At 31.2% G+C, this 72089-nt stretch overlaps 1 long non-coding RNA gene and 3 pseudogenes across 1 annotated transcript; 3 read left to right on the top strand and 1 right to left on the bottom strand.

The window, feature by feature from the left end:
* Positions 1 to 6156: 6156 nt before the first annotated feature.
* LOC150035259 (uncharacterized) lies at positions 6157 to 7133 on the top strand (annotated as a pseudogene).
* A 9411-nt stretch (positions 7134 to 16544) lies between these two features.
* On the top strand, positions 16545 to 19277 carry LOC150035258 (uncharacterized; annotated as a pseudogene).
* Positions 19278 to 19544: 267 nt separating this feature from the next.
* On the top strand, positions 19545 to 22500 carry LOC150035257 (uncharacterized; annotated as a pseudogene).
* A 13287-nt stretch (positions 22501 to 35787) lies between these two features.
* On the bottom strand, positions 35788 to 38564 carry LOC120081862 (uncharacterized). Its single transcript, XR_005482968.2, has 3 exons — positions 36431 to 38564; positions 36232 to 36290; positions 35788 to 36010 (listed from the first exon to the last, which is right to left on the bottom strand). It is a non-coding gene; the product is annotated as an uncharacterized LOC120081862 (long non-coding RNA).
* Between the last annotated feature and the right edge of the window lie 33525 nt (positions 38565 to 72089).

The following is a 72089-nucleotide window of genomic DNA, read 5'->3' as shown; positions in this document are numbered from 1 at the left end:
TCCATACTCGACGAAAACTGCCCCATTCGGTTGCTCATACCTGGCTCGAAAATACCCATACCTCTTTCATCTGTCCTTTGGTGTGGCAAAGACTAGGATGAGGCTCCGATCTGAGAGGAGAAGGCCGGCGGTACTCCCGAAGGACGGAAACTTTACTGATTTGCACTAGGCATCACAAATCTGGATCAATCGATGCCGGAAATAGCAGATCGGAGCTCGGAGCTCGAGCATTATAGATCTGGTCCAGTCGGTGCCGAAAATAGCAGATTGGTGCTCCACAGATTCGATCGGCATCGTCTGGGACCGGTCGGACCAGTTTCGCATGGCTGGTCCCTGGTCGACCTCCTCTGCGCGCGTCTGAGTCGGAAAAATCCCATCGTTCGCGTGCGGCTAATTTAAACAGGTAACGCATGGCTGGGTGTTGCGGCTGGTGGTTGGGTCTTCAAGGGAGCCAGTAGTTGGGACGGCGGTGGCGGCTGGCTCAACGGAAACGACTGTTAGTGGATAGGGCGACGGCAGCTGGTCTTCACGAAAGTGAGGAAGAAGAGTTTGGAAGTATCTATTAATGGCTTTTTGGATAACAGTGGTTATATCTGGGTTATTGGTTTGGGATTCTCTTATTGGATTTTCCTCAAAGGTGGCCAGGGTTTCATCTCCACGCTCTGATACCATGATGAAAAAATAGTAGGGAAAAGAAAATAGCACATCAAGAATTTACGTGGAAAATCCTAATTAGGGAGAAAACCACAGGATAAGGGAATTATTATTAGAAATTGATATAATGGAATACAGTAGACCAACAGCTTAAATAGATAACAGGGAAACCCTAGGGTACAATGAAAAAGACAAAATTGTCCCTAGGGTGTAAAACCCTAATTTCAACAGATATATTTCTGTGTCCATTAGATATAACCAATCAATAGTATGATGACCCTTCACAAATCGCTCGTAAGTACAGTTGGACCAAATTACCATTTTACCCTTGTTGTTACATCTAACTCCTTAAGTACCATTGATCCCTCTAATGAAAAATAGATCATAATCCCACTATGACTAAACTCCTCTCGGGCTAAGAGAGAGCGTGGCACCACATTGTTGAAGACCTAGAATTAGCCCTTAAGGAAGCAATTAATCTACTTACCCCTGTGTCGGGGAAGGAGTGAATTTCATCTTATGTAGTTGAGTTCTCAGCTCCCCAATCAAACAAATCCCCAAAAAGGTAGGCTTGTTGAGTCGATGATATGGCCACTCTCACCCATGCAAATCAAGTCGTCCTAGTAAATTGAAAATCTCTATTATGAACGGCGTTATATAATAAAACTAAACATGTCGTGGTCTGATCTTATACAAACTCCTTTGTATAGAATATCCCCACTTACATGTCGAATACATGAATGATCAGGATCAGATCATTTGTAGCACTTTACTATTGAGAATGTCCTAGAACTCGCAGTTCGTAAATTTTGTTAAACATTTTACTTATCAATAAAATATTATTATTGAGTATCTTATTCAATAAAGTTCTTGATTTTGCAATCTATATGAAAATCTGGCTATAGTATGAATACTTTAACTTTATCTGGTCACATAAATAGGATCAAGTTAATAGTATATAGCCTAAATGATCTATAAGTATATGGATGAAAATGGGTATCTCATCCTAGTAACACTATTGGATGCAGCCCATTTCGTATATTAATACAAATAATGTGATCCATAAATCATTTATGTAGAAACATGTGAGTGGGGGCATCCTATGCAATGAGTTTGCATAAAACTAGATCTCGAAGTAGTCACTTTTCTTTATAAACGACCGTTTACTTTTAAAACTAACTATTTCAAACTAAAATGATCTAAGATAAACCAATCTTAATCCTGAGCTAACTATGAACTCTTGTTTATTTCAAGATTATCCTTTGATCTGCCTAGATGAGAGTAGTCCAATAGCACTGCTCAAAGTTAGCTATGATCTAAGATAAGCCTTCCATTTGGGGGATAAAACTGGGTAAATAGCTGGAGACATAGTTATACAAGATGGAATTCACTCCTACCTAACTTAAAGTTAACATATAGGTTGTTCTCTTAAGCGTTGATGCCTAGTCTTGAACAACGAGGCCCCACCCTCTCTAAGGGATATGATTTATAAATGATATTACAAACGACCTATGAAGGATGGAGCTTAAGGTGCAAGATGTATTTACAAGGGTAAATGGTAATTTTGACCCAACTGTAAATACGAACGACCTATGAAGGATCAGCTTACTGATTATGGTCGAAATGGACATAAATATATCTACAGTGAGAAGAGTGCAACTATCGAGCTATAGTGGTGTGTCTTGATAGTTAACGAATAGTAATTAATTCGATTAAAGAGTTTAACGAATTAATAATATATTGTTGGAACTCATGATCTGTAGGTCCATTAAGTCCCCCTACTGGCTCATAAATTGAAATAGCAAATTGAATATTGGATAGGATGAATTTTGGAATTACGGTTATGAATTTGAAATGTTCAAATTCAAAACCCTAATTCCAAAATTCATCCTATCCAATACTCAGGGTTTTCAATTGGTTGTATTTGATACAATTAAAACCGTTTAATTTAGTTGAAATTAAACGAATTTGGAGAATCAATTAATATTTAAATTATGATTTAAATATGAAATTGAATCATATTGGTGGAATTGGTGTTTTATTAATTTAATATTAAGATATTAAATTAATTTTTCTTTTAAATAAAAAGTTTAATTAAAAATAAAATTAGTTTTAATTAAATTAATTATTTTGAATTAATTTTATAAAAACTAATTTTAAATAAAATGGTTTTATTTAAAAATAATTTTATTTTAATTTTTTTTTCTTAGGTTAGTGGATTTTTTCAATTTTAGGAAAAATCCACTAACCAAACCTATGGTGGTTTATCACCTAATTCCACCATCTTCTTCATCAATTCTCCAAGTAGGAGCTACCCTCCATGCAACCTGGCTTTGATGCATGATTTCAGAGTATAAATTGGACCTCCATATAGAAAGTTTATAAGGAATTTTGAGATTTTGAGATTTTGAGGTTGAATTGCTGCAAGGTTGAAAACCCTCTCAAACCATCAAAAACTATCCAAAATTCAGTTTGGTTTGAGTGTTTCCACCACACATTCTTTCTTGAGCTTTATAGAGAAGATCTTGGTGGTGTTCTTTTTGAAGTTTCAAGCTCAATCTTGAAGTGATTCTGCTGAATTCATGGATTAAGACTCAAAGGTAAGTTTTGCTTCAAACCCTATTTGAACTTCTTTTGAATAGCATGTTTGAAACTCAAATTAAGAGTAGTTAGAGCACTTATTGATTCAGATTTATTCCGTTACATGTTAAATTACTCCTTCATTTACAACATTTGTAACACCTACAAAGCGGGCCATACTCGTAGTGTCACCAAGATAAGGTATTCAGCCTTATCCATATACTACAGATCATTTAGGTTATCACTTAAACATGATCCACTTGTATGTCTCCACAGACATGTTTAAGTTACAATGTTAACCATGGATCTTAGTTTATTTGTTTGCGGTTAATGCAACTAAAATATCATATATTTCATAGACAGAAGTGAATAAAATATCATATATTATGAATCACATAAATGTTTGTTCATATAAGTGTTTACAAACTACAGGACCCTACAAGATTTAAGACATCAATCCCAACAATCACACTATTGATCAGTTATCAGTGAAGGATATTGGGTAATTTAATTAAAGAGTTTAATTAATTATCCAAGTACCAATTGAGTTTCAATCTACAGGTCCATAAGGTCTCCTCTGTAGCTCAACAGGGTTTATTGAGAATTAATTTTTGATTAATTTGAATTGTTCAAATTAATTGAGGGAATTAATTATATGTGATATAATTAATATAATGTATTCGATACATTATAATATAAAGTTTATTTTGAGAGGAATTAAATATTTTAATGTGATTCAAATATTCATTATATGGATGAGATTCATATAATTTAGTATAAATGTGATTTATATTAAACGTCATGTATTATTGAGAGAAATAAAACTATAGGTTATATGGTATTTGATACAATATGAAAACTATGGATTATGTGTTATATTTTATATAACATATAGTTATATATACATATAATAAGTGAGTTATTATATATATATATATATATATATATATATTAAACTAATTTTAATTTTAAAATTAAAGGGAGGGAGTTACTACTCTCTCTCCTTAATTCTCTCTCTATTAAACGTGTGAAGTGGTGGTTCAGTTTCCTACGATTCATCATCTTCTTCACAGAAGCTTGATAGTGAACTCTCTTTGGCTTTTCTCCCTAGGAACACACAGAGAAGAGAAAAAATGTTTTCTTCTTCCTCTAAAAAAATCCTTCATTTCCCAAAATTCAGAGCCTACAACTCTGAATACTCACCCCTAAGGAGAATACAAAGAGTTCTCAAGTGGTGGTAGTCATTTTATATTGTTGGTTCTTGATACGAAGTGTTCGTGACCAATTTGAGGGAATTTGTGAAGAATTTATGGCTTCAAGGGTTAAGTGTTTGCTTCTTCCCTTATTATTCTCCTTAGCATGTTGTAATTCTTATTATAATGCATAAATTTTTTTGTTATATAAATTTGGGATTCTGAAAAAAAATGAAAATTAGGAACGATCTTGCTTCTACTGCGGAACTTCACTATTCCTTCAAATATTAAAAATCTCATATTATAAAGTTTAAATTTGAATTTAATTCCAAATTAACTTTATATTATAATGTATCTATATACATTATATTAATTATATCATACACAATTAACATAAATTTCCTTAAAATAATTTGAATACTTCAAATTCTTTCAACATTAAATATCCTTGTTTAATTCATTGTGAGCTAGCAGAGGACATAGTGGACCTGTAGTTATAGGCTCCAATGACTCGAGATTAATTAATTAAATTTTTTAATTAAAATAATCAATACTCATTAACTATATGGCACTTTACTAGAGACTCATAGTTGCACCCCTATGAACTATGGAATATTTATGTATTCATTGATTTTACCATTTTATGTAAGTCAATCCTTCACAAGTAGTTTGTAATTACAGTTGGATCAAACCATCGTTTTCTCCTATAATTACCTCTTGCACCTTAAGTACCACTAATCCTCTAATAAACAATTATGTTTGTGGGTAATTTATTCGGTCCAATGAGAGGGTGAGGCCTCGTTGTTCAAATTCTGGAGTTAGCACTTAAGGGAACAACCTATCTACTTAAACTAAAGTTGGGAGGGAGTAAATTCTATCTTGTGAAGCTTTGTTCCCAGCTCCTCACTCGGTATCATCCTCAAAATGGTAGGCATATTGAGTCGACAACTAAGATAACTCTCACCCATTCTTGATTTTCTTGGTTTAATTAGGTTTAATTTTGATTGTCTTATTTAGATTAGGCTTAATCTTGTTTAGATTAGGTTTAATTCTTGATTTTCTTGGTTTGAGGCATGAAATTTCAAAGTTAGGGCTTGATTTTCTTGGTTTGAGGCATGAACTTTCAAAGTTAGGACTTGATTTTTTTTAGTTTGAGGCTTGAACTTTCAAAGTTAGGGTTTAATCTCTCATGTATATTCTTGAATCTCATAATAAACTCTTTTTTCATATTGTTCTTGAATGAGATTGAATTTTAGAGAACTTGCCAAATTTGGGATTGCCACTTTATTTCAATGCTTTGCCAAGTTAGGGCTATAATTTTAGAGAACTTGCAAAAACTTGCCACTTTTCTTTAATTAAATGCTTGCCAAAGTTAGATATGTCAATGTGTCTAATTTGTTAGGGCTTTATGAACTAAGTAATACTTTGCAAAACTTAGGTTCAATTTTTAGTTATTGGAATTAATATATGTTTAGCACATTAGAGCACGTGCACACCTTGGGTTCAATTTTTTGAGGTTCGATTATACCTTGGGTTCAATTTTTTTAGATGTGTTTGTCTTTGTTCTCTAATTGCCTTGAGGTTCTCTGATTTGTCTTACTTTCTTGAGGTTGGAATATCGTAGGGCTAGAAATGACAAGTTGTATGTATTGGGAACTTATTTGTTTTTCACAACTTGTTTTTTTAAGTTGATCATTGTTTATCATCTTTTCTTACTAGATTTACAATCATGGATAAATCATGGATGCACAAGAGTAGATTATCCATAGAATATGAATTGGGTGTGAAAAACTTCATAAAATTTGGATTTTCTAATACAAATAGCTCCTATATTCGTTGTCATTGTTTGAAATGTGGGAATTGTGAAAAGCATAGTAGCAAGGATATTAGAGATCATTTATATATCAATGGGATTGATGAAAGTTATAAATTTTGGTTTTGGCATGGGGAAAAATTTCCTAACTCATCATTTGTAGAGAATCTTCTAAGTTTGACACCCATATCTATGAAGAAACTAATGTTGGAAGTTTAAAAGAAATGGTTGAAGTTGCTCACGAGGAATATTCAAGAGATCCAAATGGATTTGAGAAGTTGCTTAATGATGCTGAAAAACCATTATACGAAGGGTGCAAAAAATACACTAAGTTGTTTATATTAGTCAAATTGTATAATTTAAAAGTTAGATATGGATGTAGTGATACCAGTTTTTCAGAACTACTCAAAACCTTAAAGAAAATTTTGCCCACTAGCAATGCGCTCCCAAATTCAATGTATGAAACAAAGAAAACTTTAGGTGTACTAGGAATGGAATATGAGAAGATTCATGCATGCCCTAATGATTGTTGTTTGTATAGAACAAAATATGTAGATGCAATTGAATATCCTGAATGTGGTGAATCAAGGTGGAAAAACGGGAATGACACAAATGAAGGGAAAAAAAATACCTTCAAAAGTGATATGGTACTTTCCACCAATTCCACAATTCAAACGGCTTTTAAAAGTATTGATTGTGCTAAAAACTTGACTTGGCACGTTGATGAAAGAATTGTAGATGGTAAGTTACAACATCCAGTAAACTTTCCGGCTTGGAAGTTAGTAGACTCTAAATGGCCAGACTTCGGTTCTGAACCTAGGAATCTTCGTTCAGCATTGTCAGCAGATGGAGTAAATCCACATGGTGAAATGAGTTTTAAATATAGTTGTTGACCTGTAATGATGGTTATTTATAATCTTCCACCATGATTTGTATGAAAAGAAAGTACGTGATGCTATCAATGTTGATTTTGGGTCTAAAACAATCAGGGGACGACATTGGCACATACTTAGCACAGCTAATTGAAGATTTAAAACTTTTATAAGAAAGTGGTGTTGAATGTTATGATGCTTATCAAGAAGAACTATTCATCTTATGGTAAGTTTTGTTGTGGACAATCAACGATTTTCCTGCATATGGTAACCTAAGTAGATGTTAAGTGAAAAGGTATAAGGTATGTCCAACTGATGGAATAAACACATGTGCAGTGGAAGAAAAATGGATCTAAAGTATTCTAATTAGATTAATTATAAAGATAAGCATGCATGCAATTAAACAAGTAAAAAGGGAAAAGAATACAACATTTGTAGTCTTTCAATCTTCTCCAAATCAATTTCAATCTCCTCACGAATGGTTCATAGACCACCACGAGAGTCTTCCTGACTATTCTCCGGCCTTAGAACGGGATGGTGGAATCTAGTGAGTGACTAATTTGGATAGGAAAAAGCTAAAGCTTTGAGAGAAAAATGGATGAGATTATCATATAATCTCATCTAAACCCACTATGGCCAAAAGATCTTCAAAAGCAATAAACACTCCCTTTTAAAGACCAATACACGGAAATATGCAACTTTTAGTTTGATGAGAATTTGATTCTAAAGAATCCACTAACTCGAAAAGTGGGATTTAGTGGGACAAATGTCTTCAAATGAAGACAACACTTAGCTATGCAAAAGTTGGAATTTCTCACTCAATCTTTCCACTAACTTGGTCAAAGTTTGACTCTTAAAATCCAAGTCAACAAATTTGACTTTTTGACTTTAAAAAATCTGAAGTTAACAATTTGACTTCTATTGCATTTTTTACCTAGTCAACAATTTGACTTTTAATGCAATTTTTACCAAATCTATTTAATTTCAAAATTAATTCTAATAATCAATTTTAAAATTATATTAATATTAAACAATTTAATTAATTTAAATTAATATTAAATCCAACACTTATCTCAATTTATATGAATCACTATTCATAATCTTGATATTTAAATCACTATTCACAATTAAACATTAGGTTAAATATATCGTATATATTTAATGCTTTGCTCCAAAAAATCAAATTTAAACACTTCAAATTCGTTTGTCACACCGTTCTAAGGTTTAGTCTGAGCTAGTAGGGGGATCTCATGAACCTACAGATCATGGGCTCCAACGATTCGCGATTAACTGGCTAAACTCTTTAACCTAATTAACCATCATTCGTTAACTAACGGGTCATTCTACTAAAGCCGAGTAGTTGCATTCCTCTCACTGTAGATATATTATGTCCACTCAATATAACCATGATTAGTAAGTTAACCCTTCATAGGTTGTTCATAATAACGGTTGGGTCAAATTTTGTTTTACCCCCGAGATTACATCTTGCTCCTTAAGACCCACTGATCCTCTAATGAAAAATTGGTTTGTGATCCAAACACTCAACCGAGTTCCTCTCGGGTCAATGAGAGGGTGAGGCACCTAAGAGTCGGAGTCAGTACTTAAGGGAACAACCTCTCTACTATCCCTAAAAGCGGATAGGAGTGGATTCCATTTTGCACCCTATGTCCCCAGCTATCTACCCAATCTTACCCCTAAAATGGGAGGCTTATTGAGTCGGCGCTGTTAAGTCAACTCTCACCCATGCAAATCTAAGGATAATCCCGAATAAACAGGAGTTCATAGTTAGCTCAGGATTAAGGACAAGTTACCACGGTTATCACTTTGAAATAGTCTGCCTTATACAGTAAACAACATTATAAAGCAAGAGTGACTTAATTCTTGGTCCGATCTTATGCAAACTCATTGCATAGGACGCCCCCACTCCTCATGTCAATACATGAATGAATCATGATCACTTTGTTTGTAGCACTTTACAACAAATTGTAGTAACTACAGAGTGAGCTACATCCGATAGTGTTACCAAAATAAGGTACCCAACCTTATTCATATACTATAGACCGTTTTGGCTATTTATTGAACTTAATCCACTCTTATTCTTCATATAAAGTTCATGTATTCATATAATAGCCATAGATTTTTAGTTTATTAGATTTAGACTTTACAAGTGCAATTCACATATTCAATAACATTTTTATTGAATAAACGTCAATAACATCTTTATTGATAATAGATACCCAGTACTTCTCCCACTTGCCCTAGTTCTAACTATTTTGCAGTCCTAGTTCCACTAAGTGACCTTCGAACACTTTAACCAAGAGGGCCTTTGTAAATGGATCGGCCAAGTTGTCTTTAGAGGCCATCTGTATGACAATTACGTCTCCTTAGTGTAGATACTCAACTTCTATGGTGGAGTCAGCAATACAACTTTGCTTGATACTCCTCCATACTATAGCTCTTTCGTTTAAAGTGAATACTAACCCCGAAGTAGATTTCTCAGAATATATATCAGTCTGAAAGTCAGAATTAGTGTATCCAGTAAGGATCATATCCTTAGTCCCTCGTTCTTCAAAGATACTTGAAGATGTTTATAACAACAATCTAATGATCATATCAGGATTGGACTGATATCTGCTAACAATTCCAACTGCATAGCATATGTCGGGATGAGTACACAACATGGCATATATTAAACTCCCTACTACTGATGCATATGGAATTCGTTTCATGACCTCAACCTGTTGAGGTGTCTTAGGACACTGTTCCTTAGATAGATGAATTCTATGTTTGAAAGGCAACATACCTTTCTTGGAATCTTGTATTTTATATCGAAACAACATCTTGTCTATATAAGATTCCTGAGACAAGGCTATTGTTCTGTTCTTGCGGTTCCAAATGATTCAGATCCCAATAACATAATGTGCTTCTCCCAAATCCTACATTTGGAATTGCATGGCTAGCCATGTTTTAATGTCAGCAAGAAATTCTACTCCATTTCCAATGAGTAGAATATCATCAACATATATAACCACTAAGCTATCATCAGGTATGACGACGTGAGTTTCAGTTAAACCCATGTACCAGTCAAGCTGTTGCACAATCCTCCTACTACGTCGAGGCATTCTCAACTCTTGAGAAAGATGTGAAGTACCAGTTCCATCAACAACTCTTGTTGAAGAACTTGCTTGATCAACAACTTTTGTTGATCTATGTGTAGTTTCTCTGGTTATCTCACTTAATACTAGCTTACTGCGAGGTTGATGATTTTTATTATGGTCTTCCTCCAGGAATGTTGCATTTGTCGACACAAATACTTTATCTTCCTAAGGATCATAAAAGAAACCACCTTTTGTCTCTTTAGGATAGCCTACAAATAGGCATACCTTTGAATGACGTTCTTACTTCTTTGGATTTTTCACCAACACATGTGTTGGGCATCCCTAAATCCTGAAGTGACGTAAACTATCTTTATGTCCTCTCCATAACTAGCAAGATGTTTCTGAAACACTTTTTGAGGGATCCATGTTCAATATATACACCGCAGTCTCTACTACGTAACCCCAAAAGGAACTTGGCAATTGAGCATAATTCATCATAGAACGAACCATGTCCAACAAGGTTCTATTTCTCCTTTTTGCAACACCATTTTGTTGAGGTGTGCCAGGTGTTATGAGTTGTGACTAAATTCCGTGTTCTATCAAATAGTCCTGGAATTTTAAGTTCATGTACTCACCACCTCGATCTGATCGAAGCATTTTAATCTTTTCAAGTGTATCAGACTTATAATGTATTTGATAAATGTAGTCATACCTTGAATAATCATCGACGAAGCTGATGAAATATTCATATCCTCTCTTCGTTTTAACATTCATCAGACCACAAAGGTCTAAATGTACCAGCTCTAAGGGTTCTTTGGCCCTAAGACCTTTTCCAGTAAAAGATCTTTTGGTCAGCTTACCCTCAAGACAAGATTCACATGGTGGTAAAGAGCTATCTTCTAACTGGTTTAGAAGTCCACTCTTCACCAATCTCCCAATCCTATTGAGATTAGTGTGACCTAGTCTTAGGTGCCAAAGATAGGCATTTTGGAGAAATTTTCCTTTCCTTATGATGAGTTTCAGCTGTTTTAAACCTCTCTATATTCAAAAAGACTTTTAACTCAGTCTGTTTTAATACGTATAAGTTATTCTCTAGATTTGCGGAACATACTATATTACCTTTCAAGATAATGAACACTTCGTTATATTCAAAAGAAGCTTTATAATTTTGTTGTAGTAAACTTGAGATAGAAATTAAATTCCTTTTCATAAAAGGAATGTAATAAACATTTTCAAGTAAAATGTGTCTAACTCCAATAAATAACTTTATATCTCCCACTGATTTAGCTTAAACAACCTTCCTAGTTCCTACCTTAAAGGTTGCTTCGTCTTCTGTAAGTTGTCTCTAGGAATAGTTTCCTGAGCAAAATTACAGATATGATTAGCGGCTCCTGAATCCATTATCCAGGTTAAATCCATTATCCAAGTTAATTTATCATTTTCCACCAAGTGCGTCTTAATGACAAGTAAATCATATTTACTTTGTTGTACTTTCTGGTAAACAGCAGAACTGGGAGATAGAGGACATTACTCCATTAAAGCATAGTCTAAATCACCAACTTCTAGTATATTCATTTTCATGTTGATCCATTAAAAGTGTCCGAAGCAAGTAAATTTGAAGAATTCAACATGCTGAAATTATAAACAAATTCTAATTTGTGAATTGCTTCTAAACCCAATCAAATTTTAGCAAAGTAATAATGTGCCCAAATTTCATTATTTTATTTGCAACGATACTATAGTGAGTCAGAATAAGTGTTACCAAGGGGCAGTCAAATACTCTTTCACTAAAGCAAGACATTCTTGACTAAATATTATCTCCAGGATAACTCATATTTCGATAGTCATTTAGCGACCGTTTTCGGTTAAGAACTTACTAACACTTAGCAATTCTGTAAGTGTAAGCCTCCATTTTTAGATCTCAAAGATTAACGGCCCCAACGATACTACCGAATTGGAGAGTCGAAGTTGGGAAATGACCTAAGAAATCATATCCATTTCTGGAGTTTAAGTTGTTCTGAATCCCATGTTACAACCCTCGAGGGGATAGCCATCGTTAAATGACTAGCAAAGGCGCGTAAAGCTAATCAGCAGACGCAACATAGGAATCTCACGGTCTAGACCAACGGAAGAGCCGTAGGACATGTTAACACATATCCTTCACCCACTTACAATGAACTACTTCCCCCATTCACCTTGATCTTGACTCATACGAATACTTTCCGAATGGAAGTCACTCCCAGGATGACACGAAGCGTCGTATGAATCACACGATGTGAACTTCCTAGGGACGTGAGAGTTGAAATCAATATATCACATATTTTATTTTACAATGAACAACTTCCCCTTATTCACCTTGATATTGACTCATGTAAACACTTTCCGAATGGAGGTCACTACCAGAGTAATACAAAGTGTCGCATGAACCTCACGGTGTGAACTATTTTAGGGATGTGAGAATTAAAATCAAAACATTGTGTATTTGATTTTTATTGTGAATAAATTCCTCTATTCACCTTAATCTCGATTCATGAAAATACTTTCTAAATGGAGGTCACTTCCAGGGTGACACGAAGTGTCGCATGAATCTCGATGTGAACTCTTAGGGACGCGAGAGGTAAAAACAACATATCACATATGTTATTAATCTCCCACTGAAGTGTTCTAATAACATATCATATATGTTATTGAATTCCCACAGAAGTGTTTTAACAACATATCATATATGTTATTAAACTCCCACTAAAGTCTTCTACTGTTTTTTGTGTAAATCATTACTTAGGAATGTTTCAGCTAATTAAACAACCTAAGTCTATGTGGTTTATCCAAGGATAATGCTTATGATTGGATTTAACCTACGATGTCTAGGTGAAAAACTAATTTTAACATCTCACACCGCTCACGTGTGCTCATAAAACCCATTAACAACGCTCAATTTTTCAGCTATAATCCTCAGGTAGGAGGTGTTCCGTAGACCCTCAACTTAAGTACCCCCAGTCTTAAACAGGATTATATACCGGTTGAGTTTGTAACCATATTTTACAAGATGTCAACCTATTTTAACTATTAAAACAAGTGGTTTAACCTACGTGAGCATGCAACTTATCTTTGTTATGGATTTTAATGTCTAATTCAATTTTATAACAACTTATAAATAATAGACATACATTGCATCCATAACATGCTTTTATATAACAATTATATAAACATTCATTTCATGCATCAATATAATAACTTATATCAAAAGTCCTGGAATCCTACACATGCATACTATATATTATAACACTTATAATATACTTGCAATGCATGCTACATACTTATCCTAAGGTGGGATTTTAAATCTACATGGCATACAATATGCACACAATAGATAAATTATTTAATTCATACATTCACAATGCATAATTAAATAAACACACTAAAATGGACCAGTTTCGGCATCCTAAGCTAGCTAAAAGCTACACTTATTACAATAATAAGAAGAAAACAGCCTCGAACCGCCTCTAAACACTTCAAACCAGCTCGAATCACTTGAAAAGGACTTGAACCGGCTTCAAAAACCCAAAAAAGCTAAAAAAAAAACCGCCCAAAACCGGTCAACCAGCTTGAACCGGACCGGTCCAGACCATCTGGACCGGCTGAGCTACCACCAGGCGCGCGGGTCAACGGCTGGAGCGGAAACAGGGCGCGGGTCGGTTGAGCGGGCGCGGATCGGCATGGGCTGGCGAGGCGAACTGGGTTGAGCCGCGGACGCGGAAGCTGCGCCTGAACACGGGAAGGAAGCAGCTGGGCCGGACAGACACGTTTGGGCCGAGCGCGGAGCTGGGCAGCCGAAGAAGACGCGGTTCGGGTTTGGAGCGGGCGCGCCGGGTCTGGGACAGCCTACACGCGTCAGCCATTCACCTCGCAGGTCAAGCGCCTTCCGGGTCGGATCGGCTACCGGGTCTGGGATGCTTTCCGGCCTGTGAGCTATTTTTCACCAAATTGGAGCTGTTGTCTTTGTCGGAACCGAGTAATTACAGCCTAATTTTAACTCTAATGACTCTAGAAAATTTACAGACCCTTCGTGACACGTTAAAGCCCATAAAACACTGGGCAATTACAATAACTATTTCAACCCAAGAGAGAAAAAACAGATGCCAAAACCAAAATTATCCATTTTAGCACACGCAACATTCATCACAAGAATCAATACCCACTATATGCATAAATTAACCAAAAACTGAGTACTTTAAGTATGCTCTAATACCAATTGACGGAGTGAACACATGAGCAGTGGAAGAAAAAAGGATCTAAAATACTCTAATTAGATTAATTATAAAGATAAGCATGCATGCAATCAAACAAGTAAAAAGGGAAAAGAATACAACAGTTGTAGTCTTTGAATCTTCTCCAAATCAGCTTCAATCTCCTCACGAATGGTTCGTAGTCCAACATGAGAGTCTTCCCAACTATTCTCTAGCCTTAGAACGGGATGGTGGATCTAGTGAGTGACTAATTTGGAGAGGAAAAAACTAAAGCTTTGAGAGAAAAAGGGATGAGATTATCACATAATCTCATCTAAACCCACTACGGCCTAGAGTTCTTCAAAAGCAATAAACATTTACTTTTAAAGACCAATACCTGCAAACATACAACTTTGAGTTTGATGAGAATTTTACATTTAAAAAATCCACAAACTCGAAAAGTGAGATTTAGTGGAACAAGTGTCTTCAAATTAAGGCAACACTTAGCCATGTAAAGGGCATTTCCCACTCACAAATGTTGAATCTTTCCACTAACTTGGTCAAAGTTTGACTCTCAAAGTCCAAAGTCAAATTAAAGTCAACAAATTTGACTTTTTTATTTTCAAAAATCAAAAGTCAATAATTTGACTTCTATTGCATTTTGGTCTAGTCAATAATTTGACTTTTAATGCAATTTTGACCAAATCCATTTAATTTCAAAATTAATTTTAATAATCAATTTTAAAACTAAATTAATATTAAATAATTAATGAAACAATTTAATTAATTTAATTTAATATTAAATCCAACACATATCCCAATTTATATGAATCACTATTCATAATCGTGATATTTAAATTTTATTTCATGGCCTCTTATTTTCTCTCTCTTTATGTATAATTCACAATTAAACATTAGGTTAAATATATCGTATATATTTAATGTTTTACTCCAAAAACCAAATTTGAACACTTCAAATTCATTCATCACATTGTTCTAAGGTTTAGTTCGATATGAGCTAGTAGGGGGACCTAATGAACCTACAGATCATGGCTCCAACGATCCACGATTAACCGGCTAAACTCTTTAACCTAATTAACCACCTTTCGTTAACTACCCAGACAGTCCACTAAAACCTAGTAGTTGCACTCCTCTCACTGTAAATATATTATATTCACTCGATATAACCATGATTAGTAAGTTAACCTTTCATAGGTTGTTCGTAATAACGGTTGGGTCAAAAGTTGTTTTACCCCCAAAATTACATCTTGCTCCTTAGATCTCACTAATCCTCTAATGAATAATAGGTTTGTAATCCAATCACTAAACCGAGTCCCTCTCGGGCCAATGAGAGGGTGTGGCCCCTTGTTCAAGACCTAAAGTCAACACTTAAGGGAACAACCTCTCCACTATCCCTAAAAGTGGGTAGGAGTGAATTTCATCTTGCACCCTATGTCCCCAGCTATCTACCTGGTCTTACCCCTGAAATGAGAGGCTTATTAAACCAGAGCTGTTGAGCCAACCCTCACCCATGAAAATCTAAGGATAATCTCGAATAAAGAGGAGTTCATAGTTAGCTCAGGATAAAGGTCAAGTTACCTAGCTCTTCACTTTTAAATAGTTAGTCTTAAACAGTAAAAACCGTTGTAAAGTAAGAGTGACATAATTCTTGGTCTGATCTTATGCAAACTCATTGCATAGAACGTCCCCACTCCTCATGTCAATACAAGATGAATTAGGATCACTTCATTTGTAGCACTTTACAACAAATTGTAACAACTACAGAGTAGGCCGCATCCAATAGTGTTATCATAATAAGGTACCCAACCTTATTCATATATTATAGATAGTTTTGGCTATTTACTGAACTTGATCACTCTTATGTCTCCACATAAAGTTCATGTATTCATATAATAGCCATGGATCTTTAGTTTATTGGATTTAGACTTTACAAGTGTAATTCATATATTCAATAACAGTCTTATTGAATAAATGTCAATAAGATCTTTATTGATAATAGAATACGTTTAATATTACAAACTGCGAGTTTTAGGACATACAACCCAACACAATTTGTGGAGATAATACATCTTCTATAAGATTTAAATATGGGGGAAAAAAATGGCATACCTTTGATATTGAAGGTTTCTAGCACGAAATCATCCGTACTGGCACCAAAAAAAGTCATTTAACGGTCAAAAGGAACTTGGTACAATTCTAGAACCATTGTCTGGGGAGGCTCTATGTTTAAAAATAAAATATCTTGAATTTCCTAAAGGAAAGAAGAACAATAAAAAACAAACCACGAAAGGAAGTTCAAAGATTTGTTAGAATAAGTTGTCTTCTTTTTTTCAGCTGCTATACTGGAAATATCTTCATATCAGACATTGTTTAGATGTGATTTACATTGAGAAAAATGTTTGCATGAATTGAAGGAACTCTTAACGAAGAGCATCCATGAGCGCACTCGGATCTTTCCAATTTTACGTGACCGAAATACAACATATACATTCTAACAAACAGTTATGCAAAAAATACACTAATTAAAGGCATGCTTCAAACAATAAAGAATAAGGGAAAGAGTTCTCATACCAATTGAAGACCCTCTTCAAACTTTAGAACTCAGATGCAGCAGAAGAACTTCCACCTGTACTCTATCGCCCAACAAACGCGTCATCTGCAGTAGCATGATCAATCACGAACAAGTGAACGCATTGGGGACGACACCACTAAAATGGAGAACTTGGTATTCTTGGAGTGAGAACCCAAAGTGTGGTCTTTGGTGAGTTTGGTAGAGGTAGGAAAAAGAACAAATCGTGTAGACAATAAGCAAATGGGAGAGAAAAGGAAGCTATCGTATAGCTAAACGCTTATCGTTTAGAAGAAGTTACACGATCATGTAGGTTTTACTAAGTGATTGTTTAGTAAAAGGTGGATGATCGTTTAGAAAATACGGAACACTATATGATCGTTTAGGAAAGCTAAGCGATTGTTTAGGAACTAGCGTGCAATCGTTTAGGCGCGAGGTGTGCGATCATTTAGGTGCTAACGACAATCGTATAGGCTCTCGACTATGTGATCATTTACGATTTCACACCGATGCCAATTTTTCCGAACTTTTGTAAAATGAAACTTATTTTCATTTTATTCTTCGGTTACCATAATCGAAGCGGCTGCTCACACTAATGCACGTCCGAGAGAAATTTTAGGCCAATTATCATATAATTAATAAATATAATCATATTATATTCTTATCCTATAGTTTGATATCACATATCGACTATAGTAATTTCTCCTCCGCATGATATAAATCATATTTATATCTAATTTCCTCCAAAATAATGTATCTCATACATTTAGTCAATTATATCATATATAATTAACCAGTCCAATTATATCATATATAATCGAACTCCCTCTTGTCAATTTGAACATTTCAAACTGACCCAAACACTGAGTCTCGACTTTACCCAAGCTACCTAGGGGACCTAATGGACCTATGGCTCAAAGCTCTAATGGTATGTGAATAGCTAACTAAACTCTATAGCCACGAGATCCACCATCCATTAACTGTCAGGCATTCCACTAAAGACCAACAGTTGAACTCTTCTTACTACAGATATATTTCTGTGTCCATCAGGATCAGACCATCTGTGACAAGTCACAACACTTGTGACTATTCCACAAAGCTGGTTGCATCCGTAGCGTTACCAGGATAAGATTTTCCTCCTATATTCATATACTACATACCATTTTGGTTATCACTCAAGACATGATCCACTTGTATATCACCACATAAATTCTTGAATTACATACAGATAACCATGGATTTTATGTTTATTGGTTTTTGGTAAAGCAAATAAAAGATGCAACTAAGCAAAAAACAAGATGTGAAGTAAATATCATATATTATACAACACAAGCATTCGTACAAGCTGTTTACAAACTACAGGACACGAGACTTTAGGGCATCAACCCCAACATGAATATCTTAGGTACACTTCTTAATATTCCAAGGAAAAGTAAGGATGGATTGAATGCTAAACATGATTTAGTTCATTTAAAAAATTCGACAAGAGTTTGCACCTGTTAGTGGTGACAAAAAATTTTCATTCCTCCCGCGTGTTATAATCTTACAAAGGAAGAAAAACGTTATGTTTTAAAGACATCGTCAGGAGTAAAGGTTCCTGAAGGTTACTCTTCGAATGTTCAAAACCTTGTGTCGATGATAGATTTAAAGCTTAATAGTTTAAAATCTCACGATTGTCACATGCTCTTACAACAATTATTTCCTATTGCGATAAGATCAGTGCTACCAAAACATGTTCGTATACCATAACTTGATTGTGTATATTTTTAATTCGGTATGCAACAAGGTCCTAGATGTGCAGTAATTAGAAAAGTTGGAAGAAGATATTGTGCTTATATTATGTTTATTGGAGAAGTATTTTCCTCCTTCATTTTACACAATTATGGTGCATCTCACAGTACACATAGTTAAGGAAGTCAAACTTTGTGGGCCAATATATCTACGATGGATGTATCCATTTGAAAGATTCATGAAAGTCATTAAAAAATCTATGAGAAATAGATATTGTCCAGAAGGTTATATTGTTGAAAGTTATATAGTAGAAGAAGCCATTGAATTTTGTTCTGATTTCTTGTTTGGAGTAGATCCTATTGGGGTTGGCATTCATAATTCACAATACTGTTTAGACAATTCAAATATTGGTAGGCCATTTTCCAAACGAGTTTCTTTCAAACCTGAACAAGAAATTTTATATCAAGCTCATCGGTATGTTTTGAAAAATACTATTGATATGCAACCATATTTAGAGTAAGTTTTTTCAAAGATTTTGGTTTTATTTTTTCATTTAATTTTATGATATAAATCTAACTATACAATGTTTCAATGTTCACTTCAAACAAAACATATGATGGCTTTGCAATTGCAACATCGAAATAAGTCCAAAAAATCAGAAATGGATTTAAGAGGAACATAATCGAAATTTTGGCGAGAAGACGATGGCCAAAGAGTCTAGTATTTCTTTACAACTTCCAGTCGAAAGAGTTGTGTCTTGCTAGAGGACATAATTAACTTTTGTAACATGGATGAAGTCAAGATAATGGCTTTAGAGGCTTACATGGTGTAAGTAATGTTATTACTTTTGTAGACTTTAGCTATGACGTTTCTTTCCAATTTTGGTCGTCTATATTTATGTTATAAATCTTTGTAGGTACTTGCACTCATCCTTTATTGATTCAAAGGAAAGTTCACAATACACTTTTGTAGATCCATCTCCCATTTCCTCTGGATATAACTCTCAGGAAGTTAAAACTCGAAACTTGTGTAGTAGACTGATGGTCTCAGAAGCAAACCAAATAGTTCTTGCTACTTTTAATCCTGGGTAAGTTAGAACACATTTTGTTTTTATCAATTTCTATTAGCAATAAAAATACTAACTATATTTTATTAACTAGTGGTCATTGGGCACTACTTTCTATAAATGCATATGATGATATTATGTAATACCTAGACTCAATGAGGACAACATTATTGGGAATGATGTCCTAAATCTCTTTTTAATCTCGTTGTTTGTAAACTCTATATAAACATATTGTTATTAATAAAATAAGTGTTATTTTATAAGCATTTACTCAATCCAATAAACTAAGATCCGAGGTTATTTTATGTAAATTTAAACAAGTATGTAGAGACATATAGGTGGATCTTGTTTAAATAAAAACCTAAATGGTTTGTAGTAGATGGATAAGGTTGGATACCTTATCCTGGTGACCCTATGGATACAATCCACTTTGTAGGTGTTACAAGTATTGTAAAGTGCTACAAATGATCTGATCATGATCATTCATGTGGAGACATGCGAGCGAGGGTATCCTATAAAGAATTTGTATAAGACCCGACCACGAAATAATTAGTCTCTTTATATAACACCGTTGGTAATAGATATTTACATTTCACTAGGATGACCATCGGTGACATGACTTGAAGCCTGAGTGAGTTGTGAACTTCTGCTTATGAAGGCGGTCCTTTGATTTGTATGGGTGAGAGTGGCCAGATTGCTAACTCAACAAGCCTACCATTTTAAGGATTTGTCTGATAGGTGAGCTGGGAACTCAGCTTCATAAGACGGAATTCACTCCTTCTCCGATGCAGGATTAAGTAGATAAATTGCTCCCTTAAGGGCTGGTTTCGGGTCTTGAACATAGTGGTCACACCCTCTCTTGGGAAGAGAGAACTCAATCATAGTGGGATTATGAATTATTGTTCATTAGAGGAATCAGTGGTACTTAAGAAGTTAGATGTAATTACAGAGGCAAAACAGTAATTTGGTCTAGTTGTACTTATGAACAATTTGTGAAGGGTCATCACACTGTTGATTGGTTATATCCAATGGATGCAGAAATATATTTGTGGTGTGAAGAGTGCAACTGTCGGTCTTTAGTGGAGTGCCTGACAGTTAACGGATGGTGGATATCGTGATTAAAGAGTTTAGTCAGTTATTCACGTACCGTTTGAGCTTCAAGCTACAGGTCCATAAAGTCCCCTTGATAGCTTAATGGATTCAAGTTGAGAATCAGTTTTTTGGTTAGTCTGAAATGTTCAAATTAACAAGAGAGAATTTGATTATATATGATATAATTAAATTAATTCAATTATATATGATATAATTGATATGATGTATTTGATACATTATTAGATTGGAGGAATTAATATAAATATGATTTATACCAAATGCCATAAAATAGGAAAAGAATTATTGTTTATATGTTGCATATGATGCAATATTAAAACTATAGGTTATAAATATAATATGATAAGTTAGTTATTGTATTTATTTATAATTTATTGATTATATGATAATTAATATTTCTTTTCTAAATAACCGACCATAGTGGGTGGTTTTACATGGTTTTATAGTAACTGTGAGATAAAAAAGAAAAATAGTTTTTCAAATCATTCAGTCAAATCATCTCGAAGAATTCACTATCGAGTAAAAGGATTTTACTACACGATAGCTTTATAGAGACTATACGATTGAGTATCAAGTCTATAGGATAGACTTCTTCCTCTATACGATTGTTCATCACATACTCAATCGTCTACTTCCTCCTTCCCTCTATCCAAAATCATACCAAGCCCACAACTCCTGGATTCTCACATCGAGTATACCAAGATAATCTTATGGTGGTGTTTTGATATGTTTGAGGATCGAGGATCGAGTTTTATTCACGGGTGGTCGAGGAAGTTCCAATTGCTCGTTGGGTTCGTGTTGATCGTTGCATTCATGACTGATCGAGAGAAATACGTGAAGAAAGAGTTCTTCACAAGTATTGTTTCCTCGATCCCTTATATTTATTTTAAGGTGCATGTTGTAATTTATCTTTAATGCATAATTGCTTCTATTTGATTGTAAATGTTTATGTTATTTCACAATGGAGTTTGGAACGATCCGCTTCTGCTCACTGATCCTCTAGTTTTAGAGTTCCTTCAAACATCACGGGTAGATATAAGATATATAACTAACATGTAAGTAATCTTTTTCATTTGTAGTATTTGTTTTAAAGTGTACTCTGATTTAGAATTTGTGTTATTTCTTAATAAATAGGGCAATTGCGATGTTGCAATCTCAAAAGAATATTAAAAAAAGCCGGAAGCAAACCTTATGGAGAACAATAAAGTCAAGTATAAATTAACAATGACTAATTATTCATCATATTAAGTAGACATCTAGTGCGTAAGGATTACTTCATTCTTATTTACTGATTTTTTCTCTATAATGTCCTTTACAAGTTGGGAGCACCAAATGTGGATACTATGTCATCGGGTATATGAGGGATATTGTGACCAAAAGAAGCATTGTCATCTCAGATTTAGTATGTTATCATTATTTCGACATTTCAAATAGCACAGGAAAAAATAGAATCCATTATAATATTTGGCTTTTATGTTTATAGATTGATACAAGGAACCCGTACTCACAAATTGAGTTAGACAAGGTGCGAATAGAGTTGGCTAAATTTTTGGGTTGCTACATGTGATCGTGGTTGGTCATTTTGGATGTGTTTGTTTCGGCTGATCAATTTCGGGATTTGTTTTATATCCATATAGGTGTAATATCTTTTGGTATTATTCAAATATGCACGGGGAGAGGGGGAGGAGGGATAGTTTTGGATTAGTACATGTAATAGTTGTTATGTGGGTAGATGGATGGTTTTGATAGAAGTTTTGGAAATGTATGTTTTGAAACTGTTCATATTGGGTTGACTGTTAGAATTATGTTCCTTATATTATTTTGGAAATGTCCATATGGGTTGACTGTTAAAATTATATTTCTTAGGTTGTATTATTGACAATGTTAAAGAAGTTAAGTTTTTATAAATAGATATTGGCAGTTTTTGGTTGATATATAAGTTTGTCAATGCATGTATATTGTTTATTTGATTGATGAATATATGTCATATATATATCAAATGTGATTGTTGGATCAAAATACAGGAGTAATTATAGGTAAATACGTCAACATTGTAGATTTTTCTAAAAAAATCACAAGTAAATTTCTTGACGTTTTTTCCTTGTCAAGATTATAGATATTCTTGACATGTTTAACAGGTCAAGAATTCTCATATTCTTGACATTTCTAACATGTCAAGTAGGATATATATCTTGACGTTTTTTCATTGTCAAGTTAACAAAATATCTTGACATTTTTTCCTTGTCAAGAATGTCTATATTCTTGACATTTCAAAAATGTCAAGTGTCTATGTTTCTTGACCTTTTTTAAATGTCAAGTTAACAAAATTTCTTGACATTCCTTTCTTGTCAAGGACACCCATATTCTTGGCATTTCAAACATGTCAAGTGTCTGTGTTTCTTGACACTTTTTAAATGTCAAGTGTCACTTTTCTTAACATTTTTAAAACGTCAAGAAAATCGGCATTCTTGACACTAGTTTCCCTAACGTTTTAAAAACGTCAAGAAAAGTCATTCTTGACATTTAAAAAACATCAAGAAACATTGTTTTGTAGTAGTGTTAGCATGTATGTTCATAGTTTTAGTATATTAGGGTTTCAAGTGAATACCATTGATGATTCTCTCAAATTGATTGAATTCACCACGAAATTCTTCTTCAATCTCTATAGTAGATAACCACAAATGTCTTTTTTACTAATCTCAGGCCTTAGATTGGAGTGTGGTCTCTAGATTGAGCGGAATTTGATGTAGATATTGAGAGATGAAGATGGAAAACCAATTTTTCCTTTTCTCAGAATTCAGTTGATATACCCTCCCATCTGATCTCCAATACTCAACATATAGCTCTCAACTATGCAGATCTGATTGAAAGAGATGTAGCCACTCAATTTTCCATTAAAATTGAGTGGCATGAGGTGAATTTAGTGGAAAAAGTGGGATTTCCCCATTTCCATTAATTATCAATTTTTATTTCAATAAATTGAATTATTTGATATATATATATATATATAACCTATTTAAAAATTGAATTTCAAATGCAATTTAAATTTTTTTAAAAAATTATAATTATGAATTTCTTAAATCCAAAAATCAATTGACCAATGTTATACTTTTGAATTACATAAATTCAAAACTTAATAATTATTAAATTAGAAAATTAATTTAATTTAATATCAAATAGTAAATTAATATAACACCTCATTAAATATTTAAATTATATTTAAATATTGTCAATTCTCGAAAACTGTGACGTTTAATTCGACAATTAAACATCAATTATATCAAATATAACAATCCAAATCCTAAACCCAATTTGAACATTTCAAATTCTCTCAACACGATATTCTAAGGTTTAATTCTTTTACGAGCTAATAGAGAGACCTATTGGACCTACAGATCATGAGCTCCAAACAATTGAAGATTAATTGGTTAAATTCTTTAGACCAAATTAATCAATATTCGTTAACTACCAAGACATACCACTATAGTTTAGTAGTTGCACTCTCATAGATATATCTATGTCCACTTGATTTAACCATAATCAGTAAGTCAATCCTTCATAGGTCGTTTGTATTTATAGCTAGGTCAAAATTACTGTTTTACCCTATAATACATCTTGCTCCTTAAGTCTCCACTGATCCTTTAATGAACAATTTGTTTATAGTCCTATAATAAATCGAATCCCTTTCAGCCACGGGAGGGTGGGACCCCTTTGTTCAAGACCAGGAGCAGTACTTAAGGGAACAACCTATATGCTAACCCTAACGCGTAGGAGCAAATTCTGTCTTGCAAAACTATGTCTCCAGCTATTTATCCGGTCTTACCCCTAAAATGGAAGGCTTATTAAGCCAAGTGATGTTGAACCATTCTCACCTATGCAGATTAAAGGATAATCCCAAATAAACAGGAGTTCATAGTTAGCTCAGGATTAAGATTGAGTTACCTTAGATCATCAAATTGAAATAGTCAGTTTTAACAATGAATGATTATTACAAAAAAGTGACTATTTCGTAGTCCGGTCTTATGCAAACATTTTTTGCATAGGATGCTCCCACTCACATGTCTCCATATGAACAACTTTGAGATCACATTGTTTGTATCAATATACAAAGTAGGCCGTATCCATAGTATCCCTAGGATAAGATACACAATTTTATCCATATGCTTATAGACCTTTTTATCTATATACTAAAACTTGATCATCTTTTATGTCTCTATAAAAAAGTTTAAGTATTCATGTTATAGCCATGAGTTAGTTTATTGGATTTAGTAATGAATGCAATTCAATATTATCTTCAATAACATCTTTATTGAATGAAATCTCAATAATATTTGTATTGTTAATAGAACATGTTTAATGTTTACAAATTACGAGTTTTAGGACATTCCTAACATATCATTGTTATATTATAATATTATATATTTATAGTATATTACATAATACATATAATATTTTTTTAAAAATAAATTGAGTTTACAAACATGACATATTGTATTTTTAAATATTGTTATCTCTATTTATTATAATTTTGCATTTTAAAATTTAAAATTCAAAATCTTGGTACAATGAAAACATAAAAATGTTGTTTTTAGAATTTACACTATTTCGATTATGGAATTCTTAAACAGTTTTCAGAAGCAAAATTCAAATCGTCTGTCAAACACATATTTACGGAACTCAATGAATCTGAAAATATAAAACAAGTTCTGCATTCTCTACTAAAATGACACTTATTTTTCCCATATTGAATAATTTATTAGATATTCTTAGAAAAAAACAATGGGTTGTCTATAAGTACTATATGTGTTATTTATTAGCTTGGGCCTAAAAAAAGGTTCAACTATTTTGTTCTCAATAAAACATGTGAAAATCTTGTTTTGGGCTCTTATTGAGCTGAAAACGTACACACAAAACCAGGAGCTAATATCATTAAAATTGAAGATCTTTCTCAATTCATAACTGTGATCCACTTTAATGAAAAATAAAAAAGAAACAAAAATTAGTACATCTTTAGAAGTTATCTTCTCTCTTCATATTGCATTTCTAAATTCTTGTTCGTTCCATTGAACGTAGGAATACAATGAAAGTTTCATATTAACTAAATAAGAGGATAATCGTATGTTTATAAGAGAAAATATCATACGACTATAGAGAATTTAGAGGTTCGTTGTCCCAAGAAAATACATTTTAAAAATTCAAGAACTAAAATGAAAATTTTCCCAAATTGAGTAGCTCTTTATTTCCATTCTCTGTTGGTATTTTGTTTTTTTTTTATTAAAAAAAAAAGAACTACAAAGAAGTTGGTCTTTTAAAAAAAAAAAAAATCTAAATTTAGGGTAAATAATTATCTCTTTTTACCACCACTAAATTAGTTGAATAAATGATCTTTTGGAAAATCATCTACGATTATGGATTAAAATGTCGACGTCGATAAAAGTATTAAAATCTTAATTTTACAAAAAATTTGATGAAAATATCAAAAAATGTTGATTTTGACAAATATTTCTGAAAAAATTATAAAAACAAAAATTTTAAAAAAATAAATAAATTAGTAAATAAATATTTTATGATTTTCAAATAAGTTAACATATTTATTATTTACATTGCATTTATATTAGTGGCATTTTGATGCTTATTTTTTGTGTTTTGTGGATTTTCTTTATGATAATCGAAATATCCATTCACTCCTCTTGTCGATGTCGAACCCATAGAAATGTAAAAATATCGATAGAAATATTGACATGTTAATGAAAAATTAATATCATGCTTAAGATCTATGAAGCACAGATACTTCATGTAAGGCAAAGAATCAGTATCAGACACGTATCGGATACCGATACTTCCAGATACTTTCCAAATACGTATCTAACACGCGACTTGACGTATTTATACTTTCAGATACTTTTCAGATACGTATCTGACATGCGATTTGACATATCTATTTTTTATGCGTACTTTGTTTTTAAGGAAAAAGATAAGTAACTCATCTAATTTTTCCCAATCTAAAATTAGGTAACCTATTTGAAAAGCTCAAGTCCAAAACTAAAAGAAAAATAAATAAATAACGAACCAAATCTAGACTAGAATCATCTAATCTCCATCTTCACATTTGAATCCCACAAAATCCACGAAAATATAAACCATTTGGATGTCTTCAACAATAAGTTTTTCGTTTATCTTCATACTTCTCTCTCTAATCTTCTTCTTCTTTCCAATATGAGTCACTTTTTATTGCATTTTATTAATTATTGTACTTCAACATCTCAGATGTTGCTTTTATTATTAACTTGTATGCTAAATTTATCTATATCCTAGATTTTTTTAAAGAGAAAAAAAGTATCTTCAACGTATCAGTATCCTCGTTTATTAGAAATATATATATTTAAAAAATATGTAATCTATTATTAACTTGTATGCTAAATTTATCTATATCCCAGATTTTTTTAAAGAAAAAAAAAGTATATTCAACATATCAGTGTTTTTTAGAAATATATATATTTAAAAAATATGTAAAAAAATGATGCATCCTTAAACGTATCTGTATTTTAGTTTTTTAAAAATTGACGAATCGCCGTATCTGATCGTATCCGTATCGTGTAGTTGTATTTGTGTCTGTGCTTCATAGCTTAAGATACACTTGACTTGAAAAAATCTCATTTTAAAAAAAAAAAAAAAAAAAAAAAAAAAAAAAAAAAAAAAACTCCATTTGTATATTTTATCTTAAAAACAAATAATTCTTTTTTACACATTCATGTCATAGTCAACAACTATAGAAAAGTTTTAAATCAAGGAAAAAATTATTGCCGTAAAATTGAAGGATCCCATGAAAATATCTTTTTATATGAACACTCAAATCATACTTAATTGCCAATTAGGAAAAAAAAAATCTTAAATTGGAATCATATATCATAATACAACAGATACTTTTATAATAGCGAAATTTAAATATTCTATAAAAGATACTTTTCATCGAAAGTAATTAAAATTTTTAAATATTAGAACTTTCATTATTTTAGCTGCACCGTCCAAATTTTTCGTCTTCATTACACTAAAATTAGATGATTAAATTAGTAAAGCCAATTAATCATTCTTATCCTTACTCATAAAAGTCAATGAAAATGATTAAAAATATACATTCCCAAATCTCTACTTCGCCAAGTTTTATAGGTAAGGGTAAATATATTTGTTTGTGTGTGTATATATATATCAATGAAGTTTGCACGTTTGCCCAATCACCTTTTTTCAACAAAACACCGATACAATTGGCCAACTTTCATATCAACAAGATATTGAAATTGAAAGTCTAACCAGACATTTTTTCAAATATTTACTAAAATTAAATTTTATTTAAAAGATATAATAGTTTTGAAACTTTTTAATAAAAATAGTGTAGTTTTCAAAAGACGACAAACTCGCCTCATGTCAATAAGTCGTCTCTTTAAAAGATGTCATTTATAAGTAGAAGTCTATTGGTTGCCTCTTTGTCTATGTATTCATACATGTGTGGGTTCAATTCCTATTAGTTGCGCATTTACATTTTTTCACTTGTCGTTTTCTTTTCCTCTCTTTCTTTTTTTTTTTTTTTTTTTTTTAAATAAATATTATATTATATTTTTTTTTTCTTTTTCTTTATTAAACAAATGGAGTATTAGATTACAATTTTCTTTCTTTTTCTTACTGAAATTATAAATAAATATTAATTTTTAAACCTTTTTTATCTTGTGAAAAAAATGATTACTATTCTAAACAAAAATAAAACCATAATAGAATGGGTTTGAATTGTAATGTAATAAATTTGGACTCTATGTAATCCAAATTGAACGTTTTGGACTCGATTTGTAATATTTAACTCATTCTGTTTCGACGGTTTTTAACTTAACCCTCTTTTCCACCGTTTTTACATTTCTCGATCTCATTTCCATTCCATCTTCGATTCCTCACACATTCCAATACTCCTTTAATTTCCAACCATCCTAATTACATTCAGTTTCTCAAACAGCTCCTAGATTGTTTAAGTGTATTGATTATATTGGTTTTTTAAGAATGACAATTTATTTCATTTTATCAATGAAGAGAATGGAAATGGATTGAATAATTACTAGTCATGTCAATTTTAAGTTCTTTAACATACAAGGAAAAAATTACACAAATAGGAAAAAAAAAAAAAAAAACAGAAAACAAAGAATGCGAATGAAGTCACATATGGAGAGGATAGAGAGGAGATAGTGTTAGATGTCAAGTCTTGACAAAAAAAAACTTCTGACTTTGGCAAATTTTTGCCATATCATTTAATTAAGAGACAACTTGGTGACATAAATGAATTGCAAATCAAATATATTAATATTTTAAATTTGAATTGCTTTTAGATCTTAATTTCTTATATATACATTATTTTGAACAACATGAAGTTAAACGATCAAATGTTAAACTTATAATCTAGAAGACTAAATGTATTATTATTATTATTATTATTATTATTATTATTATTATTATTATTATTATTATGTGAGGTGGGGAAATCAAACCTTTAACATTGAAGTTGATAATACAAATACTATATCAGTTGAGCTATACTCATTTATACGTAAATGTATTAAATTTGAAGGCAAAATTTAAAAAAAAAAATGTATGAGCATTGTTCAATTTGACTAACACAACTACTTATGATATAGTAGTAGTTTGAAGTATGCATTCAAAATTTAAATTCTTCATGGTATCTTTATTTATTTTTTTTCAAGGAAAAAAAAAGGTTTCCTCCCCCTCATGGCACCATACTTTTTTCTTGAAGAAGATTTCAACTCTTTTCAATTAATTTTTTTTTTAATTTTCAAGATTGTTTTCATTTACATTCAACATGTTTGAATGAGCATGGCCATGAGTTGAGTTGCTTTCAAAAAAGTAAAGAAGAAATGGAAAATGAGGTTCTATTAACATAGTTCTGGATAAGAAGGAAGCAAATTATTTTTTGGAATTTGAAATGTAACAAAATTATAGACAGTATGATATATATTTTTTTTCCAAAGAGAAAAAAATAAAAGAGAGATAATTAATACGGATAAAAAACCCTCTTTTTTACGTTACCAACTAAATTTTTAAAAGTCAACTTTGACCACCCCAGTTGTTTTTGTGTGCAAAGGTAAGCATTTTTTTTTTTTTTCAACTGCTAAATAGATAAACAGTTGATCGTATATTGAAAATTTAGGAAAATGAGCAATTTTGTTGAATTTCAATGAGTTTATCTCCCTTTCCACATATATTTCTATAGGGGATTTTCAAAATAGAAAATAATGAAAAATATTTACACAAATAGCAACCTCCTCCGGTTTATAGTTTGGTTGCTAATTCAAAAATATTGATTATTTACAGTTTTGTTGCTAGTTCAGAAATGTTAGGGTCCGTTTGGATTGACTTGAGAAAATTTTTTTTCAAAAAACTCATTTTTATTTTAACACCTTTGACAAAACTTGTTGAAAATACTCTTCAAAAGTCATTTTGAACGGTTGTCAAACACTTCAATTCTAAAATGACTTATTTTTTAGATTAAATACTTGAAATGTATTTCAAACACACTCTTAATTAGAATGACAATGATAGACAATGGGATGCCAAATTAAAGACCAAGTGATGGTAGTTTTTGATAGATTTGTTGCTAGTTCCAAAATAGTGATTATAATGATAATCATAGACAATAGAAGGTCAAGTGATAGACCAAGTGATAGAATATTATCATTATCTATCATAGATAGACACTGATAGTTGTCTATGACTGTCTATCTATGATAGACAATGATAATTTTCTTTCTCTATCTATCAGTAATAAACAGTAATAAACAATAATAAACTACTATTAATAATCTATCAATAGATAATGATTTTATTCATAATTTTGTTATCATCAACTATACACTAGACGCTGTCATTGAATATGAAAATTTTGTTACTTTTAGATAGTTGTGATAGATATTGTTATCATTATCTATCATAGATAGACACTGATAGTAGTCTATCATTGTCGTAGACAGTAATAAATTCCTATCAGTTTTCTATCAAAAGATAAACATTTTGTTGTTGCTAGTTGGTGGTAGTTTTTTTATTGCTTTTAAATAGTTTATGATTTATGATACATACACTAGACATTGTAATTGAAAATTTTGTTGCTTTTAGATAATTGTAATAGATATTGTTATCAATATCTATCACAGATAGATGTTGGTAACAGTCTATGAGCATCTATCAATGATAAAAACTAATACAAGTCTATCATTGATAGATGTTGATAGAAGTCTATCAGTGTCTGTCAGTGATAGAAGCTGATAGAAGTATATCATTGATAGAGACTGATAGAAGTCAATCAGTGTCTTTCAGTGATAGAAACTGATAGAAGTCTATCATTGGTACTATCAATTATAGAAACTGATTCAAGTCTATCATTGATAGAGGTTGATAGAAATCTATGAGTGTCTATTAGTGTTTTTTTTGTTATTTTTGTAAATAGTTAGACATTTTTTCTATTTGTGAAAATTTATCTATTTTTATAAGTGAGATTTGGATATACACCAAGTTTTAAAGAGAGAAAGAAAAGTTTAAAAGGATTTAGAGAAAAATGGTCCAAAATAAAATTTTATACTTGGATAATACTTTTAGTCCCTAAACTTTCATAAAAATTAACAATTTAGTCCCTAAACTATAGTTGATAACAAATAACTTTCTAACCTTTTAAATTTGTAACAATTTAGTAATGCATTTTAATATGTAACAATTTAGTCCTTTTACTTTGAAATTTGTAACAATTTAGTTTCTATAAAAAAAAAAATTGTCATCAATTAAGTGTCAATCTTTATTGCATAATAAATTTTTAATTTATATTATATAAAAAAGTTTGATCCTTGGTAAGTTTGTTGTTCTATATATATAAAATATTTATTAAATCCTACAAAAGTCTTCCTAATAAAGTCTAAGTCATTATAAATTATAAAGCATAAGGACTAAATTGTTATAAATTTAAAAGTAACAAAAATTAAAGGGATTGTTTAACCAAAATTTATTTTACTTTTAGTTAAAATAATAATGTTTTTATACACAATCTTTTAACATCCAGAATTGTCAGACCTCTTTTTCCTGTTCGAGAGAGAACCCATAGATAGACTTGCTCTTATGGCTCTCGAAACGATCTTTGTCAACAAAACATAGTTCAATTAGCATAAAAAATGCACAATAGAATAAGAGATTAGAGATTTGAAGTTTTATATATATATATTTTGAAGCTCTATATATATATATATATCTACTTGAATATATCCAAGAGGTAAAAAATTAGAATAAAGTTGCTCAATTAATGAAAAAGAAATTCTAAAGTAATTATAAGATGAATTTATTATTAATTAGTAAATTACACCATTTTTTTTTAAATACAACGATGGCTGGCTCGTATGATTATCAACCTCTGATCCCAAATAGTTCCAAATATTTTGCATTTAAGAAATAGTTTCAAATAATTTGTAGTTTATTATAAAAAATCAACATATTATATTCTTCACATTGATTTATAATTTTAATAGACACATGGAATGAATCACGTGCATATTACCTTCTAATCATGACAACTAAAATTGGACTTTTCTCTTTGGTTGCTTTCTTTCATTAAATGAATTTATAGAATATGATTTTAAGAAAAACTTCTACAAGAAAACGACAAGAAGGCTTTTTCAAGTACTCCAAAAAAAAATTATCGTTACTATAAAAATAAAATATTATGATCACACTTAATGTCTATTGATCTTATGTCATTTCCCCTTTTTTAGAATGTTGTTCACGTGTCTCATTACACATTATTAGTGTTCATGTAATTCACTTCATACTTGTCAAATTGTTTTATAGTGACATTTGGTAGGTTTTGAAAGATACATTAGACAAATTCCATGAAAATTGGAGAAAGTGGAGATTTTAGAGAAATTCTTTATTTCATATTTTGTTAATTTATTTTATTTTATTTATTTATATATTATGTTTTATTTATTTTAATATCTATTTATTTTCTTATATATTATTATCATTATATTATACTTTCCCCCATATCCGTGTTCTCGTTGTGCGTCGTTATGCTCCTTAAATTTACAATACATTATCAGCATGAGCTCCTATCGTTTTCTCCACTAAAGGTACGTCCTAGAGGTATGTTGGTTTTTCTCTCTCTTCGTTATAATTAACAAATTAAATGTTGTTTTACATATTTGATATATATTAAATTTCTAATATTAAATATAATATTTTGTAATTATGTTACTATGAAAAATATTACAAAATTATAACTTGTAGCATTTGATATTAATAGTAATAATTATTTGTCATGAGTGCTTGATATCGAAATCCACCTGCATGCTATGAATCTTGGAGAGACTATTAAAGAAGGAAATATGATATCCAGTCAAGACAAAGCAAAAACTATGATTTTTCTTCACTGTCATCTCCACGAGGAATTGAAAATAGAGTATCTTACAATAAAAAATCATCGTATCTTGTGAAAAATTTTGAAAGAGAAGTATGATCATCAAAAAATAATTATTCTTCCTAAAGCTCGTTATGAGTGGATGCACTTGAGGATACAAGACTTCAAATCAGTAAGTGATTATAACTCAGCATTACTTAAAATCAGTTCGAAACTGTTGTTGTGCAGAGAGAAAATTACATTAAAGAAGACATTTTCTACATTTTATGTCTTGAATGTGCTCCTACAACAGCAATATCGAGAGAAATATTTTAAACAATATTCTGAATTAATTTCATGTCTTCTCGTGGTCGAACAAAATAACGAGTTATTATAAAAAATTAAAAATCTCGACCAATCGGAATAACACCATTCCTTGAAGTGAATGTTGTGAATTTTAATAATAATCGTGGTCGAGGTCGTGACCATGGTAGATGAAGAAATAATTATTATTTTCGTTGTGGTTGTTCTAATCATTCAAATTTCAAAAGAACAATACAAAATGATGATCACCAAAGGGAAAGCTCCACAAGATAAAAGTTCAAAAAGTGTTGAAAATGAATACTTTTATTGCCGAATGATTGGGCATTGATCACATACCTATTGTATGTCAAAATACTTAGATGATCTCTATTAAGATCCCTGAAAAAAAAAAAAAGAGATAAATGTGGAAGAAAATTTTGCCTACTAGGACAATGACATATTTGACCCATCCTATATGACAAATTTGGATGTGGCGAACTTCTTTGAATCTCCTAAAGAGAAAATCGGCAGAATTGATGGAACATCAAGTGTTTCCAGGATTGACATTGAAAACATCAAGTGTTTCCTTAATGTTGTTTTTTTATTCATCTCCATTTTTTTTTTCTCTTAGTAGATCTTAACATTTATATATTTAAAATTTTTTTTTCTTATTGTAATATTTTTTTTTAATGAAGAAACCTGGATCATTTCATATATTAAGTGACTAAAAAATTAGTAAAGAAGATCTATGTATGGTAGAAAGTGCAACTACACATACAACACTTACAAGTAGAAATATTTTTCAAAACTGACAATCCTGGAAACAAAAGTCAATAAAATATCAGGTTCTGCAAACCTAATTGAAGGATTTAGAAAAGCAAATATTATTTTGCCTATAGGAATAAATTTTGCAATTGACAATGCATTGTTCTCTAGTCAATCAAAGAGAAATCTACTTAGTTTAAAGACGTCACAATGGTTATCATAACGAGACTTGTAGAAAGAATAATATAGAGTATATTTATATCCTATCTACTGTCTCATATGAATAACATATACTGGAAGAATTGTCTGCTTTATCTTCTGGATTACATTATACTCATATACGAGTAATTGAAACATATGCAACAATGAATCTGAAGTTCATGAATCCAAACATACTTACAATTTGACATGACCGAGAAGAATTATTGAGAATTCAAATGAACATCCATTGAAGAGCCAGAAGATTCTTCAATTTAACGGATTGTCATGTGATTCTTGCTCTCAATGAAAATTGATAATTAGACAATCATCAACTAAAGTAGGGATTAAATCACCTACATTTTTAGAACAAATTCATGGTAATATATAGATCTATTAATCCCAAGTAGATCATTTAGATATTTTATGATATTAATAGATGCATCCAGCAGATGGTCACATGTTTGCTTATTATCAAGTCGAAATCTTGCATTTGCAAGATTACTTACTCAAATAATTAAGTTAAGAGTACGATTTCTTAATTATACAATTAAGACCATTCGTATTGATAATGTTGGTAAATTTACATCCCAAACTTTTGATGATTATTGTATGTCAATTGGGGTGAGTGTTGAACATTTTGTGGCTCATGTTCATACACTACTACAAAAACAGTATTTCTTGATATTTTTTAAATGATAAATGTCACTTTTCTTGATGTTTTGGAAAACATCAAGGAATCCAATGTCAAGAATGTCAATGTTCTCAACTAAGTAAAAAGTCAAGAACAATGATACTTGACATTTTTTAAATGTCAAGAATAATGGCGTTTTTGACAAATAAAAATGTTAAGATACTTTTTACTTGATATGCTAAAACTGTCAAGATATATTTGATTTGATGTGCAAAAAAAATGTCAAGAATATGGATGTTCTTGACAAGAATAAAGTGTAGTGCAAAACTTCTTGACACATTTAACTTGTCAAGTCTGTTTGTGATTTTTTTTAAAAAAAATTAACATACACTTACCTATAAATTGTTCTTGTATTTTGGCCAAACAATTGCATATGATATATATATATATATATATATATATATATATATTATACACATAGAACAAACATTCATAAAAAGGAAGAATATTAAAATAGACAAGCCCATATGAACATTTCTAAAGGAATATAAGAAATATAATTTTAACAGATAGCCTAATACGAACAATTAAAAAATTTACCAAACAAAAAAGTGACAATCAATGAGCAACACAAAGTGGAAATCAATTAGTAAAATGTGCACTGAGCCATGGTGTGCGCCTCCATACAGGCTTCCCATTGCAACCAGCATGAACCTTGCTACCGCCAAGTGCAAGCTCTACATACCCACACGTCTGGAAAAGGCCATAAGGATCCACACAATGTATGAGTATTAAAATTTTGTTAGAAATCTCAAACGCAGAAAACGCCATAAGGATCCATCCAAAGAAGATGTTATATAAAACTTAAATTCCTACCTTCCTCAATCTGTTAATTATAATAGTTCAACGTAATAAAATCCTAAATAAAACCATCAGCACAAAAATGAAATAGTGCTAAGGAAGGATGTTGTTACCCAAAGTTAGCAATGAACAACTTCAAAACTTATTCAAATGCTCCACAAACAATCTGAAACTACAAGTAAACAGTTTCCAAGAGTTATAAACTAAATTAGAATGCATACAAAGAAATTGATGAAAAGGCCTAAACCAAGTTTATCTATCTAAACCTCATCATACCAAAAAAGTTAATAAGAAGTGGGAAACTTTCACTACCTATTTTCCACTCCTTATACTCCAAGCATAAACATGACCATCTCTCAAACTTGCCACGTGTGCAAAAACACCCAAAAAGTTAAGATCCCAAAAGAGTACCAATCTGTTCTTTCAATTTCTTTTATGCGCTTCCGTTCTGTTCTATAATCCATTCCTTTATCAAATATTACAAATTTAAAAACGTAACACCAGAATAGATGTAAAACGTAGTGGGAATGATATATGTTAATATACGAACATGAGATTGGAACTCATACCTTGTTTTTATCCAATCATTCAAATCTAGTAATGAGCTTTGAACCTTGTAATGATAATGAACTTTAAACCTTGCTTACATTACCAAAGTTAGGCTTAAAATATTTTATATTAATTATACATATCCAAATTCACTAAAACACAACCTAAAGAAAAATCGTGGAGAATAAAAATGAAGGCCAAAATCACTAGAATGAACAAGAAAATGACATGAGAAAGTTTTGATCTACTGACCTTCAAAAGAAAGGAAAATGTAGAATCCTCTATGGATCTCAAGATTAGTAGAACGGGGGAGATATATCTAGAAAAAATGCTTGAGGAGAAAAACTACTGAAAGAAACTATGAATTAAGGAAAAGCAATTAACAATGTTAAGAATATTCCTTAGCAGCTGCTTTTTTCTCATCAATAGACAATACCTTCACATGTTGGATAAAAGAAACAATTACTCACACATAACACTTCCAACAACTTCCATAACTTAATGACAATACATTACAAAAGGAAATACTCATTGCTATTCAATGGTAACTAGACGATCCTCCAACATAAACTAGTTCAACTTTTTCTCCTTTCTTAAAATAGGTATGCAAGATCTTAGAACCAAGAATCAAAAGCGGACATTGATATAGCATAATCATAATCAAACATAATTAGATTATCTTAAACTCATCCATCTTCTACATAAAACTTAATCATCTATATTTGGTCTTCCATAATTCTAAAAACATAGAAATTAGATCTAGACTAGTAAGCAATATACTATAGAAGTGGCAATCGTTACGTCTGAAACATAAGCAACTTGAAGAACACGACTAAGAAAAAGTTGTATGTCTTTGAACATATCATAAATGTCAGTGCATATGTAAGTGATGAAACTAGCTAATGAAAGGATGGCTCTAATTGCTCGTATAGGATTTCGGAAATGATCCTATAGTAAGTTATTTAACTTTTCAGTCTCTTTGGCAGAATAGCAAACATCGGGTGTGCATGTGACAATGCTTATAAGAAAATAGAGTTTGATATAGTTAAATAAAGTGCACTAATACTGAACGAAACATAGTCGAACATTTGGAAACTGACTAAAACATAATAAAATTGAGTTTCAATAGTTCAGAAATTTGGACACATAAATCCAATTTGACTGAAAAATAAAAGCAACAATCCTTACTTAAACTTACCAAAATGGCTCTGAACCATGCTGGTAGGTGTTCGAAAGCATCTGAACCTCATATGCTATCGATAAACTAATCTGAGGCCAAACATAGAAAATAGAACAATAATTTACATAATCGTGATCCAAAATAAAGAAAACCAATACAAACACAAAGAAACTAAAAAAAGGATAACCAAAATGATAAAATAACAAAAAAAAATAGACAAAACAACAGTAAAACATAAGAATCAGAAATCAGAGAAGTAGATTTGAGCGACTTTGTAAACAATGAGAGTGCTTTTGGCAGCCTCGTTGCATTCAGCTCTGGTTTTGAATTCGGCAAGGTATCTACGGTAGTCGTCCTTCATTTTGAGGTAAAAAACCTTGGAATCTCCAAAAGCAACGAAGGGAATGAGTCTGAAATCGAGAAGCTTGAGGATTCCATCACAAATATTAGAAAGCTTGGTCTCAATTTTGGATATGTAGTCACAGATGACAGAGACATGGTCGTCGTTGCCTCGGCTCACCTCCTTCTGTTAGATGGAGGAAATGCTATGTCAGGAGGCCCTGCGAGCGCCGATGACATTCTTGTAGGCGACGGAGAGGAGGTTTCTCTCTTTAACGGTGAGCTCCTCCTTGTCGAGGGAAGTAGAAACCTTCTCCATGAACTCAACCATCTCCTCGTAGTGCTGGAAAAGCTTGGTCATGTAAACATTCTCCTCATGGACAGAGGTTCCGGGTTTCATTGACGAGGGTTTTGCTTGAAGGGTTACGCGTTGGGCGGCAACATGAAGGATTTCGTGTGGGGGAAGTCATTTCACGTGGGGAAGTGCGAACGTGTAGGATAACTTAATTTTCAGGGTGAAATTTTTAGAGAGATCATATCAGCGTGAAAAAATCCGTAAAGATCTCCCACCTCCATTTTTTTTTTTTTTACAATTTCTTGATGATTTTCATTAAAACCACCCGACATTTTTCTTTATAAAAACTTCAAATAATTAAAATTTCAAACCTCAAGAAATATAGTTTTTCGTATAGTGATACACAAAATGGTTTAGTATAATCATCCACAAAATATTTGTAGTTAATTGTTAGACCATTGTTTATGAGAGCTAAGCTTCTTACACTTGTACGGAGACATGTTATTTTGCATGCAGCGTCACTTGTACACATTATGTCAATAACTTATCATAAGTACTCTCCATTACAATTAGCTTAGGATCATGAGCCAAATATTTCCCTTATGAGATTTTTTTAATGTGCAGTATATGTTCCAATTTCTCCACCACAACGTACTAAGACGGGTCCTCAAAGGAGGTTAAGAATAGATATTGGATATGATTCTCCCATAAATTATCAAATATTTTGAACCCTTGACGAGTGATGTATTTACTAAATGATTTGTTGATTGTCATTTTAATGAGACAAATTTTCCAACATTAGGAGGAGGAATTAAGAAGTTGAAAAAAATAAATTACATGGAATGCATCTTTATTGTCTCATTTAGATCATCGTACAGATCAATGTGATCTTAAAGTTCAAAAGATAATTCATTCGCAAAATATAGCAAATCAGTTACTAGATGCATTTATCGAGGAAAAGGAATTAACTAAGTCACATATACTAGTTGCAGATGTTCCATCGAAAATTGATATTCCAACACAGTAAGTTTTCACTAATGAGTCTGGAACAAACCAGAAGGATGGTAGACCAGTGGGTTTCAAAAATAAAAATCCTCGAAAAAAAAAAATAATAAATAGTCAAGAAAACTTGGTTGAAGATATAAATACTCATGAAAAAAATCCTTGACATGATTAGTGAGGAAAGTGAAATCCCTAAAGATAATAATGAGATTTCAATAAACTATGTCATGATAGGAAAAATATGGAACCGAATTAATGTAGTTATTGACAACATTTTTGCGTATAATGTTGCTATTGATATTATATCTGAAAGTGAGGATCCTGAACCAAAATCTGTTGAAGAATGTCACCAAAGAAAAGATTGGCTTCATCGAAAAGTGAAGGACTGTGAGGTCCACAACGGAAGCGGGAACGTCCCCAATTTTATTTATTTCACATAATCAACAAGAAGCGTGCATTTTAATAAAATTACAGCATGCTTTTAAGAATTAGGAATTAGGGTTAGGGATTAACTTACTATTGAAGAACCACCTCGAACCAGTCACGAACTCTCCTTGAAACTTGATCTTCCAAAATATTCCAGCAGAATCAAGTGGCCACCACTAAGAGGTCAACCTCTGTATTCTCTAAGGGGTTGTTTGGTTGCCTAGGAATAAAGGATGTCTGGGAATAAAAAATGAATGTGTTTGGTTGTGCATGGGAATGCTATCAGAATTTTGTGAACAAAAATGGTTTGTATTTAATTTATGAAATTAAGCATGAAAATATTATTATAATTGTAATAGATTAATAATTTAAAGAATAAATAATATTCAATATATCAATAAAAAAAATTAATTAATTATGAAAAATAATAATTTTAATTATAAATATTTGAAGATTATAATTATAAATATAAATATTCAATATTTTAATTATAACTATAAATATTTTAATAATTTTATAATTAAAATTAACCAGTTAATGCATTTAATGAACGTCGTGCTTATTATAATTTAACACTTAATCATTTTTGTTATTAATTAAGCTCAACATTAGTAATTTTACTTTGAATTAAATAATATAAGAAAATATATTTAAATGGACAATATATTATATAAAAGGTGAAGAAAATGAGATAAAAATATGATATAATAATAAAGAATACTAAAAAGTATTTTGGAAATATGATATATTAATAATGAATGGAGTAATAAAAAATAATCACAATAAATAATTAACTTCTTATAAATAATCGGTGATGATTATATGTTCATAATGAATTATCAAATTAAAATTAACCCCCATAAATTATTTGATTATTATAAAAAATAAAGTAATAAATTATTATTATTCAAAATGAAGTTTAATACTAACTAAAATTAACTAATCCTAGTTTACTAATTAAATATATTTAAGATATTATTAGTTAATAAATTAATAATTTATGTAAAAAATAATTTCATTCATTTAATAAATTTTTATTATAAAAATAAATCAAGTAAATATTTTAATATATCATTATTGATTTATTAAAATAAATATTTATATCATTTTTGTTAAATTAATATTAATTAATTAGTTAATTAGTTAACTGTATTCAAAGTGAAATTATATGTAAAATGAAAAACAGATAGAGATGGGAAAAGAGAAAACCCACAGTTTTGAAAGAAATAGAAAACCTTATATGTGGGAATTCGATATCTACCCCAATTTTCATGCAAAAAAACCTGCCAACCAAACGGACCCTAAAGGGGATGAGAATGACAGAAGGTGTGGGCTTTGTATATTTTTTTTTGGGAAGAGGGAGAGAAATGTGAGAGGAAGAAGAAAACAATTTTTTTCTATGTGTTCTTGGAAAAAAAAAAAACAGAGAGTAAGAAGAACAAAAAAAAACCTTCTATGAAGAAGATGATCTTCTTGTCAAAAACGAACTACCCTTATTCTCATGTTATGTCAAGAGAGAAAAACCAGAGGAGGGAATTATAACTCCCTCCTTTATTAGATTAAAACTATTAATTAAATTAAAAAATATACAATTATATAATAACCACTTTCATATAATATATATATTATACCATATGTTATATCAAATATAATACATAACATATAGTTTTTATATTGTATCAAATACAATATAACCTATAGTTTTTATTTCTCTCAATCATTCATGGTATTTAATAATAATCACATTTATACTAAATTCAAATATTTAATTTTTGTCAAAATAAACTTTATATTATAATGTATCAAATACATCATATTAATTATATCACATATAATTAATTTAAATTAATTATATCATATATAAATAATTTTCTCAATTAATTTGAACAATTCAAATTAATCCAAAAATAATTTTCAATTATCTCTGTTGAGCTACTCTTTGTTAATCCAAAACTAGATGTAACTCATATTAATTTTCAAATTAATCCAAAAATAATTTTCAATTATGGACTTGTAGATTGAAGCTTCAATGGTACTTGAATAATTAATTAAACTCCTTTAATTAAATTAGTCAACATCTATTAACTGTCGGCCACTTCACTAAAGACCCATAGCTGCACTATTTGCACTACAAATATATTTCTATGCCCATTGGATATAACCAGTCAATAGTGCGATAACCATACAGCTGGGCCAAAATAACCGTTTTTCCCTTATAGTTACATCTAGTTTTTTAAGTACCACTAATACCTTTAATGCATAATAAGTCATAGTCCAACTATGACCAAATCCTTCTCATCTACAAAGCGTGTTGTATTCGTAGTGTCACCAGAATAAGGTACCCAGCTTTATCTATCTATTATATAACATTTAGGTTAGCATTTAAATATGATCCACCTATATGTCTCGACATACATGTTTAGATTATATAAAACAATCTAGGATTTTTGTTTATTGGATTGAGTGTATGATCATAAAATAATAATTATTTTAATAATAACAATTTTTTTTATACAGAGCTCACAAACTACATGAATACAAGGGAGATTTAGGACACCAATTCTAATAGAAAGAAGCAATAAAGGCAGAATTAAACCCACTTTAAAAATGTCAGATTTTTGGATTAGTAGTCTGAACACCAAAAGGTGTCAAACCTATGGGATACAAATGAGTATTTGTGAGAAAAAGAAATGAAAATAATGTGGTCACAAGATATAAAGCAGGACTAATTGCACAAGGTTTTTCACAAAGACCTAGTATTGATTATAAGGAGATGTATTCTCCGGTGGTGGATGCAATTACATTAAGATATTTAATTAGTCTGACTATGTATTAAAATCTGGACATACATCTTATGGATATAGTCACAACATATTTATATGGATATCTTGATAATGATATTTATATGAGAATCCCAAAAAGATTTAAGGTGTCTGAAACATATAAATCAAATTCCCGAGAATTGTATTCAATAAAGTTACAGAGATCGTTATATGGATTAAAACAATCACGATGAATATGGTACAATCGTTTGAGTGGACATTTATTGAAAGAAGAACATTAAAACAATCATATATGTCCATGTATTTTTATAAAGAAATCACAATAATGATTCACTATTATAACTATATATGTTGATGATTTAAATATAATTGAAACTCCTAAAGAGCTTTCAAAGGTAATAGAATATCTTAAGAAAGAATTTGAGATGAAAGATCTCGGAAGAACAAAATTTTTCCTTGGCTTACAAATTGAGCATTTAGCAGATGAGATATTTGTTTATCAGTCAACTTATACAGGAAAAGTTTTGAAAATGTTTTATATGGACAAAGCACATCCATTGAACATTCCAATGGAATTTCGTTCACTAGATATGATGAAAGATATATTTTGACCTCGAGATGATAATGAAGACCTTCTTGGTCCTGAAGTGTCATATCTTAGTGCAATTAGTGCACTTATGTATCTTGTTAATAATACGAGACCAGATATTGCATTTTCAGTAGTTTTATTAGCAAAATATAATTCTTCTCCAACAAAAAGATATTGGAACGGAATTAAGCATATACTCCGTTATCTTTAAGAAAACGATTAATATGAGTTTTTTTTATTCAAATAAATCAAATTTGATATGGTTGGTTATGCAGATTTTGGATATTTATCTGATCCACACAAAGTTAGATCTCAAAAAGGTTATCTATTCACATGTGGAGGAACTGTTGTATTGTGGTAGTTAGTGAAACAGACCATAACGATTATTTCTTCAAATCATGTTGAAATTCTTGCAATTCACGAGGCTAGTCAAGAATGTATATGGCTAAAATCAATGACTCAGCATATTCGTGAAACAAGTGATTTGTCTTCTAATAAAAATCTTCCAATGATATTATACGAAGACAACACAACATGTTATCCCAAATCAATGGAGGATATATTAAAAGAGATAAAACAAAACATATTTCATTGAAGTTTTTCTACAGTCATGATCTTGAAGAAAATGGCGACATCACTGTACAACAAATTTGTTCAAAAGATAACTTGGCAGACTTTTTACAAAGTCATTACCTATACCAACCTTTGAAAAACTGGTGCACAACATTGGAATGTAGCGACTCAGAGATCTCAACTGATGTTTCTATGAGACAGAGTAAATATACATTTTAGGAGTATAAATTATATGAAATATGTACTCTTTTCCCTTCACTAAGAATTTTTTTCCCATTAGGTTTTTTCCTATTAAGGTATTAACGAAACATATTTCATATATAATGTGCATCTAAGGAAGAGTATTATAAATATTATGACAATAGATGCCCATTAGATGGGCTTGCTTAGTGTTCATTAACCATGTGTCATACCTCCATTTCTCAAAGTATTATCCCTGTGTCTCAACATTACACATTATTAGTGTTTATGTAATTCACCTCCTACTTGTCAAATTGCTTATAAATAGTGGCATTTGGTAGGTTTTAGAAGACATACATTGGGCAAAATCTATGAAAATTGGAGAAAGTGGAGATTTTAGAGAACTTATTTATTTCATATTTTGTTAATTTATTTTATTTTATTTTATTTATTTAATATTATGTTTTATTTATTTTAATATCTATTTTATTTTATTTTATTATTATTATATTATATTTTCTCCATGTCCATGTTCTCATTGTGTGTCGTTCTGCTCCCCGAATTTACAACAAATATTTAAAAGAAAAAACATTTTTTATGTTTATTTTTAGAAACAAACTTTTTCTTTTTACAATATGTAGCAGAATGGAAGCTCCGACTTGGATGTTGATGTTGTATGAATAATATCACATATAATATCAGAAAATATGTAACTTTGTATATATGAGAGAAATTGAGCCCAACGACTTCAAGTTGTTTCCTTAAAATAATTTTACTCACTCTAGTACCTGAATAATTATTTTCTAAGATAGAAAAGATTATCTTTCTTATGGGAGCAACATCTTGTCCATAAAATCTAAAGAATTATATTTTGTAGAAATAAATCGAACTTGAACAAATTTTCAAGAAGAATAAATGTTTTATGGGAGAAAAATGCTTGTGAAAAAAGTTATCAAATGCAATTTGAAGAAGATGCATATTTATAAATTATTCATGGTCATTTCAATAATTATGTCTCTTCTTGAAGTCGGTTAATTACGAAAAGACATATTTATCTATGAAACAATGCAATTCTACATGAATGGTCATATACCATTTATTTCAATAGTTGATCGAATAAATACTATGCCAATTAGAACTATGTTCATCTTGACAGAAACAAACCTTTAATAATCTGTATAAGATAAAATTTAACGAGCATTGAATGAATAATTATATTTACGATTATGAAGAATTTTTTTAAAAAATTATTTATAAAAATAACCAATAGAAAATAATTTCTAAAAAAATTGATCCAAACATGTTTTGTTTTCCTACAAACAGCACATGAACAATGTGATAGGAACGACCATTTTCTTTGGGGAAGTGCATTTCAAACAAGATGGATATCCACTCATTTATTCGGGGATATATTTTTTTCATTTTAATTTTTGTGCTCCGCAACAATCAATGATGATGATTTGAACTTATAACCTAGTAAATAACATATTAAAAATTACAAATAATCCATATTTCTAATTATCTCTTAATTTTAGTTTTAATTTTTACATTTTGTAAATTTACTACAAGTGAAAATACGAAATGTTATTGAAATATGGATGGAAATATCTAAGTAAAATATAAATATCTTTCGAAAAAAATATTAATATTTATTTCATAAAAATTATTAAATGAGGAAATAAACAGGTTTAAATTTTTTATTATTGAATCTAGGCCTACATATCATATGATTATGGTTATATTTCATCCATTTCCATTTGATTAAAATGTTAAACCTACTCTTTGTTAGAGTATTTAGCATTAAGATGTAATATTTCTATTTTCTGTTATTTAGCTTAGGTTATTTGCGTAAAAATTCAATGGGCCTTCATAGATTTTCTATCATTTAAATTACTCTTTATTTCATTGTAATGTTGAGAAACCCTAATGACATTTCTTCAATATTTTTATATCTCTCTAAAATCGTTCATGGTATAAGAGCCCAATCTGGACAGAGACATTTTCCTGAATCTTCTTCTTCAACCATCAGCAATAACGAACGTCGTTCGTTACTACGCCGCTGTCGTCCATCAAGCTTCGACCAGCATCACTGAGATGATGCCACCGCCACCAACTTCACACATACAAGTAGCTCACTCGGAGAACGTTTCACCACCGTTCTAGCAAAAGAAAACCCTATGTAAAACCAATTTCTTTTTTAACCCCTAAACACAAATTTTCCATATTCGTCTTCTTACAATTCTCTCATATCTCATTTTCTATTTAATTATGTTCTACCAAAAATCTCAGCAAATCTAAAAAAATAAAAAATCAATGCCTCCTTTATGGCCTCCTTCAAAATCTCAAAGAAGCACAACCTTCATCAAAATCTCATTCTCTCATCCTCAATTATTTTTCTTCATCTTCTTCACTCTCTTTCAAAAATCATTAAATCCTTTGATCTTCAAATCTCATCTTCTACGGTAAATCTAACATGTCACATCATGTTGATGTCGAACTAATAGATATATAAAAATGTCAGCGAAAATATCAATATATGTTAGACAAAAATTTAAAACCTAAAAAGCCAATAAAAAAATAAATTGGAAAAAAAAAAAGAGAGAATTTTGCTGGTGTGAATGGAAAGGAAGGCTCCTTACAAGAAGGGGAATAGTGAAAGCGAGATTGTGGTTCAATCCTTCCATGAAATTCTCGAGGAAGATGAGGTGAGAGTGAAGGCTTTTACTTTTTTATTCACATGCCTTCACAAACCTTAATTAAAAACACTCTCAATCTCTTTACTCTCATTGCATCTTCCTTTGCATTATTGCATATCCCATTGCCATTCACCCATAGGGATATACAATAAAATAATAATAATGAATAAATAAATACAGTTTATTTCTTTTATAATTCAATAATCTCTACACCTAAACTTTGCTGGTTACCAAAAAAAAAATAAAAAAACCTTCAAATTATAAAAAGATAAAAAAACCTTCAAATTATACCATAGTCCATGCTCTTCTATTAGAGATAGTATATGGGTTAGGAAGGGTCGGAGTTGGCTTCTCCGTCCCATCCCCACTACCCATTTCATTTTCCATGACCTTAAAATTTCTTACAGGGAATGGGGCGGGGATTCCCCACAAGAAATTCACGAGGATTGACAGAGAATTTTTCTTAGTTTGGATTTTTTTTTAAAAAAAATTAACTTAAAAGGAAAAATTTTACAAACAGAAAAATGTCATACAATTTACAAAAATAGCAAAAAAAAAAAAAAAAAACACTGATATGCACGGATAAACTTATATCAGTGTCTATCACATAGTATTAATGATAGATTTCTATCCGTTTCTATCATTGATAGACAAATCTCTATTAACATATATCAAAGAAGATTAAATTTTTCTATTTTATATAAATAGTTTCCCTTATTTTTCTATTTTTGAAAATTCCCCCGACTTAAATCACTACTATGAATTTTTTAATTAAATAGTTAAATGTATTTATATATATATATATATATATATATAAAGTGGTAACAACGGAGAAGAAGAGTGTTGAAAATATTCTTTGGTGAATATCATTAAACAAAGCCACAATATAAAGGTACAATGAAGCGCTTATTAGAAGGGAAATAATAGAAAATACACCAATGAAGAACCCAACATTACAGAGGGTAAAAGCCCAAAAGTAAGCCACAATATAGCATCCCTTCATCCCCCCTCAAGCAAAACTGGGGACGTCACGGTGAGCTTGGATCGAAGACAACAGAAGCGAGAAGAGGGTGAAGGCTTTGTCATAATATCGACAATTTGGTCTTTGGAAGGAACAAACTAGACTAACAATTGCTTGCGTAAAACTCACTCATGGATGAAATGGAGGTCAATCTCTATCTGTTTTGTCTATTGGTGAATAATGGGATTTGCACTTAAATGAGAAACATCCTTTTGCTGAGTTAACTCCGTTGTATCATTTGACATTCTGTGATACTCTGATTTAGCACTTGAATGAGAAACAACCTTTTGTTTAGAAGAAGACCATGAAACTAAGTTGGTACCCAAGTAAACACAATAACCACTTGTACTACGCCTGTCATCAGGACAATTTGCCCAATCGACATTAGTATAACATTTTAAGGAGATATGATCAGACTTCACAAATTTGATTCCAAGAGAGACAATAGTCTTCAAGTAACAAAGAATACATTATACAACCTTCCAATGAGTAACATTAGGGGCATGAAGAAACTGGCAAACTTTGTGGATAGAAAATCTTAAATCTCGACGTGTCAAAGTACACTACTGCAAAGCACCAACAATGTTCCTATATTTCATTGCATCCTCAAGTAAAAGCCCATCAACAAGAGATAAAATTGTACCGACAACCAATGGAGTTGTCATTGGTACACAATCCATCATCAGGATACTGAAAATCAAGAGTAATGGATAATATATCGATTATAGAGGTAGGGGTAGGAGGTTGGACAGAAGAGACATGGGCTTGTGGATTCATACATTGATAGGCAAAACTAGCAAGTTGGTGACACTGAGGGACAATATGGCCAAACTTATGATAGATTTGGCATTGAGGTTTGGAAGAAGGTGGTTTAGAGGGCGGCCATTTTTTATTAAAAGAAGGACGAGCATGAACACTATTGGATGTAGATGGAAGTATTGGAGAAAAATTAGGAGAAGGTAAAATAAGGGAAGAGTGATTGGGAAAAGGGCGTAAGGCATTTCGCTTGCTGTTGTGTTGAAAGGAAAGTTTGCTAAGGTAAGCTTGAGCAATATTCAAATGATCAATTGCATTCTGTTTTTCTAGCTGAGCCTCATAAGATAACAATAAACTCCACACATCTTCAACAGAGAGATTATCAACATGATTTTGTATAGATGTAACAAAAGCATTATACTCACTACCTAAACCATCTAAAATGTGTGTAAGATGATCTCTATAAGAAATTGATTCTCCAACAACACTAAATTTATCAGCAACATCTTTAATTTGAGACAAATATTGACTAAGAGACAGGTTATCTTTCCTAATCTTTTGTAACCGAGCTTTCAAACTCATGATACGAGTAGTGGTTTTAGAATCATAAGATTTTCGTAAAAAGTTTCATATATTAATAGCGGAATCTAAAAAAACAATCTCACCCATCTTCTCTTCAGATAAGGAGAAATATATCTAACACACAATGAAATTATTGACAACATCCAATAACTGCTTCTTCACACACACACGCATACGCACACACACACATGCACATGCACACGCACACACGCGCGCACACACACATACACACACCCACACTCACACCCACACACGTGCACGCGTACACCCGCACACGCACACGTACATACACGCACACACATACGCACGCGCACGCGCACACACGCACGCACCAAGATTAAATATACATCTCTACTTCATATATATTATTAATCAAATAAACACATACAAAAAAATATGATTTGTAATAATATGGTACCAAAATTCATCCACTTAAATTTTTTTAGATCAATTGATAATTTAACCATATTTATAAACAAATGACAGGATCAAATTGATATTGTGAGAAGATGAAGTTATGGTTAAATTGTAACAATGATATCTCAACACTAGCATTGATTTCAACCAAGTTGTCTCAAACCCAAATAATAATAATAATAAACTCTTTAATTATTAGTTTTACCTGTTAAAATCAATACAAAAATTTTTACTAACTGAATCTTTTTTTAAGACTAACTGAATCTTTTTTAAGTATAATTGGGTAAATTTTAACTTTTGTTTTAATGCATTTTTAGTTTTACTACGTTTGTTTTAATGTTTAAGATATCCTAAATCAAACTGTTCTGATACCATTTTATCCAAAAATTTTAGTAGATAAGAAAAAATCTAATTATATTATCTAACAATTCTCTCTAGATGAAAAAATTAAAATTTCAGTGGACAAAATTGAGCTTAAGACTTTTTAAAAAATGTTGAGGTGGAATAATACTGATCAGCAATATAATTCACATGGAGAGTCATGAAGAAGAACATTATATATTATTCTATTCTAGAAGAACGTTGACATTATTGTGTTGGCGATCTCATGGATGAACTAAGAATCTTCTTGGTCATCTTAAAAGTTTTAAGGATTGGAATAAAATTTTGCCCCATGAAAATTTTAGTTTAAATTATACAAAATACACTTGAGGTACATTTTAATTAGGTATCTAATTTTTCTTTTAAAAACAATTTATTTCTTGAACTTGGAAATTATTTTTATAAATATGCTCTTAAATTTCTTTTCATTTAAATGATGAATAACAATTTATACGATGACACGTCATTTGTTCTATTAATCACATAAATTGATGGGGCAAGAAATTTTGGACCAATAAAAAGGGTTGAATTTAGGACTAACTAAAAGTTACAAATGTTCCAAGTTGAAATTGAAGACATAAATTGGCGAATTTCGATGATGTCACATATTTTTATCATAATCGTTGCATTGAATAAAATTAGTTAGGTCCAATTTGACATTAAAGTCTAATTGAACCCAAAAATAGACTTAATTTGACCTAAATGTCAAATAGGGCTCAAATCCAATTAATTGGACATAGGTTAGATAATTAGCCCAAGCCTACAAAACTCACTTGAGAATTCTATAAATAGAGGAGATCTTTTATTTGTAGGTCTAAGAAATTTTAGACTCCAAAGTACTCCTTGACTTTTGAAGCTAAGCACACGAAGATACAAGTATTCTTCCAAGACTCCAAATACAAGTATTCATCACAAGTTCAACACTACAAGTTTCTCTGGAAGCCTGATCCTTCAATAATTCAATAAGATCATCAAGCCCAAAGGCCGATCATTTAAGAAGATCAACCAACTTAAAGATTATAGTTTATTTTGAAAGCATCAAAATATTATGTATTTTAGAGATTGAACTCGCTATACTGAAATTAATACAAAAATCAAGTTCAGCTCCACAAAACCATTTCTCCGAAAATTTCGTACGAACACCAACTAATGTATAGAAATTAATTTTGTGAGTGAAATTGTAAATAATGTCAACAATACCTTTTGAGTTGTAACAATGACTTTTTTTTAACAAAGTAATAGTGATTTTAGTCTTATATATGATTAAAACTAAATTGTAAAAAGAATGTCCACATTTTTTAACCTTTTAAAGTTGCAACTTTAGTTTTTGTTTATATTTTAATAAAGACAATGATTAGGTGTAGCTTAAATTATACTTAATCACATGTATCTTTTTTATTGTAAAAAAAAATAAAACATATTCAATTTTTTTAAAAAAATATTTTATCACATTGCAGATTTCTGTTAAGTATTATTTCACCTACACAATGGATAGTTTTCTTTCAATAGAAAAACGTGTACTTTTTTTCTAAAAAACTTCATTCTAAAAAAATAATAATTTAAAAATTCAGGATTAAAAAGTAGCTTTTTAAAATTTAGTTGTGAAACCAACTCTATAATGGATATATATTTTAGCCTGAAAATTCCGCGTTTGATATTCTTTCTTCTTTTTCCTTTTAAGGTCAACGCTTATTAATCTATTGACCCGAGCACTATAGAGTTCTAAATAATTTAATCTAACCTCCAAATAATCGGTACCAACCTGCTTTTGAATATTATTATAAACCAAATTAATCAAATTCTTAATTTCGTTTAGGTTTTTTAATCCTCTTAAATTCCCCAAACGACAGCGTTTTGTCAAAACTGAAAAATAAGTCCAAGTTCAACTCCCCAATTCGAACTCAATTAGTTGCTCTAAGCCCAATTGTTAGGATACGGATCTTAAAAATATCTTCTTCGACAGCGATTTGAAGAACTTTCAAACCAATTATTAAAAAAAAAAAAAAAAAAAAAAAAAAAAAAAAAAAAAAAAAAAAAAAAAAAACCTATTATATTTATTTTTTATTTTAAAAAGATGTGTCTCTTTCATAATGTATATAGTTGTAACTCTTTTATTTTCGTCGCTTATTTGGTCAAAAAGATCGGTCAACCCTACGATTAAAGATATGATCCAGTTAAGTTCCAGAAATAATGGGCTGTTTTTTGTTCGTTTAATACGCCAATACCCACTCTTACCTAAATATCATAACATATATTATATATATTTTATTTTCCATATTATCTCTTTTCTTTATTATAATGACTGGTTTATATTTTGTTTTATTATATATCCAAAATGAGTATAGTCAATTATAAATCACATGTACTTTTTTTAAGGCGGAAAGTTTAAATTTTCATATCCAACTAATTTTTCATACGTGCATCTATATCTACATGATAAAGTTTTTATCTAAATTATATCCATGTACTTCAAAGATGTTTTGTGACTATTTATGCGAGATCGTGGATAAAATCTTTTTGTTATTTGTATTTGTCATGTGTATCTATTTTGTAAAAGTTATTAGTATTAAAATCGAGTTGAAAACTATGGTTTTAGTTATATCTTAAAAGTCTTGAGTGTACACAAAGTTGTTAAGTCAAAATGAGCCCAGTTCATAATAACCTCAAGATTAAAGGTTCGATTCTCCCACTCTTATAACGGTCAAAAACAAAATTGTTATCAAATAAATTTGATAATATAAAAAAGTTAAATAATAATTGAGGTTTATAATTGAAGTGTGGAGATTCAAATTACAAACTTTATGACTACTGTAACATTCTTATATTAATTGAGTTAGGCTGTGCACTAAAATTAATAAAAACATGAAGATTTTTTGAAAATTTATCGAGAATAGTGCTTGTAAGGTTTTAAAAAAATAATAAAAATTAAATATAATTATTATCTATATGTTTTTTAATTTTGAATTTTGAATAGTTCCATTAATAAGTCATTAATAAATAATAACATGATCTGTATTAGATAAAATGGGATAGATTTGACAATATTTGTTAAAATGAATGAATAAATAAATATATTTGCATTGAAAAATAAGTAAAGAGACAAAAGTATAATGTAAACCAAATACAAGTATAAATGTCCGTGTGTGTTTTGTTAACACATCTGAAATCAAATAATATAAATGTTCATCAATTTGATATGTTTCGCTAAAATGCATACTATCTAAAATATATGGAATTTGATTTTGGTATATAATTTTGATCCAGAAAAGTCAGATATTTGAATCTTCTAATTTTAAATATGACTCTTTGCATAGATAGTCATTATATAATAAAAATTAGAGTTTATATAACAAGAGAAAACTAATTGCAAATATATAGTAGATTTAAGCCCATAAATCTGAAAAGACAAAAGAGGGCATCATGGTCTGGCGCATTTGAGGAGGAGCCTATTTCGACAACCATCCTACTTCCACGGGTCTGGCCCATTTTCAAGCCCTACCAACGTTTGAAATCGGGGAAGACAAATCAGTTGCAAGCGATTCATCTTCCTCCCTTCGATTTCGCTCCAAAATTCAAAAGGTACATCTCTTCTTTTTCGTTTCTTCGTCTCTTCTTCCTTGTTTTTTTGTCTCTTCATCATTGACAGAAAAACTTTGAAACCATAATAATTTTGATTCTTCCTAAATGATGTTTGTTGATATGTTAATGATATTTTGTTGATAACTGTTAATAGTTAAGGATTTCCTTCAAATTGGGGCTACATGCATTTTTCATCTTTTTTAGGTATTTCATTCATTGTTTTATTACGGTCACTGTGACAGTATTTGTTGATATTTACCAATATGTTGTTGATATTTCTTTCACTGTTAATTGTACTGTATTCGATTCTATTGTTGTCGATTACTCTTACTAAAATTAGTGTGAGTAGGTTTGATTTCAATTTCAAATGATATTTGTTTGTTGATACTTTATTGACAGTAGTGAAAATAGTGATTTAATTAGTTGATTTAAGTAGTGACAGTAGTGATTTAATTAGTGACAGTAATGACAGTACTGCTTGTTGATAGTTTGCTGATATTGCGTTCATTTCTATTGTTGCTGACTGTAATAAAAATATATTGATAGTTTAATGATAGTTAGTTGATGAATTTATTTATGTTTCCTGTATTGGGATTATTTGCTTATTGTTTATTTATGCTAACATTTTTTATAGCAACTATCAGTGATACTCTTTTATTGTTATCACTAATAGTATCTATCACTGATTGTATCACTAAGAGTATAACATTAGGTATTTCATTCACTATTTTATTACGGTCATTGTGATAGTATTTGCTGATATTTGTTAATATGTTGTTGATATTTCATTCACTGTTAATGGTACTGTGTTCGATTCTATTGCTGCTGATTACTCTTACTAAACTCAGTATGAGTAGGTTTGATTTCAATTTGAAATTATAATTGTTTGTTGATACTTTGTTGATACTTTGTTGACAACAATGACAATAGATATTTAATTAGTTGATTTAAGTGGTGATTTAATTAGTGACAGTAGATAGTGTTTGTTGATAGTTTATTGACACTGTGTCCGATTCTATTGTTGCTGATTATAATAAAAATATGTTGATAGTTAGTTTATAGTTAGTTGATGGATTTATCTATGTTTCCTATATTGTGATTATTTGTTGATTGTTTATTTATGCTAACATTTTTTCATAGCTACTATCAGTGATACTCTTTTATTGCTATCGCCAATAGTATCTATCACTGATAGTATCACTAAGCGCATAACATTAGGAGGATATCATTGATAGCATCTTTAAGTGATATCTCTAATAGGCTACTATCAATGATATGAATGTAATGTTTCTATAAAGTGATATTGTTGTTATTTGTTTTTAGTATAAATGGAGAAAGGAAAGAGAAAATTACTGGAAAGATCAACATCATCTGGAAAAAATCACACCAAGCTCAAATTCTACAATCTAGTGATATTATATAAATTTATATACATTTTTTGTTGCTTTTTTCTTATATTTATGTTGTTGTTAAATAAATAGGAAGCTATATTAATTGTTCCAGAAAGTGAATGGACAAACCCATTGAAAGTCAACTCCTTCATAATCTTAGAAGTCCTATCTAACATAGGAAAATTAGATGAACCATCACTCCAACAATTTAGGGAAGGTACTTTTGGGCACTTTTCTTAGTTATGAAAGTGAAAAGGGTGCCCATCCAACTCATATCACACCTGATTAGAAGGCAATGCACGATGTTCTGATCGAGAATCGATGTCGTTAACTCGACTCCAAACCGAAACAAAAGAAATTTTTTTAAATCACCGAACTACTCATATTACTACAAAAACGTAGCAACAGTGGTAAGTGCGGGGTCGAACCACAGAGAAACGAGGAACTAATTTCTCTTGGGTTAGATTTGACCATGGAAAAACAATAAAAACTAGGTTTTGGTTTTTGGTTTTGAAATTGAAAACATGCAAGAAAAGTAAAGTGCAATGGATATATAAAACAGTAATGGATTTGTGTGGTTCTCGAATCAAGTAGTCATTCAATGTAAATCAAATAATTATTTTCTGCCAAAATATCATGTATTCGAATTATGCATGCATAGCTACCCAATCAATGCGAATTAACTAATCTCTACAAAGGACGACAATCAATTAATTTGAACCAATCGAGTGTCCTAATTCGTAATTAAGGCTAGAAATACTGTGCCCTAACTAACTTACATGCTCCTAGATGCAATTGTGTCCTTAACGGCCATAAAGAACTAGAAGCACATGCATTAAGAACAAGGATTCAACTATGTTGATTAAGTGTCAGAAAAGTCATGTTCAAATAATCAATTTATTCTTTAAATCTGGATTAAACGTGCGATGCAAAGATTCAAGGTCAGCCTATACACCTAAGTATGTTCATCTAATCAGTACTACAAGGGTAAATTCAAAGCATGGACAATTACAAGGATGTGTGTGAGCCTGAATTTAACTAGCTAAGATATACGTTCGTGATAGGGGCGTCAATCCAACACACAAAAACAAATCTAAATCATGCGAGATTCAAGAAAAACATAATTCTGAATTAAGCACAAAGTTGAACAGAAACTCATCAAATACAAAGAACGCTTGATCCAAGAATTAAATGAAAGATTACCTCATCGATTCATAGACAAACCAATAGGATACAACCCAAAACACATCCATAATCCGAAAATAAAATAAAACTAATCTAAAGATACTAAATTCTGAAGGGAAAAGAAGAAGATTGAAATCTAACTTTGGCCTCCATCGATTCGACATCCAAAGTTTAGCATGTTTCGACCTAAAAACCGAAGAGGAGTATTTATAGAAATCTTTGCAGCGTTGCAATACTCAACAGAAAATGCCACGAGCATTAGGGAAACGTTGCAACGGTGGCATTGTTGAATAGTGAGAGCATTGTGACACTAGGAGTAGCGTTGCAACGTTGAATGTTCTGTCAGAAACTCGCTACTCGATGCTTGATAACTCGATACTTGACGCTCGTTCACTCGGTAGTATTTTACTTGATTACTCGAAAACCCTTTACTCGATGATACTCGATGGCTGATTACACTTGGTGGAACTCGATGGCATTTTAGTAATTTCAACTCCTTTGAAGCTCGAAAGTTCAAATCAACTCCAAATTGCTTCAAATTAACCCCGTTCTTCACCAAATAATTAATTCTATCTCTTGATTTCTCGATACTTACAAAATAGAGAGATAAACACATAAAATCCGATAACGGGCCCGAATTAAACCAAGAATAATAGCTCTTTTTTAGAGCTATCACATGACTAAGAAACAAAATATCTTGGCCTTTAATCTAGAAGGACATATTTAAGAATTTGGCCTCAAGGATTTTTGTTTAATAATAGGTTTAAATTGTGATGATTACCCTATATATGGTATCTATGCTGAAAAAGAATCGATGAATAACATAATTAGGAACTTCTTTTTCAAGACAAATATGAAAATTATAAGGAGAGAGTTCTAACCTACTTCTAATTTGTTAGGTTCTGATGCCAATATATCTATTGATTTAAAGGTCAAACTTGTACACTTATATTTTTTAGAAAGCTTTCTAATTCCTGCATAAGGACATAGCAAAATAAGTTGGAAGCATTAAAAAATGTTGGATGATGAAGAAAAGTTTAGATCTTATCCATAGGGCAGGGTGTCCTTTAAATTGACTGTAGAGTTCTTTTCAGAAAGGAGTCATCTTTAATTTTCCTCCAAGGATTTGCACTTGCTTTGATATATTGTGCTTTTGAGATTATACCGAGATTATCCAACCTCGCTCTTGGATTTGCACGAAGAATAAAAAGTGATGGACTTAGAATTATTTAATAGGAATCTCAAGAACCTAATGATTGGTAACACATCGATAATAATATTTTCAAAGCCACTGGTACAAGTATTTTATTACTGTTATTTTCTTTATTTATATATTATTAGCATGCTAACAAATGATAGAAACTATCAGTGAAACATCAATGACAGCATCTATGACATAGAATATATCGTTGATTTCAAGTTATCAGTGATAGCTTCTATTAGTGACAAGAGGTGTGGGCTCTGTCTTAGGGTTTTGGAAGAGGGAAGAAAATGGAGAGGAGGAGAGGGAGGAGAATAACTTTTCTTCTCTTTTCGTTTTTTTCCAAAGAGAACTATTCTCACAATGTTTCATGGAGGAAGATGATTGAGCACCATCCCTCTCTCTGACCCCACTCATCACGTATTTGGCTGAGAGAAATTATGGGGAGGGAGTTTTAATTAATTAATATCAATTTAATAAAATTAAATTAATAATAATTATACATATAATAACAACCTTATTATATGTATATATAACTATATGTTATATCCCATGTAACACATAATCTATAGTTACATATTGTATCAAATTCAATATAACCTATAGATGTATTTTCTCTCAACCATACATGACATTTAATATAAATTACATTTATAGTAAATTCACTTATATGAACCTCATTCATATAATCAATATTTGGATCATATTCAAATATTTAATTCCTCTCAACTTATTTATGGTATTTAATATAAATCATATTTATATTAAATTTAATTACATGAATCTCATTCATATAATTAGTATTTTAATCATATTCAAATTCCTCTCATATTACCTTATATTATAACGTATCAAATACATTATATTAATTATATCACATTTATAATTAATTTAATTAATTATATCATATATAATTAATTCCCTCACTTAATTTGAACACTTTAAATTAATCTAAAAATAATTCTCAATTAAATCTCTGTTGAGCTATAGAGGGGACCTTATGGATCTGTAGATTGATGCTCTAATGGTACTACCGGTCATTCCACTAAAGACCAACGACTGCACTCTTTGTACATAAATTTCTGTGTCCATTGGATATGAATAATCAATAATGCAATAACCCTTCACAAATTGCTCGTAAGTACAGCTGGACTAAAATTATCGTTTTTCCCTGTAGTTACATCTAACTCCTTAAGTACCATTAATCCCTCTAATGAATAAAATAATTCATAGTCTAACTATGACCAAGTTACTCTCGGGCTAGGAGAGGGTGTGGTCACTATGTTCAAGCCCCGAAATCAGCCCTTAAGGGAGCAATTTATGTACTTGCCCCTGCATCGGGGAAGGAGTGAATTCCATCTCATGTAGCTGTGTTCCCAGCTCCCCAGTCAGACGAATCCTCAAAATGATAGGCTTATTGAGTTGGCAATCTGACCACTCTCACCCATACGAATCAAAGGACTGCGTTCAAGAGCAGGAGTTCACAACTCACTCAGGATTCAGGTCATGTCACATATGGTCATCCTAGTAAAATGTAAGTTTCTATTATTAATAATGTTATATAATGAGACTAATCATTTCGTGGTCCGGTCTTATACAAACTCTTTGTATAGGATATCCCCGCTCACATGTCTATACATGAATGATCAGGATCAAATCATTTGTAGCACTTTACAACACTTGTAATACTTATAAACCGGGCCATATCCGTAATGTCACCAGAATAAGGTACCCATCCTTATCCATCTACTACAGACCGTTTAAGTTATTATTTAAACAAAATCCACTTGTATGTCCCTACATACTTATTTAAATTACATAAAATAACCTAAGATTTTAGTTTATTAGATTGAGTATATGCTTATAAAATAACACTTATTTTATTAACAACAAAATGTTTACACAAAGTTTACAAACTACGAGATTACAAGGAGATTGAGGACACCAATCCCAACAATATTTGATTCCATGATTTTAAGTTATTGAAAAAACTCTTAAAAAAGTCCAAGAAAATATAAACCTAAGGTTGCAGTTGAAAATATGGAAGAGCTTTTTGTGGATAAGAGACCGAAGAGACAAGCAAAACCAACTATGAAAATTTTGGAGAATGCAAAAAATCTAAAAAAAGACAAAAACAATGTCTCTCCAAACGTGTCTCCCATGGTGTCTCCAAGCAAAGCTACAAAGCATTCTCCAAGGTGGAAGGTTAATGCTCCAAGCTTTGTTCTGCTTTACAATAGATAGGCTTTTGTTTGACAGTGATTATTATGCTTATGATTTTCTTGGAAATTAGATTGTTATTTTATAAGATATTTTATTTCAAAATCCATATGAATCTTTCAGAAATGAGATTGATATAGTTACAACTTTCATTTTATTTCAATGTTCTTCAACAAGTTATTCGGTTGTTCAAACTTTTAACACAGCTACACAACTTCTATCATTGATCGTATGGTATCAGTAATAAACATGCTATCAGTGATAGAATCTATCATTGATAGCTTTTCTTTATTAGTAATGCCAAAATTCTTATCTTTTAATATAGTTACTTTTGTTGAAATAATTTCTTGGCGAGAGAATACATTTGTTTCATTTAGATATTCAGATAGTTAACGAGGATGAAATAAATTCTTTGCTTCAAAAATTAAATACCTGAGATCAGTGATACCTATCACTGACAACATTATATCATTATTAGATGCTATCATTGATAACTTAATATCAATGACAAAAGCTATCACTGATGGGTTGATATCAGTATAAAGAAATATTGCAAGTTTCTTTCTTTCATATGGCTAAAGTAAAATGAAAGCATCATATTAGCTAAAGAATTGATATATCAACAACAAATTTTGTTTCACTATCTATCATTGATAAATTAACAAAACATTAGTAACAAGTTGTCTGATAAATTTATGACAAACACAAGTAACAAGTTGTCTCACTATCTAATTGATAAATTGTTGACAAGCATCAGCTACAATCTAATAGATAAATTGATGACAAATATCAGTTGTCTCACTATTATTAATAAATTGATGATAAACATTAGTTGTCTCACTATTATTTATAAAGTGATGACAAACATCAATAACAAAACAAGCTTCTTCATTAAACAACTAATGGCAATTTGCATGTTCTACAATTATGGCCACGACGATGGCATCGACTGCACTTTGACCTGCTTTTCTTTTCACCAATTGACATATTCTTTGTTTTCATGGTCATCCAGACGTTTAACTATTGGAGGTAATACATTTACACCAACACCAACAGATCTCCAGTCAAAATGATTTCTAATAAGATAAACTGATCTTTTATAGGTTGATAATAGTGTACTGGAAAAATAATAGTCCGACACAAAAGCATATAAGCATGAGCACAAGGAATCTCCACCAAATTCCAAACACGACAACTACACGATTTAGAGGCCAAATTTACCACAAAATGATTGTCTTCATTAAGTACTTTATATTCTTTATTGTTAATAGGATCAACCTAAAAAACAAAATAATCAACAAAATGTAATCAACTAGGTAAACTAATGGCATGTCACTGAAAACTAAAATATAAATGAAAATGTTAGTGATACCATCCCTACCTTATGAAATGTTTTCAAGCTATCAGTGAAAATAAAAAACGTATCAATGATTTCAAGCTATCAGTGATTGCTTCTATCACTGATAACATGTTATCAATGACAGACACTATTACTAATAAGTTAAAATTAATGATATCTTATATTGGTTAAGGTATTTGTACCATGAAGCTTCTTAACTGATTGTGTTGCTCTCGCAACTCAGGCTTCGCCCAACTAGTCAAAACGGTCATCATGGATAATGTCGATTGACCTTTTTCATAAAACCAATTCTGAAGTATTTCTCTAATGGAATCAAGTAATGATGCAACAGGAAACTCCCTAGGCTCTTTCAAAATATTATTCAAGCACTCTGAAGTATTAATTGTCATCATATTATACCTTCTTCTCCTTGTATGTGCACGTGTCTACTTTTCAAAACCAACTTTACTAAGATAGTCCCAAATAGTAGGATATATTGATTCCATCCATTTCATATAAAACTCGAACTTATCAATTGTATATGCTTTTGCACAACTATAACAATTAAAGAATCCTTATAAGTCAACTTTATATTTGCAAAAGGTGTCGTAGACAAACACAATACTCAACATTTTGAAAAACATTCATAACACCTTTTGAAATGCTAAAATGGCGATCGAAAATAATGACCAATCCTTCTCGTTTACTAAAATAATGACTAATCCTTCTCGTTCACCAATAGCTTCCATCATTTTCATGTTATCAATGATGGATGCTATCAGTGATAGATTCCTACCAGTGATAGAAGCTATCATAGAAGCTATCACTAATAAATCATGCAACCTATTAATAAGTCGGAAACAAAAAAAAAAACATGGATCCCTTTCTTCTAACTTCATAAAAAACTTTGGAATCAAAGCATATGTTACGCATGCATCGCCTTTCAAAGACTTCATTATTTGCTCTTTTTCTCTTCATGCTTTATAGTAGCTAATATTTACTCTAAATTCCTTACGAACTTTGTTTACAATATCACTAGGAGTTGAGGTATGAGAAGAACTAAATCTAAAATCATTTTTCAAACATTCAGCTATCAAGGACGAGGAAACTTGCCTATGAGAAGTTTGAATACTTTTTATAAAACAATCATGAATATCAATAAACTTCCTAAGCATCCACAAAACACTACGCTTGTAACAGGATGCCCTCACACCCCATTGACAACCATTTTGAACAATTGAAACAAAATTTCTCTTGAATTTGACGTGACAGACTTAAATTCAAAATTCTTCTTGATTGTTATCAAGTAAAAACAATTTGATAAAATCTCTTTACTACCAAACACATCCTTTTTTTTCTTTCAAATCACGAGTAATATGTATATCTCATAATCACTTGGAAATTGCCATCATCAATCATAGATTTAGAAGAAGGAACAACAGACAAATAATTCTCAGCTCCACTAGAAGCTCCACCAGAAACAACATTAGAAGACACTTCCAAACATGAACTAGTGACATGAGCAACCAAAGAATGTTTTGTATTGTGTTCCTTAACTAAAGCAAAAAACCAAGCTATATCCTTATCTTTACGAATTTGAACTACATTTTGAACCTCATTCATTACAAAATCTAATAAAGTTGAAAGTTCTATAGAAGAAGTAGATGCATCCATATAAATCTCCTTCACTATTAAACCCACAAAATCTTCAAAACCAATATATCGTCTACTAAAACTCAAGTAGATTTGTAATTCACGTAACAATGTTTTTCATTCCATATTCCACTATGAAAAACAACTATTGGAATAACCATGTTTTAAAATTTCTGCAAAAGTAAAACAAAAACTCTTGAATAACGATAGTAATAGGTTCTAATATCTATCAAAAGCAAATTATAAACCTATCACTACCACGGATACCCGTCTATAACTAGGAATGTCTTTCAAAGAATATCAATAAGAAACAATAAACACATAAAAAAAATGACAGCAGTCACATATATTCTATCAGTGATAGTCACTATTAATGATAGCTAATTAATATCTTCCAATTGATGACAATAGATTCTAAACCCTAAGTTAATACAGTGAAAATTGCATAAAATCACAAATGACAAACAAAAAGACAAGGTAACCGTAATATTAAACATCAAAATAGATATATTTCTAGAAATATTATATAATTTAAAAGAAAATATCAAAGAAAAGAGTCAGGAATGCAAACCTCAAATAATTAAAGAAGAGAGTGAAGAATGCAAGCCCTAACTTAATTAATCGATCAAAACTCAAAATATCAAAGAAAAACGAACAACACAATGAAGAAAGCAAAACTAAATGAAAGCACAACAAACCTCTCACAATTCATTCTGTTCACAGTGAGCTGAAGAAATCATTAGGTTAAAAAAAAAAGAAAGAAAGAAAGAAAAAAGTAAATAAACTGAAGAATAGAAAAAGAAAACAAAAAACAAAATCGAAAAAAAAAACACTCGAAGTAAAATAACACACAGTCAAAGATACAATAGGAAAAATGAAAATGGACGCATGAATTGAATCAGAGAGCTTCGAAATTTGGAATTCGTCGAACATTCTTTCCACTAAAATGAAGACGCTTTCCTGTAAAGAATTAAATGAAAACGTAGAAAAGGAAATATAATAAAGGGAAAAGAGGAAAAAATTGGAATTTAAAAAAAAAAAACTAATACCTAGTCCGATCAACCGTTGTTATATTAGCAAATATTCTAAACATAGAATATGGGATAAAAAAAATTTCCCAATTGTATTATTTGATATAATTTCCACTTAAACATCGCTCAAAGCTAGCGCTCATTATTGAAACGTGAAAGAATTAATATACGAAATTTTAATTCTATTTTCATATAAAATATTTGATAGAAGATATTATTAAGTTGAAAGAGTGGAACTCATTTAGTTTTGACATTTCTATTTCTTTACTCTACTTTACTTTTTCAGAAGAAATACTCCATGAGAAACAATTCTTCATTTTAAGGCATGACATAATACACATGGAAGTATTTGACCACTTTGAATTTCATTAATTAGTGTTTTTTGGCTTTACTTTACTTTAGACAAAAAATAAGATGATACAAATGCATGAATCATTTTTTAACAAATGAAAAGTTTTCTTTATGGCATCCTTTGTCATTACTTTCACATAAATAGAAATTGATTTTCTTGGATCTAAATTTGACATAAAATCTTCTTATGATATTAGAATACCATCTCAATCAAATTTCACATCATCAATTTTCTTTAAAGAGAAAACCAAATCTAAAATCACATTTAAAAAAATAAAATAAAGGGGGTGAGATTTAAATTTACAAAACCCATAAAAGAAAATATTAATACATGACTACTTGAATAAAAATCTCCCAAATTAAATTCTTTTTTCTCTTTAATAAATGATGTTATATATGAAGGAGCCCACAGATCTCTAGTTTAATATTTACCATCTCACATTTTATACATTTTAATTAAAAAAAAAAAACAAATAATGTAAAATTATACCCTACCACTAAGAGGGGAAAAAGCGTTAATTAATTTATTTGTTAACCTTTCCTTTAATTATAAATTTAAAATAAATCTAACTTTAAACCTAGATTAACATTTTTATTTTTATTAGAACTATATCGAAGGTGAATTTGAAATAATGTGTATCCATCCTTGAATAGAGGCTTAATAATTTGAGATATGAAATAATTTAATTTTTAGGGCAAATATCAATTTATACTCTTAAACTTTGAGAGTGGTATCAATTTAATTCTTGAACTAAAAAGTGTATCAATTTAAACCTTAAACTTTGGAGGTTGTATCAATTTAAATCCCAAACTAATCATTCTATCGATTTGAACCCTAAACTTTCATAAATGTATTAATTTAAATCATAAACTTTAATAAATATATCAATTTAAATCCTGAACTTCCATAAGTTTTATCCAAATAAAATATAATGGAGGGTTTAAGTTGATACTATGAAAGTTTAGAGTTTAAATTGATACGTTTATAATAGTTCAAGATTTAAATTGATATAATTATTAGTTTGGAGTTTAAATTGATACAAGTCTCAAAGTTGTTTAATTTAATGCAATTATTAGTTTATGGTTTAATTTGATACAACACTCAAATTTCGAGGTATAAATTGATATTTGTTTTAATTTTTTTTAATTGATAATTATTTTAATAGAAAAAATATATTTTCCAGTTTTTATAGGCTTTAAAAATCATTGTATGTCCACATCTTATAGGTATGGCATGTAAAAGATTATTTTCTTTTATCAATAGATTCGTTTTGATCATTGGTGCATTTTTCATCAACAAAAAATTAGATTTATATACAGAGGCCTAATAAAGCTAAGGTAGCCCAAACTTTCTAATCCCCCAATCAAATTTACCCTATGGAAAATTGCATCAGATGGTAAAATTAAGTTAAATAACATCTATGTCATCAAATTTTAAATTTGGTTGAAATAGCAAAAACTTCCAAACTTTTATTTTGATTTTTTCCATATTCCCTTTTTACCCTCAAATATATTTCCTACTCACACACCCCTTTACCCTAAACCCACTTCTCAGTCCTTCTCAGCCGTCTTTTTTGCTCTCTCTCTAAACCCCCTTTCATCTGCAAGTTTCTCGCTTCTCTCTCCCTCTCTCTAAACTCTTCGTCCAAATTTTGTCGCTGCCTCTTGTCATCGTCACCTTCGTTTCGTCTATAGTCAACGGTGAAATCGATATAACCGTCGTCGTGAAGGTGTTCTATGCAATTTTCAGTTCACAATCTCCAATATGACCTCCATGGCTATACAACCTCCTTCCTCCCCACCACCACCGCCAAGCAACCCTCCACTGCCACCCGCAGAGCCCTTGCCAACACCAAGGCCGCCACCTCTAACGACACCTCCAACGTCAATTTGGATGTTGTCCCAGATGACTATGATCTTCCCGTTCACAATCACAAATCACTCAAATTTAACGGTCAAAAACAATTCAAGAGTCAGGGGAGGTAGTATACGGTGGTTTAAAATTCTTCTGTCGTTTACCAAATCACAACTCAATCGTGTAGACAAAACTCCAAGAATTAAACAATAGTTCAATTATCACTAAAAGAAAAAGGAGTTCTCCCGACGCTTAAATAGAGCGTCGGGAGTTAGGTCGTCGGGAGAGACCGTCTCTCCCGACGAAGTAAAGGACCGTCAGGAGTTCCCTGCTCCCGACGCTGTAAATGTTCGTTGGGAATTCCCAACGCATCAAACCGGCATCGGGAGTTTCCCAGGAACTCCCGACGCATTAAAATGGCGTGGAACTCCCGACGCTGGGTGTTGACCATCGGGAGTTCCCGGGAAACTCCCGCGACGGTCGTCGGGAGCCCCTTATTCTTTCCCACTCCCCCTATTTTTTCTCTCTCCCTCTAAAAAAACCCTAACCACACCCCCCGCCACTGCCGCCCCTATTTTCTTCCTCCCCCTCTCAAATTTTTCCCTCTTTCTTCCATTTTCCTCATTTTTCTTCACCATTCTTCCTCCCTCTCCCAATTTTCCCATCATTTTACACTTTAACTCTCATTTTCTCCATTTTTCCCATCCAACTTTTCATCCATTTTTTTTCATCAAAATTTTCTTCCATTTCTCCTTTTTCTTCCATCCTTATACACTTTCCATTTTTTCCATAAAATTTTTCTTCCATTTCTCCCTTTTCTTCCATAATTTTTGTTGCCGTCGTCTCCTCGTCGGTAATTTTCTCATTTTATTTTATCTTGTATATTTATTTAAATCATATGTGAAATGCCCATTAAAATGTGTTAAATATTGTATTCGCTTTTGTTAATTTTCTGAAATTATTGTACAAATCATGCCTATCAACATTATGCCCATTAAAATCTTATCTGAAATTTTTAACATTTCGAAGATGTTGAATAAATGAAAGGCCTATATTAATCTAAAAAATATAAAATAAATCTTTAAACCTCCAATTTGGTACTTAACACATTTAATATTTTAAAAAAGTTTAAAGAATCTACTAGACATAAAACTAAATTTTGTGTCTAATAGAAAATTGAACTTTAAATTTTATGTCCAATAGGCTTGTAAATTTTAGAAGATGTTGAATAGATGAAAGGCTTATATTAGACACAAAATTGAAAGCTTGGAGACGTACTAAATAAAACATTTGAAAGTTGTTAAGACAATTTAAGCGGTCTAGGGACCTATGTGTTTATTTTGCCTTAAGAAATGAAAATTATGGAACTCAATGCTTAATAATACTTTGTACTTTGTCCTCTAATCCAGGTTATTGCTTTGGATTACAAATTGGTCAGAAAATATTTATTTTTAAGGATGAATAAAGAATGGATTAAACTAAGGAATAAATTATCAGTAGAGTATAGAGAAGGAGTATCACAGTTCTTAGATATGGCAAGGTTTCATGTTAATGATTCCGGACGAATAAATGTCCATGCAAGAATTGTATGAATTCAATTTGGGAAAAGATAGATATTGTGGAACGACATCTATGAACATATGGAATATCTCCCTCATATTATGAATGGGTATTTCATGGAGAGCCAGTAAACTTATCTAGAAGTCATACAAGTCATTCAATACATGATGTTGAAGTAGATAGTATAGAGAGTAATGCTGTCAAAGAAAATGAGATGTTGAATCTTATAAATGATTTACAAGTTCCAATTGAAAACGAAAATGCAAATGAAAGAAGGATTGAGAATAATGAAATGTCCTTTAATGGTCAAAAAAGAGATACCACGAACTTATTCGAGGATTTAATGACCGAAGTACGTAATGAATTATACCTTGGGTGTTCGCAATTTTCGTCCTTAAACTTTTTAGTCAAGTTTATGCATATCAAAGTTTTGAACGGCTGGAGTAACAAATCGTTTGACATGTTGCTGGAATTGTTAAAAGCAGCGTTTCCAGCTGGCACCTCTATACCTACTTCCTTTTATGAAGCCAAGCGAAAATTGCGTGATATAGGCCTAGGTTATGAGTCTATTCATGCGTGCAAATATGATTGCTTATTGTATTGAAAAGAGTTTGCAGATTTGCAACAATACCCTGTTTGTGGTGAGTCTCGGTACAAAGTTAATGATGGCAAGGGTAAAAAAATACCACATAAGAAATTACGTCATTTTCCATTGATACCGAGATTAAAACGATTGTTTGCATCAAAAGAAAGCGCTTCTGACATGAGATGACATAAAGATAAGCGAGTTGAAACGGAGGATGTATTGCGACATCCAAATGATGCAGAGGGGTGGAAACATTTTAATCATGAATTCCTTCATTTCGCTTTAGATCCTCGAAATGTTCGTTTGGAATTAGCTTCAGATGGCTTCAATTCGTTTGGAAATATGAGCACTTCTTATAGTATGTGGCCTGTGGTGATAATTCCTTATAATTTGCCCCCTTGGAAATGCATGAAGGAAACAAACTTCTTCATGTCTTTGCTCATACCTGGTCCAAAATCTCTTGGAAAAGAAATTGATGTTTACTTGCAACCGTTGATTGAAGAGTTGAAAGAGTTGTGGACAATTGGTGTGCAAACTTATGATTCTGTTGCTGGTGAGTTTTTTCCAACTATATGCTACCTTATTATGAACGATTAATGACTTCCCTGCATACAGTGACTTATCTGGGTGGAGTACAAAAGGTTATCAAGCATGTCCAATATGCAAAGAAGATAACTCATTCTTCGGGATAAGAGGGAAAATATAATTTATGGGACATCGATATTATCTTCCAGAGAATCATAGTTGGCGTCGAAGTAGACAACATGATGGAAAAGTTGAACGTAGACCACCACCAGTCATAATGAATGGAGAAGAGATATTACAACAAATAAATATGCTAAACTTTTCTGTGCTTAGCAAACATCCATCGTGTAAACGATACTTCCATATTTTTTTCCAACTGGACTAAAATCGGACTAAAACAAATATTTTTTTCCAACTTCCATATTGGTTCAGACTATTGTTACAACATAAATTGGATGTAATGCATATTGAAAAAAAACATATGCGACAATTTGGTGGGCACATTGTTAAATATTGAGGGAAAGACAAAGGATAGAACGAACGCTCGATTAGACTTACAAGATTTAAAGATAAGAAAGGACCTACACTTGATACAGGTCGATAACATATTTGTAAAACCACACGCAGTATACACATTAACAAATGGTGAACGAATTTCGTTTTGTAAGTATTTGAAATCAGTGAAATTCCCTGATGGATTCATATCTAACATATCACAATGTGTCAATGAAAAAGATGGAAAAATATCGGGGCTGAAAACACACGACTGTCATGTATTGCTTCACAGACTACTCCCTATTAGTATTTGAGTATACCTACCGAAGAACATATCCACTGCTATTGTTGAGTTGTGTACATTCTTTTGCGACTTATGTGCAAAGACAATATGTATAAGTGATTTGAACAGACTACAAGCAGACATCATAGTCATACTTTGTAAATTTGAGAGAATATTCCCACATGCCTTTTTCGATGTAATGGTACACCTTGCAGTTCATCTACCATATGAAACCAAAGTGGTGGGTTCAGTTAGTTACAGTTGGATGTATCCTATTGAAAGAAGTTTACAAACATTAAAACAATTTGGATGGAACAAAGCACATCTCGAGGAGTCTATAGCAGAAGCATATGCAATGAATGAATCATGGAACTTCTGCTCACGATATCTAAGTGGGATTGAAACGAGATTCAATAGAGATGAACGAAATGATGATGACATTCCCGATCACGAGATATTTGGTGAATTTGAATTATTTAGGCAGAGGGTATGACCATTAGGGGCGTCAACTTTACCGACGCTATCAGCGGAGGAAAAGCGTATTGCACATTTGTACATTCTCAACAATTGTAAAGAAATAACGGACTATCGCAAGTATGTTTCAAACTTTTTCCTTTTCTAAATTCTAGGGTATCTCCTTTGATATAACATTTAAATGATCAATTTTGAAGGCAACATTTGAGGTTAATTCATCGTGAAGCTCAAAGCGCCTCTGACATATATATAAAACATCAACATAAATTTTCCAATTGGTTCAAATCTCAGGTATACATAGTCATTTTGTAGGCAACAGTTGAGGGATGATTCATTTTTCGTATTCATTTTTAATGTATAAGTAATTATCAGGTTCTACAACGGCGCGAGAGAGAAGATATCTCCGATGATTTATTTTCACTTACAATGGGACCTTCGTCTGAGGTGCGCTCTTACAATGGATGCATTGTTAATGGGGTACGGTTTCACACTATAGAGCGTGATAATCGTCAAGCTACACAAAATAGTTGAATCCTAATGGCCGGGGAGATCAGTGAGAACACAAGTGTGGATGACAATTTATACGGTGTTGTAGACGAAGTATTAGATTTCCAATATGCAAACAGAAGACGCGTTTTCTTATTGAAGTGTAGATGGTTTGACACAGATAACAACAAAAGTAATAGAACACATGTGGATTTAGGATACAAATCGATCAATACATCACACTTTTGGTATGTCGACGAGCCTTTCATCTTTGCTATCCAAGCACAACAAGTCTTTTACATTGATGACATTAAACATGGTAGCAATTGGAAAGTTGTTCAAGTAATCCAAAATAAATGAATATGGGATGTATCGGAAGTAGATGATGTTGAAAATGCACAACTAGATTTACTAGAAATTGTTGGTGGTGTTCGAGTGGATGAAACCATTGAGGAGGTTACTTTATGCAGAGTTGACATTGATCCTACAGTTGTGGAAAGACCAATTATTGTACATGGCGATCATGACTTCATAAACGATGATGATGAAGAACAATTATCTCCCAATAACAGTTCAAGTGCTGATGAATAATTTGAATTAGATTACGATGATGAGTAATGATGTATCTACTCAATTCTCTTTTTCTCTAGCTTACACGTATTTATTGTTAATTTAATATTGTTTTCTCTTTTTTGTGTTTGTATAGATACGATGTCAATTCTTAATAGGCAACGGGAGGCTGATGAAGAATTCCAAGAGTTATATCTAGGCAACATGGTATCTTTTGTGGGTGATACTTCAGGTTAGTATATTTTGAAATATATTTTGTTAACTGAAATGCATCATAAATTGTTTTAAATTTTTTATTCTTCAGATAGTAGCTCAACATCCAATCGGAATAAACGAGAGCATTCACGTAACATCGAGTTGGAAAAATACGTCCAAAAACATGGAAGAATTACAATCATGATAAATGAGGGGGAGACGACACCGATATCTCAACATTCGGTACGATTTAGTAATGCAATCGACATTGCCGTGAGATCTGCATTTCTAATACGTTGTCGTACTTTTGCTGAGGTTCCAAATGAGTTCATAGAATTGGCTAAAAGTCAATTATTGGTAAGTAATTATAAGTTTATTCTTTTACAGTCTTAAACATCATCTATCTAATTCTTCCCTCCCTCTTTTGTAGGCTCATTTCGAACTTGATCTGTCCAGTCAACGACTTAACCGTTTTATAGAACATCAAATGCAAAACTCCTTCAAAGAATTTAGAGCAGATTTGCACAGATATTCAGAAAATATGGAGATCCTCAGCAAGCAAGTGCCAGTTTGTGAGGGTCGAGAAATAGGACGTGTTGACCTATTTAGGGAAACACACTCTAAAGGTGGCAAGTTTGTGAACGAGGCAGCTGAAAATGCACATGTAACATTTTTTGCTTTACTGTCGTGTTTTTTTTTTCACTTTTAACTTTAGTCGCTCTTTCTTACCCATTTAATTATTATGTCTAGCATCAAATGTTGGAATTACAATCCAGTCTCAGTCTAGAAGGTTCTCAACCACTAACAGAGGATGAAATCTATGAGACGATTTTGGGTAGACGACCCGGATATTCAAAAGGTCTAGGTTAGGGCCCTAAGCCTAAGTCAAGAAGAAGTAGCATTTCATCAAGCTCGTCAACTACTCAAGGAACGGAAACGGGAATAGAGGAATTGAAAGTCAATTTTCAACAGTCTCAGTCGAGGATTAAGGAACTTGAAGACGTTCAGAAAAGAATGCAAGAGGATCATGCAAGACAAATAGAAGAAATGAAAAAAATGATTGAAGACATGGTACGATCACATAGAGGAGACCCATCAAATTAGTTTTAATTACTACATTATTTAGTTGTCTAATATGTTGCTATCCTGCAGTTATGATAGCAAAGTTTAGTTATGTCTTAAGTAGCTTTATGATAATTAAAGAATTGTTGGCTATCTTACAG

This window comes from Benincasa hispida, chromosome 7 (assembly GCF_027475165.1).
Source record: "Benincasa hispida cultivar pf3 chromosome 7, pf3_genome.v1.1, whole genome shotgun sequence".
NCBI lineage: Eukaryota > Viridiplantae > Streptophyta > Magnoliopsida > Cucurbitales > Cucurbitaceae > Benincasa > Benincasa hispida.
This window is presented reverse-complemented; position numbering and strand designations above follow the sequence as displayed.